General features: G+C 37.3%; 4 protein-coding genes and 1 pseudogene across 21 annotated transcripts; 3 read left to right on the top strand and 2 right to left on the bottom strand.

The window, feature by feature from the left end:
* Positions 1-16,527: 16,527 nt before the first annotated feature.
* On the bottom strand, positions 16,528-29,860 carry NMAT1 (Intron maturase, type II family protein). 16 transcript variants are annotated; one of them, XM_086643881.1, is made up of 6 exons: positions 27,147-29,860; positions 26,477-26,630; positions 25,443-25,730; positions 25,104-25,206; positions 24,703-24,798; positions 16,528-16,967 (listed from the first exon to the last, which is right to left on the bottom strand). In XM_086643881.1, the coding sequence occupies exon 1, from the start codon at positions 29,456-29,458 to the stop codon at positions 27,326-27,328; it is 2,133 nt and encodes a 710-aa protein (XP_086500007.1). In that variant the 5' UTR covers positions 29,459-29,860; the 3' UTR covers positions 16,528-16,967; positions 24,703-24,798; positions 25,104-25,206; positions 25,443-25,730; positions 26,477-26,630; positions 27,147-27,325. The 16 variants fall into 16 exon arrangements, with proteins under 16 accessions (XP_086500007.1, XP_086500015.1, XP_086500018.1 ...); XM_086643889.1 differs by having other exon boundaries at positions 25,563-25,730; XM_086643892.1 differs by having other exon boundaries at positions 24,963-25,206; positions 27,147-29,819.
* A 7,804-nt stretch (positions 29,861-37,664) lies between these two features.
* On the top strand, positions 37,665-40,688 carry LOC147538681 (uncharacterized; annotated as a pseudogene).
* A 3,765-nt stretch (positions 40,689-44,453) lies between these two features.
* LOC147538680 (uncharacterized) lies at positions 44,454-47,235 on the top strand. Its single transcript, XM_086643899.1, has 3 exons — positions 44,454-45,047; positions 46,055-46,373; positions 46,466-47,235. Exons 1-3 carry the CDS (start codon positions 44,964-44,966, stop codon positions 46,936-46,938), a joined length of 876 nt encoding a protein of 291 aa, XP_086500025.1. The 5' UTR covers positions 44,454-44,963; the 3' UTR covers positions 46,939-47,235.
* A 260-nt stretch (positions 47,236-47,495) lies between these two features.
* On the bottom strand, positions 47,496-54,170 carry LOC147538679 (protein kinase STUNTED-like). 3 transcript variants are annotated; one of them, XM_086643878.1, is made up of 12 exons: positions 53,852-54,170; positions 51,647-52,212; positions 51,034-51,359; positions 50,861-50,934; positions 50,641-50,762; positions 50,444-50,559; positions 49,623-50,354; positions 49,001-49,249; positions 48,742-48,902; positions 48,388-48,612; positions 48,159-48,308; positions 47,496-47,976 (listed from the first exon to the last, which is right to left on the bottom strand). In XM_086643878.1, the coding sequence occupies exons 3-12, from the start codon at positions 51,206-51,208 to the stop codon at positions 47,722-47,724; spliced, it is 2,259 nt and encodes a 752-aa protein (XP_086500004.1). In that variant the 5' UTR covers positions 51,209-51,359; positions 51,647-52,212; positions 53,852-54,170; the 3' UTR covers positions 47,496-47,721. The 3 variants fall into 3 exon arrangements, with proteins under 3 accessions (XP_086500004.1, XP_086500005.1, XP_086500006.1); XM_086643879.1 differs by lacking the exon at positions 53,852-54,170 and having other exon boundaries at positions 51,507-52,061; XM_086643880.1 differs by lacking the exons at positions 51,647-52,212; positions 53,852-54,170 and adding an exon at positions 51,461-51,556.
* Positions 54,171-57,143: 2,973 nt separating this feature from the next.
* LOC147538678 (uncharacterized) lies at positions 57,144-59,974 on the top strand. The gene is made up of 2 exons (XM_086644326.1): positions 57,144-57,265; positions 58,938-59,974. The coding sequence occupies exons 1-2, from the start codon at positions 57,256-57,258 to the stop codon at positions 59,753-59,755; spliced, it is 828 nt and encodes a 275-aa protein (XP_086500452.1). The 5' UTR covers positions 57,144-57,255; the 3' UTR covers positions 59,756-59,974.
* The last annotated feature ends 12,115 nt before the right edge of the window (positions 59,975-72,089 follow it).

Raw genomic sequence — 72,089 nt, 5'->3', positions numbered from 1 at the left:
AATTTTTCCCTTAGAGTCGAGTTTAGTCTTAGAGACCCATTTACACCCGATTTTCTTACACCCTTCAGGCAATTGAACTAGATCCCAAACTTTGTTCTGTTTCATCGATTTCAACTCTTCATTTATTGCATCAATCCACTTAGAAGAATCATCACTTTCAATTGCTTGTGAAAATGAAACTGGGTCTTCTTTACTCGTTCCAATGTCGTATTCAGATTCCTGAAGGTACACCAAATAATCAGGCGAGATAGCAGGCTTTCTTATTCTCTGAGACCTGCGTAGCTCTAATGGATTATGAGGTTGTGGGTCAGTCATTTGTTGTTCAGCATCATCAGTGTGATGACTCCCAATAGGAACAACAATCTTCTCAGAGTGTAAGGGAATAGGAACTGCTACCCTTACTTCTTCAATAACCACATTTCGTGGTTCAGGACTCCCACTAGTCTCAAAATCCTCTAGGAATTTAGCATTACCAGTTTCAACAATTCGAGTTGTATGGTTAGGACAATAAAATCTATACCCTTTGGATTTATCAGGGTATCCAATAAAGAATCCACTGACTGTTCTTGAATCCAACTTCTTTTCATTTGGGTTATAAATCCTAGCTTCCGCTGCGCAACCCCAAACATGCAAATGTCTCAAACTGGGTTTCCTTCCAGTCCACAACTCAAATGGAGTTTTCGGAACTGACTTACTAGGAACTCGGTTTAAGACATATACAGCCGTCTTAAGAGCATCTCCCCACAACATAACGGGTAGAGTGGAACTAGATATCATGCTCCTAACCATATCCATTAAGGTTCGATTACGCCTTTCAGCAACACCATTCTGCTGCGGCGTTCCAGGCATTGAATATTGTGCACAAATGCCAAGCTTTTCAAGGAGTTTGGCAAATGGACCGGGATGTTGACCCGATTCATCGTATCTGCCATAATATTCACCACCCCTATCCGATCTGATGATTTTCACTTTTCTTTCTAGTTGCCTTTCAACTTCAGTGATAAATACCTCAGCTACACTTACCGCTTGAGATTTATCATGCAACAAATATATGTATCCATAACGTGAAAAATCATCTATAAAGGTGATAAAATATTTTTCTCCACCAATAGAAGAAGTGGAGAAAGGTCCACAAATATCGGTATGAATGATCTCAAGAAGATTTCTGCTTCTTGTGGCTCCTTTCTTGGTGTGTGTTGTTGTTTTTCCTTTTATACAATCAACACATGTCCCAAATTCAGTGGAGTCTAGGTTCGTAAGAATCCCATCCTTCACTAATCTTTCCATTCTTTCTTTCGAGACATGTCCCAATCTTTTATGCCACAAGTTAGCAGAATTTTCTTTAATCCTGTTACGTTTAATTCCAAAATTAACATTATAATGCAGGGTTAAAAGAGTTTTTGCAAACTGATCATCAAGACTTATTTTATAAAGTTTACCACTTACAATACCAGAACCCACAACCGAAGAGTTTTTAACAAGATCAAAACGCGGGTTACCTAAATTCAAAAAGTACCCCAAAAGATCTAATTGAAACATAGATATCAAATTTCGAGACATCGAAGGAACAAAAAGAGTATCAGCCAAGTCCAAAATGTAACCAGTTTTTAAAACCAAACGATAAGTGCCTATAGCAAAAACTTCAGAAGGGGACTCGTTTCCCATTAAAATAAAACGCTCAGTCGGACTTGGGGTTCTGCTTGTAAGGAATCCCTGCATTATTTTGGAAATATGAATATTAGCGCCAGTATCAATCCACCAAGTATTAGAAGGAACTTCAATAAGGTTTGATTCGAAATTTGTTAGAGCTAAAAGCTCACCTTTCTTTTCAAACCAAGCCTTACGTTTTGGACAGTCAGCTAGAAAATGTCCTTTCTTTCTACAGAAATGACATTTCCATTTAACCTTCTTCTGAATATGGCCCTGAGATACTTGAGCAGGTCCATCATACTTTGGTGAATTAATTTTCTTTCCTTTCTTTGGCTTCCATTTATTTTTCTTTACTTCTTGAGAGACCATATGAACTGAAAAACTTTCTTGTTGCTTAAGCCTTGTCTCCTCTTGAACTAACATACTTGAGAGTTCATTAACATTCCATTGTTCTTTCAGTGAATTATAGTTCATTTGGAATGTACCATACTGAGGAGGCAAGGAGTTCAAAATAAAGCGAACAATGAAAGGTACATCCACGTTCATACCAAGTCCTTTCAACTTTGCTGCAATGCTTGTCATTTCTATAATATGCTCTTGCATTCCCTTAGTACCATTAAACTTCATGGTAGTTAGTTGAGCTATTAATGTGCCCGCTAAAGACTTATCAGCAGCACGAAATCTTTCCTCAATTGCCTTGATGAATTCCTTAGCATCATCAATTTGAGGAAGAGAAGACTTTATGTTGCTCGCAATTGTCATTCGCATAAACATTAGGCTTAATCTGTTCGATCTTTCCCAGGCCTCAAACAAGTTCTTTTCATCCACACTACTAGAGACAGTAAGAGCAGTGGGTTTATCATACAATAATGAGCGATCCAAGTCAAGAACACCTAAGGTGAATCTGACATGTTCACTCCATTCAGAAAAGTTTGAGCCTGTGAGCATGGGAACAGATGCAGCTTGCGAATGAAGTGATATAGGAGCTGAAACTGCAAACATCAACCATCACATTATATTATAAGCAACTAATAAAAAATATTAGGATCGATAGCAAATTATCCTATAAACAAAAATGGCACCATCATAATTTATCCTTTGGGACTAAATTATGACATACGTGCAAACAACACAAGTGATCATCATTAATCATTCATTTATTGTATCATCTAACCACAAAAAGGTTTGTCACCTTTGGGCAACACAAACCAAGTTGGTTAAGTCATACAATACATAGATTAATTATTGTAATTCATCTTTGGACAAATCATAAGACAATAATAATCGACTAATTAATTAATGATGTCACAACATTTCATGCATAAGACTATAATGAACTATAACATATGTGTTTCTCTACTCCATAGATTGCTTTGGCAATCTTTCATAATGGTTAAACACATAATTTATTGTTCACTAAGATCTCATTTATTTAAATAAATCACGAGTCACACTAAATACAAACACTAAGGTATTTAATTAATCACACATACTCATGTTTCTTTAATTATGTATTCATGTGCATAGGAGTAGTAGCAAGTGTGTAAGAACTATGACCATTAATTAGTTCTCACCATGCAACCAATAATTACCAAACATTGGTTTAACCTTATTCATATCTTCACAAATTTTTATCATATTACTTAATTTCAAAGTAATAAAATAATGAACTACTATGACATAACTTGCCTCCACCTTTCTCCATGAAGAAAATAATACATGAATACACATATTAACACTTAATTGCAAATCTCTACAAGCAATTAAGGGTCTACCGGAAAACCTTTCTCCGATCACCGGAAAACCACTCCGGTCACTTTCTCCTTTCAAGAACAAACATGAGATTCATCAACCATGGGCTCTGATACCACATGTTAGCACTTTCATGTTGGTTTCATCACACCAACCAATAGAAACACTAATCCCTTGATCTTTGAATCTCATGCTTGTTACAAGATACATGAGTAGAAATAAAGAAAATCAAGATAAAAATATATGTACCTTTCTCCATTGTAGTAGATGGTTTATTTAATCTTTATCTTCAACTTTCTTCTCTTCTTTCAATCTTTAACCTTCTTGCTTCTTGTGAGAGGCAGTTTAGTTGGGTTTAGTTGGCAGTTTCCAAAACTCATAGGCGGTTTCAAACATGGCAATAGGCGGTTTAAGCAATAGGCGGTTTGGATTCAATTTCTAAATTTTGGTTCAATTTAGGAGGGATGCCACCGGCTTATATTAATTATAAAAGGGGTCTTGAGTGTTTGTAAACAACACACCACAACAACATCAACAACTCTTCTTTAGAGAGCTAGAGAGAGAGAGCAAGAGTGAGAGAAATTTTTCATAGTTTTTGAGCGGTGTTAAATTTCTCGGTCGTCGAAGATTTAGTATAGAAGGTTAATTTTCTATACGGTACCATCTTGGGACGAACTTGCGGGTTGTGTGAGTCGTCTTCATCTATCCTTCAATAAAGATTTCTTGTTCGCCCGAGGACGTAGGCTTTAGGCCGAACCTCGTTAATTTCTGTTCGCATATTTGATTTTGACTTAGCTTTTCGATTAATCTTCATAATCGGATCAATTTCTAAGATAGGTTCGATAGCTTCCGCGACTTTTAGTTCTAACAATTGGTACCAGAGCCTTGTTGAGATTGAACGAAGAGAAGATGGGATCGAGAAGTGGTACGGTCAAATCAGGGAAATATGAGATAGAGAAGTTCAATGGGAAAAACGATTTTTCTTATTGGCGGTTGTAGATGAAGAATCTGTTAATCTCGCAGAAATTACATAAGACGTTGACGGGAAAGAAACCAGGAGATATGTCAGATGAGGATTGGGAGGAGTTAGATCTCGAAGCACGGGCAACCATTATGTTGTGTCTTGAGAGGGACGTGGCGTTCCTAGTAGATGGAGAAGCAACGGCGGCGAGTGTGTGGTTAAAGCTAGAAAGCAGTTTCATGACAAAAACTTTAACGAATCGGGTCTACTTAAAATCCAAATTATTCACATGTAGAATGGAAGAGGGTTCTTCTATTCAGGAATATGTGAATAGGTTTGACAGGATTATCTCAGATTTGAAGGATATTGATGTTAAGGTTGAGGATGAGGACCAAGCCCTCATATTGTTACTTTCATTGCCTAAATCCTATGAGAACCTTGTTCAAACTTTGATGCTTGTTGGTGATAGTCTAAGCATGGAAGAGACGAGAAATTCGCTATTAGCGGATGACCTTCGAAAGGTTGCTACTAGCAGTATGGCGTCGGGTGGAGTAGACAAGGAACAAGCACAAGGGTTGTTTGTAACGAGGGGGAGGAGTAATGAAAGGGGAAAGGGAAAGGGCGGGAAATCTAGATCCAAATCTAGAGGCTCTTTCAAGAAAACGTGTTTTAGTTGTGGTGAGCTTGGCCACTTTAAAGCGGCTTGTCCAAAGAGAAAGTTGAAGCAAAAGAACGAAGGCTACAAGGAGAAACAAGATATGCAAGAGGCTGGATATGTGTCAGAAGAGGCGGACGAATGTTTCTCGGTGACAGAGGTGTCTGAGAAGATCTTCGATAAGTGGATGCTTGATTTAGGGGCGTCCCACCATATGTGCCCAAATAGGGAGTGGTTTACTACCTATAGGAGTATAGATGGTGGTACAGTTATACTGGGTGATGATAGTATATGTAAAACTGTGGGACTCGGAACAATACGGATCAAGATGCACGATGGAGTGGTGAGAACATTGACGGACGTAAGACACATACCCGATTTGCGGAAAAATCTAATTTCCCTTGGTGTGTTGGAGCGGAACGGCTGTAAGATAATTATAGAGAATGGCTCCATAAAAGTCGTTAAGGGTTCATTGGTGGTAATGAGAGGTACTCGTTACGGTAATTTATACAAACTTTTGGGGACAACAATTACGGGAGATGTAGCAATAGCAATCAGTGGAAGGGATCCAACGGCTAGTACGAGGCTTTGGCATATGCGCCTTGGGCATATGTCAGAAAAGGGTTTATGTTTAATGTGCGGGAAAGGCTTGTTGAAGGACATGAAGAAGCCTTGCATGGACTTTTGTGAGCATTGTGTGTTCGGGAAGGCACACAGGGTGACATTCTCTACAAGCAAGCACAGGAGCAAAGAGGTGTTAGACTACGTACACACCGATGTCTGGGGACCGGCAAAGTTACCTTCCAAGGGTGGTTCCAGGTATTTTGTTACATTCGTTGATGATCATTCGAGATTTGTCTGGCTTTATTTTGTGAAGCATAAGAATGAGGTATTCAACACATTCCTGGTGTGGAAAGCAATGGTTGAGAACAAAACTGGTCGAAAGCTGAAGACGTTAAGGTCGGATAATGGGACCGAGTACACGGATGGGGCATTCAAGGAGTTTTGTAATCAGGAAGGCATTGTGAGGCACTGGACAGTAGTAAACACACCTCAGCAGAATGGAGTCGCAGAGAGATTGAACCGTACACTACTTGAGAAGGCTAGATGTATGCGCTCCAATTCGGGATTAGGCGTAGAATGGTGGGCAGAATCTGTTGCTACAGCTTGTTATATTGTGAACAGATCTCCACATTCTTCTTTAGATGGCGGCATACCTTACGAGGTGTGGTCAGGTGAACATGCAGATTACGGGAGACTTAAGGTTTTCGGTTGTACGGCCTATTACCATGTTAAAGGTAACAAACTTGACAATAGAGCAAAGAAGGCAATTTTCTTAGGATATGCTACAGGAGTCAAGGGTTATCGGCTATGGTGTACGGAAGACAAGAAGTTTGTAATCAGCAGAGATGTGGTGTTTGATGAGTCATCTATTGTAGCTATGGCGAAAGCTACGGTGCCTAGTTGTGGTGATGTTGGGTCTACTAAAGCTCAAGTAGTGGAAGTAGAAGCCGAAGACCAACGGCTTTCTAGGAATCATGATCAGGTGGAGCATCAGGATAATACTCAGGATGAGGAAATTGATGAACCCGATCATGAGGAGGTTCAAGGGGAAGGTACACAAGTTTTACAACAACAACAGCAGGATGTTTCGGTACACACTAGGCCGAAACGGTTATATAAGCCGGTACAGAGGTTAGGGTCAGACAAACCTCTTAGGCATTACGGGCAGGCAAATGTGGTTGAATATGCACTCTCGGTGGAAGACGACGAGCCGGTCACCTTCAAACAAGCTATCACCGCGGCGGAAAGAGAGAGTTGGTTGGTTGCTATGCAAGAAGAGATGAAGTCTCTTCACAAGAACCAGACATGGGAGGTTGTCCCATTGCCCGAAGGTAAGCCTGTTATTGGTTGTAAATGGGTGTACAAGAAGAAAGAGGATTCTTCCGAAATCAAGGGTACAAGGTATAAGGCAAGACTAGTGGCCAAGGGTTATGCACAGAAAGAAGGGGTCGACTACAATGAGATTTTCTCACCAGTCGTGAAACATACTTCTATTCGGGTGCTATTGAGTATTGTTGCTCATAGTGATCTTGAGCTGGAACAACTCGATGTTAAAACCGCCTTCTTGCACGGTGATTTGGAAGAAGAAATTTATATGGCTCAACCTGAGGGATACAAGGTTGAGGGCAAAGAAAATCAAGTATGTCGTTTGAGGAAATCTCTTTACGGATTGAAACAATCCCCTCGCCAATGGTACAAACGATTTGATTTTTTCATGCTAAAGCATGGTTTTCGCAGAAGTGACTATGATTGTTGTGTATACATCAAGAAGCTTCGCGAAGGTGACTTTATTTATCTCCTTTTGTATGTGGATGACATGCTTATTGCTTCTCGAAGCATGGTGGAGATAAATAAGTTGAAATCTCAACTCAGTCAAGAGTTTGAGATGAAAGACATGGGCGCTGCAAAGAAGATACAGGGAATGGAGATTAAGAGAGAGCGGTCAAGTAAGAAACTGTACTTGAATCAGAAAGGTTACATCGAACGAATAGTTTCTCGGTTCGGGATGCAGAATGCGAAGGCGGTGTCAACACCTTTGGCACCACACTTCAGGCTCTCGGGAAAACAATCTCCCACTACTACGGTGGAGAAGGATCATATGGATCGTGTACCGTATGCTAGTGCAGTTGGCAGTTTGATGTACGCTATGGTGTGTACTCGTCCAGATATTTCACAGGCGGTCAGTGTGGTTAGCAGGTTTATGGCAAACCCGGGGAAGACACATTGGGAAGCTGTGAAGTGGGTCTTGAGGTACTTGAAGGGTACCGTTGATACGGGTTTGTGCTTTGGTGGAGACACATGTCAGCTAAGCGGTTATGTTGACTCAGATTATGCTGGCGATCTAGATAGAAGACGATCTACTACTGGTTATGTATTTAGGGTACATGGTGCTCCAGTTAGTTGGCGATCGATGTTACAATCTACAGTTGCGTTATCTACTACGGAGGCCGAGTATATGGCTATGGCCGAGGGTGTAAAGGAAGCATTGTGGTTGTGGGGTCTTCTGGATGATCTAGGGATTAAGCAGGAGTGCGTGGATGTATGGTGTGATAGTCAAAGTGCGATCCACTTGGCGAAGAATCAGGTTCATCATGCTCGTACTAAGCATATCGATGTCAAGTATCACTTTGTACGAGATGTCATAGAGGAAGGTGATGTTTCTCTTATGAAGGTACACACAGATGAGAATCCCGCGGACATGTTGAGTAAAGTGGTGACGTGTAGCAAGTTTCAGCATTGTCTGGAATTGCTACAAATCGGCTCGTGTTAAGTTGTCCGAAAGGGCGTAATGGCGACAAGATAAACTTTATGTGAAGGGTTGGTAGAACTACGGTAGGCTTGATCCTGTAAAAGGGTACGTAGGCAACCATGGTCATATGGTGCAGTCGGATGAAGCTACAGGTAAATATATCTTACAAGGAGTATCCTGGTGTTCGTCCAAAATTTGAAGTATATCAAATTGTGTACGAGGTGGAGAATTGTGAGAGGCAGTTTAGTTGGGTTTAGTTGGCAGTTTCCAAAACTCATAGGCGGTTTCAAACATGGCAATAGGCGGTTTAAGCAATAGGCGGTTTGGATTCAATTTCTAAATTTTGGTTCAATTTAGGAGGGATGCCACCGGCTTATATTAATTATAAAAGGGGTCTTGAGTGTTTGTAAACAACACACCACAACAACATCAACAACTCTTCTTTAGAGAGCTAGAGAGAGAGAGCAAGAGTGAGAGAAATTTTTCATAGTTTTTGAGCGGTGTTAAATTTCTCGGTCGTCGAAGATTTAGTATAGAAGGTTAATTTTCTATACGGTACCATCTTGGGACGAACTTGCGGGTTGTGTGAGTCGTCTTCATCTATCCTTCAATAAAGATTTCTTGTTCGCCCGAGGACGTAGGCTTTAGGCCGAACCTCGTTAATTTCTGTTCGCATATTTGATTTTGACTTAGCTTTTCGATTAATCTTCATAATCGGATCAATTTCTAAGATAGGTTCGATAGCTTCCGCGACTTTTAGTTCTAACACTTCTATATGAGATGGAGTAAAGTAAGTAGAGATGAAGAAGACTCTTTTCTCTTTCTCTTCTCTAGCTCTCTAAGTGATGGACAAGAACTAGACTTTCTAGAGCAAGAGCCCCCTAGCCTTCTTTCTCTAAACTCCATCTCTATTTATACAAGTCTCTAATCCATCATAGAGTTTGTATAAGAAGCTACATGGGTGGCAAGTGTCCCTTAATGTGTCAAACAAGAAGCCACTTGGTGTAGACACAAGACAAGTGTCCTCTTATGTGTCAAACAACAAGCCATTTGGTGTAGACACAAGACAAGTGTCCTCTTATGTGTCAACCAACAAGCCATTAGGTGTAGACACAAGACAAGTGTCTTCTTATGTGTCAAACAACAAGCCATTAGGTGTAGACACAAGACAAGTGTCCTCTCAAGCTTATAGATTATCTTGGATTGAGTTTTTCTTAAGCCCACTCCTTTATGGGCCTTGATTGTATGGGACATTTAGGTATGGGCCTTGTACTTGCTCTATTTTGCATAGAGCACACTTAAAAATGTATAAGCCCATCTTACAGAAATATGAACTGGTTTGCTTCATACCAAATGTTTTTTTCATAAAAAAGGTTAAAATGGAAACTATTTTGTTATATTTTTATTTACCATTCACCTATTAACATAATGGAAATCGAAAATTTAATGAAGTCGAATGTTTTTTTTTTCTAAAATAGTTAAAACATTGCATAACTAGTTATTCATTTGATAATTTGAAATTGTATAACAAATAAGTGGTACATGTGTGGGCAGGAAAGTAAAGAAAATGGCACCAAAAATCAAACCAACATCAAAGCATGCAAAGGAGACCACACCAACACGAAAGAGCCCACTGAAAAGAAACAATATTAAGGGAGAAGAAGATCACAGAAAAAAATCTAAGAGTACAAACTTGGTGATAAAAGAGGTAAGGTGTTGTGGTAAAATGTATTTTATTAATAACAAAAATACATTTTTTACACAACATGATGCGTTATAATCCAGTAAAAATACCAAAAATCGGAAATAAAAGTTTATTTGCAGAAGCAATATGTGTGTTTTATCATACATTTCCTATTTTGGTAGATAAATAAGCGGTGTTTTATGAAACAAAATGAGTTTTGTTGTAAATTTATGTTTGCAAAGGAACAAAATGAGTTTGTTATATACAAAATACGTTGTGTATCATACATGTGTTAAGAAGTGTAATCTGTTTGTAGATCTGAGATAAATAGTTATCAAAAAATCTAAAGAGATACGTAATATGATGATGGAGAATATAAGAAAAATATCTAGAGATGAAGATGATTCTCATAATGAAGATGAATGGGACATTTTAAGCAAATTAAGTGAAGAAGGTGATCAAAACGGTGATGGTAAAACCTTTTAAACTTATATAGATAGAAAGTAGGAAGAAACTGAAGAAGATGGTGATGGTAGAACCTTGAAGTTTACCTAAAAAGTGAAGAAGATGATGGAAATGATGATGGTAAAACCTTGAAACTTATAGAAAGTGAAAGTATATAACTCGACCGACTTAATAGATAGGTGTCTTCAACTATTATAGATGAAGAAGATGAAGATGATGAATGGAGATGATGAAGCTGGTGCATCCATATAGGTTACGGTGTCCGTTTTCTTTGGATTTCCGTTTTACAGAGAGAAAGTAATGGAATCGGTAGTTAGAAGAAGAGACATGAGAGAGAAAGTGAGAGAATAAAAATTGGAAGATTTTCTTGGAGTTCGTTTTCAAAAAAAAGGTTGAATCAATATAGAAGGTTATAAAGGGTATCATGATAAAATAGTATATCATAGAGATTTATGTTTTGTATGGAGATTGTTACTTTTGGACTAGATATCTGTTTTGTATTTTTTTTTTTTTTTTTTTGCTTAAAGTCCTATATTAATAGTATAGGACTATAGGAGTGTGAGATTAGGTGTTGGTTTTTGAACCCCCAAACTCAAAAATTAAAATATAAAAGTGTGAATTTTCAACAAACAAAATATAACTTATCTTTTTAACTTAAAAATTGAAATTGCGTATTGAGCTTATTTATGGAGATAAACACATGGTTAGTTTTCATCAAGATGTTCTTCTCATCATAGATATAAATCATCTCTTCTAAAATTAGACCATAATGAAACTTCTTATAATTCAATGATAAGAACTTGGCAAATGTGAAAGACAATATGGTCTATTTACTTGTTGGAAAACAAGTTTAAGAGAGTTAGAACTTTTACAAGGGTTAATTTCATTTTGGCCCCTAATTTGGATTAGCTTCCCTTTTTGGCCTCTTATTTTCACATATTTAAAACTGGACAAATTTTGTAAAAACCAACACGTAAATTTAATATATGTTTCAACAGAAAAAGAAAAAAAATTAAGATTTGTTTAATATTTTCTCCAGATAACTTCATTTGGAAATTAATCCTAATTTTTAACTTTCTTCCCTTTCACCATAACTAATAAATTTTCTTTCATACTCTAGATCTCTCATTTCTTTCTCTTCTCTCCTTCATTTCTCTCTCTTCTCTCCCTCATTTTTGTTTCTCTCTTTTTTCTCTCCTCTCTCTCTAGAACAAATTCAAGTACATAACTACTTTAAAATAGAGGAAATGAGAGATGGATAGAAGTTTTTAATGTCTACCCAACGACTCTGCAAACCACAAACACTTTCCCTCTCTTTCGTTTTCTTAAAATCGAAACCTTGTTATTTCTCTGTTACAAAATTTATTATGTCTTCATTTTCTCCTCTGCTTTTAACAGAAAGATGAGGTGTGTTCAATGTTTTTAATTTTTTTAGATGAATTCCATTTTGCCCCTCTAGAATTTTTTGAAAATTAACCCATATTTGAAAGTGGGTCAAATTTGAATTTAAAAAATCAATTTATAAGAAGCGCAATTATGGAAACAAAAGAAATTAACCATTAAAGTTAACTGACGGTGTTAACAAAAAGGGATCGATTTTAAATTTACGAAAAACAGGTGGTCAAAAAGAAAGCTAATCACAAAGTAGGGGCTAAAATGAAAACAACTCGTCGCTGAATTGTATTTTTTTTTTTGAAAATTCGACTACGATTTACGTTAGTCGTTACAAGGCATTGATACATCATGAAGATGGAATAAGCACGATAACTGCCCAATGTAAACCAAGAATAAAAGAGGGCCTAAAGCCCAATAACAAAGAGGCCAAAAGCCCGACAAATTATTACAATTTTTGTAGCCTAAATTACATGGGATAAATCTCGATGGCAAACTGCTTCCACCGAGACTCGATCTCACCACCTCATGGACTTAAGAGGGGGGTCCAACCACTGCACCAAAGGCTGGTGGACCATCGTTGAATTGTATTTGATGCCTTGAGGCGATTTTATAGGGGTTAATTCTATTTTGGCCCCCTAAAGATGACCAACTCACCAAAATGGCCCCCTAAAGATGACCAACTTCCAAAATAGCCCCCTTTTTCACTTTTCCGTATATTTACCGTTGGAAATTAAATTTTTTCTTTTTCATTACCAATTTTACCCTTCTGACATCAGTTCCAATGTTTATGGTTTCAAGATCATTAATTATAAATCATGTCGTTCATTATTAAATTTTTATTTTCTCTCAACAATTTATCTCTTACTCTCTCTAATTAATTTTTTCATCTCCTCCATTATCTTTAACATTTTCTCTTCACCTTCATCACAATCAACATTTTTTTTATTTTCATGATCATCATAATCTCTAGAGAATAGAGATGAACCCATTTGCTTCTTTATACTTTCTCTAAATTAGTTGGTTTTTTTTGCTTCTCTGTATTTTCTCTCTACCTTCATCAACAACATCATCTTCATCTTCAACATTTCTTATTATCTTCACCATCATCATCATCTCTAAAGATGAACCCATTTGTTTATCTGTACTTTCTCTCTAGATTAGTTGTTTTTTTTTCTTCTTTTTAATTTATCTCTCTACCTTCATCACCATCATCATCTTCATCTTCAACATTTGTTTTTATATTCATCATCGCCATCTCTAGAGATGAACGCATTTTCTTCTCTATATTCTCTCTCTGTAAATTAGTTGTTTTTTTTTTTTGCTTTTTTTTTATTTTTCTCTCTACCTTCATCCCCATCATCATCTTCATCTTCAACATTTATTTTTATCTTCATCATCAGCATCTCCAGAGATGAACCCATTTGCTTCTCTATACTCTTTCTAGATTAGTTTTTTTTTTTTGCTTCATTGTAATTTCTCTCTTTACCTTCATCACCACCATCTTCAACATTTATTTTAGCCTTGATCAACATCATCTCTAGAGATGAACCCATTTGCTTATCTATATCTTCTCTCTAGATTTATTTTTTTGCTTCTCTGTACTTTCTCTCTATAGATTAGGGTTTTCAAGCAACAAATCTTTACTTTTTTTTCACCTAAATTTGATCCATCTTCAAGTATTGGTAATTCATGAGAAATAAAATAAATTTAGAAAAAGTGATTTGGAGAAAAAACCTAAAAGAAAATGTTGAAGATGGTGATGGTGAAGATAAGGTACATATTGAATATGAAGATATAGTAGGATATGTCGAAGACTTTGATAATTGAAGATTTGGGGAAACAAGAAATCAACTTGATAATTCAAGATTTGAAAATAATAAATTAAATAAATAAAATTAATTGTTCAGAGAAACAAAAAAGTAAGTAATGAATTGATAAGACTTATAATTGATGTTTTTGGGACAATAAATATTGGACATGTAATGTCAGAAGGGTAGAATTGGTAATAAAAAAATAAACATTAATATTTGACGGTTAAATGGACGGAAAAATGATTTAGGGGGCTATTTTAGAAGTTGGTCATCTTTAGGGGGCCAAAATAGAATTAACCCATTTTATAGTTGTTTTTTTTATGTCAGGGCAAGATTTTTCAATAGATAACTATTTATTCATAAATCGAAGTAAATGGATATGCTTGAAAGAAGAAAATAAAGACTTAATGCCTAAGATTTATGTGCCAAAAAAATAAGAAATAAATGATTTAGTGCCTAGGACTTAATGCCTAAGTAAGATATCAATAAGATCTCAACAAAAAAAAAAAAAATATCAATATAAAGGACTCAATGCCTAAGACTTCTAGATATACTACGCTACTTTTTCCCCTTTAAGAAAAATAAAGAAAAACATTAAAGATGTATTTGGATGACGGAATCATGAAACCGTGTATTCATGAGTCTTTCGGAATCATAATTCCATGGATACATGAGGGCAAGTAATTTTTTTTTATTTGTTTGGCACGTTAATCAGAATCCTAAGATTTATTATTATTTGAGTTTTTTAAACGCTTCTTTAAACTTTTTTAAAAATTTTTTGAAGAAATTTTCTTGAAACTCGTTTTGTCAAAGTCGTTTGTTTTTCCTCAAATATCGTTTTCTTCATAAATCTTTTCCAAAACAAATTTCGAAAATTGTTTTTTTGACCGAAACCTGCATTTTTCCTCGAAAAACCTTGATCCTGAAAGAAAAAAACATTTTGTTAACGAAAAAATTTGTTTTCCCGAATTTTTTTTTTCTAAAACCATTTTTTTTCGATAACTGAAATTGCCTAAAAACAATTTTTTCACGAAAATCGTTTCTTTTTTCTTTTTCACGAAAACTGATTTTTCCCCACACCTTTTTTTTCCTTAAGAAAATATTTTCGGGATAAACGGTCTTCATGAACGAAAAGATTTTCGGGAAATTCCGGTTATCGAAAAAATGGTTTTGAGAAAAAAAAAAGGTTTTTGGGATAACTGTTTTCAAAATAGCTTTCACGAAATTTCGGTTAAAGGAAAAAATACGGTTTTCGGGAATAAAGGTTTGCGAGAAAAAACGGTTTCGGGAAAAAAAAAATGATTTTTTGGTTATTTTTTTTGGGAAACTAATTTTTTTGTATTAAAAAATCAATTGTGGAAAAACGATTTGCGAGGAAAAAAATAGTTTTCTGAAAAAACAACTTTGGGGAAAAACGATTTTGGGGGAAATTTTTGTTTTTGGTATGAAACGTTTTCGGAAAAAAATGGGTTTGGGTAAAAAGCGGTTGCCGGAAAAATAGGGTTCGGGAAAAAAATAACGCTTTTCGAAAATCAGTTTTCCTAGAAAAATGAGTTTCGAGAAAATAGTTTTTGCAAAAAAAAAAAATTTTAAATAACTATTTTATAGAAAAATATGTTCATAAGAAAATATTTTTTTTTGTTGATTTTAAGTTTGGAATTTGATTTATTAATCCTAGCAAATCTTAGATGGTTGGATGAAATTTTGGTCCAATACCAATTTTGGATTTAGGAATCCTTAGGTTTCAAGAGTCCTATAAATTTTGGTAGGCAAATAGGCCAAAGAGTCTTGATTCCTACCAAATCTCAGTTTTGTTAGGAATCCTGCAACCAAACACACTATAATTGAATTTAAATAGTATACCATTATATAATCCTGGATTTTATTCCATAATATCGAAGAGGCTTTGCCTCTTCGAGCTTTTCTTTTGGGTTCTTACACTTTTGGGTTGAGATTACCTAACATTCCGAGCTAAGCTCTGATCCCCTAACAATTCATATCATGGTGGTTCCCAGAATCGAAACTTAAGAGTGGAATGGTAACAATGGTTCCGGAATCTTGGATGAAGCACCTTCCTAGTATGATGGTGTAGGCCGCGAGTCTTTCAACTATGATGAATTCTAGGCCACGAGCCGTTCGACTATGATGAAGTCCACCGTGATTACTCAATTTTCCATGTCCCTTCTCTGATGACCAAGGGTATTGCGACTGTTCTGTCCGAGGTTACTTTGCTTTCACCGAACCGAGACGCGAACACACGGTATCATTTCAAAGGTTTGCACCCTCAGCCAGTGTTCTTCATCTCACTGATTATTTGGTCAATAGAGGCAAAGTTTTGCAACGAGAAACCCTGTTTTATTTGGAGTTGTCTGCATTCCTGATCCATGAATCAACATGAAAGTATATATAGTTCTATCTAAACTTAGAGAACTGTTTTGATGTATTCGTTTCTTTGTAATTTTTTCTTTATTTATGAATTATGAATGAAATTCAGAAGATTTCTTTTTTTATTAATATTATTTTTCTCGAGTAATCCGGTGCTCGTTCGGCCAGCGACCGTTGAAGCCCAATCAGGATGGCGAGCACTAACGGGCTACAGGCACCTCAAAGGTGAAAAATGACCGGTCCGGTGAGCCCAAAGATCTTTAGTAGCCTTATGATATACGAGTCCGTCCAACCGAAGTTGATTGAGCGACTGCGCCAGCCCGAACAGACCTGCACATTTCCCACCCCTAGTTTTAGGTATATCAACTAACCAAACACCAAATTCAAATTTATTGGAGAAGTTGAGTTCCCCAGAAGCTTCCCTTGTAATGGACAGATTTCTATAGGCAGAAAAAGTTTTACACACAAATCTTTTATATAATAAACTTTAAAACCAATACCACAGTCAATTTCGAATCCATATCAACATGTGTATGTCAAGGTATATAAGCGAAAAACTTAATCTATCAATTGCGTAACTGTAACTATAAGATCAGTAGGAAACCAAAAAGACAATCATATTATTTTAGCTATTCCAACCTACAAATAGACAATATTCGAGCACTGAAGTACTACAGCCTATGTAAAATACTAATAATTAACAAATAAAGGAGGGAAGAGAAAAACGGAGTGAAAAGGTAAGAGACGCCTTGGAAAGAGGATCTCAAGGTGTCAAATATAGATGAAGCAGCTGTTTTCTGACCGAAGGTTAGCTTTAATCCACCAAGTAATTCACTATATTTTGCCTGAGATGCAAAAGCTGCTGCTTCTTTTCCATGCCAATACGATTCCTAAAACTGGAACAGAAGTTCGATGTAAGCGTTGAACCCATGATAAGGAATTTAATTGTTCTTTATTATAATGTACCAGCAAATTAATTATTTACAATGTTCTCCAACTGAATATAACAGAAGCTGGTTGTAATGATCCATCAAATGAATGTGATAATGGTATATAAATATACTTCTAGATCATGATTTGTAATATAGATCAGAGGTAATGAATTTCTGTGACCAATATAATCTCTAAAAGATTATGTGTTGCCCAGATGCAAATAAGTTCCATTATTACTTACTGATGTGGATTCTCAATTTTTAAACCATCACCTCAAGAAACCAACTACTTCTAGGTTTCTAATTCTTTTTTTTTTTTGAAAATTTGAATTAATATTAAAAAGAAAGATAACTATACAAAGGGGGAGGGTAGACCGTGGAAAATCTCACGAAATCCACGCCTCCCAATTACCGACAACATCTACATAGGGCGCGTACTTAAACTTATCAATACAGCTAACCCAGTTATATATCGTTCTTTTTACGTCGTCCACATCTAGATTCGAATTTGCGTTGGAGTCCTTAAAGATCTTACCGTTTCGGTTCTTCCAAAGATTCCAAATAATAGCAACTGGAACTAAGTCCCATGCTACCTTCTTGGATTTTGGCTTGCGAACCTCCTCCCATTGTTCGAACAGGTCGTTAATGGTATTTGGTCTACACCATCGAGTCTTCAGAGTCCCTGTGAAGTAAGACCACAAGTTATCCGCAATACGACATTGGAGGAAGAGGTTGTCTATGGACTCCTCTCCTGATTTGCAAAGAACACACCAATTAACTAAGTAGAAGCCCCTTATCTTCAATACATCCACTGAAGGAATTCTTCCAATGATAATGAAGATGGCCCATAGCAAGAAACCGACTCTGGGTGGAATATGCTTTCGGCTGAGAACTTTGGTTAGATTAGGATGTATTGCTTGATCCTCTGGTTCTAGTAACATATAGCAGTCCTTTACTGTCATCTTCTTGCTTTCCATCAATCTCCACACCCTCTTATCTGGCGAAGCACATAACTTAACCTTTTGAATCACCTCTAGGAGCTCGGAATATTGTTGAATCTCCCAATCGTTCAGGTTCCTTCTAGTAGTGATTTCCCACACGTTTATATCCTTATTATACATGTTAAGTGTTGCCTCTTGATCCACTGAAACTGCAAAAATGGGGGAAACTGTCATTCAATTTGCTATTCTCCAACCAAACATCTGACCAGAATCGAATGGACTCCCCATTGCCAACATCCCACTTGGTTAGATTATGGAATTTTAGCAGAAGTCTGTGAATCCCCTCCCATACACCACACCCAAATGAAGCATCCTAGCTTCCCATAACAGTGGGTCAGGACCATATTTTTTAGCTATGATTTGCTTCCAAAGGGGTCCATTTGCATTAAGGAACCTCCACAGCCACTTGGTAAACAAAGCTTCATTCATGAGCTTAAGATTCTTAACCCCCAACCCTCCTCTAACCTTGGAAAGGGTAACATGTTTCCATGCAGCCTAATGAATCCTCTTCTTCTCGGCTTCTCCATTCCAGAGAAAGTTGCACATTTTTCAATCGATCTCCTTAAAGACCCCCTTAGGAATAGAGAAAAGAGAGAGATCGTATATTGGGAGAGCTTGTAGTACTGACTTGATAAGCGTAATCTCCCCCCCCCCCGGGATAGTACGACCCTTTCCGGAACGGGGTCCCATAGAGCTTTTAGCCTTGTATTTCTGACCCAAAGGTAACCCCAGGTAGGAGGAAGAGAAAGAACCCACGGGACACCTAAAACACTTTAGGAGTTCATGGTTTCTATTGCCTTCCCCCACCTTAGTGGCTTCATAAATGAAGGATTTATTCATATTTACCTTGAGGCCCGACGCTAGCTCGTACCAAATGAGAATATCCCTCAACTTCGTAATGTTGGTCATATCTTCGTCAAGGAAAAATAGTGTATCATCAGCAAACTGCAAATGGTAGATACGCCTACCCCTCAGCTTTCTGCATGCACTGACTCAGCACTTGCCCCACCAAAAGGAAGAGGAGGGGAGAGATGGGATCACCTTGCCTGATACCTCTCGAACTCCGGAAAACTTCAGAAGGTCTTCCCTTGACTAGCACTGAAAAAGTAGCCGAGGAGATGCACGAGTAAATCCAAGTTCTCCACTTGTACCCGAACCCCGTACGCTCCATAATGTGATAGACAAAGTCCCAATTGACTCGGTCATAAGCTTTCTCTAGGTCCGCTTTGATGATGAGGCCCTAATTGCCTTCTTTTCTCCTAGAGTCGATTAGCTCATTAGCTATCATGACACCATCTAGGATTTGTCTACCACCCACAAAGGCCCCTTGAAAAGGTGAGATCAGCTTCTCCATGACTTCAGCCATTCTAGATGCAAGGATCTTAGAAATGATTTTATAGGTAATGGGCTGAAAATCCGTAAACGAGGAGCTGTTTTTCTTCTTAGGAATTAAAACAATGAAGGTCTGATTAAGCCTCCAATGTAATGTTGCTGTATTAGAGAAATCTTCAATCAAATCCATCATCGAATCTCTTATGATATCCGAGCACTTGCTGAAAAAGGAGATGGGGAAGCCGTCTGGACCAGGGGCTTTGTCCTTGTGTCACGAACCGTTAGGTCGACCCGGCATATTACCCTTAAAACACACGGGCCGATAGTACGGAATATCACATCGTAACGATACATGTGGCGCTATGCATTCCCTCCTAATACATAGTCAGCCTTCCCGAACATATTCGGAGCATCTCGACTATCAAGTCATCTTTGTCTCGACCAATAATGCGGCATGACACCATCGTGTCCCAGCATACGAGCATAGCTCGAGTCGTCCTGTATAACGGTTCCTTGAGTCATAGACTCTCGCACACTATAAAGGACACCAACATATGTGCAGAGCACACCAAGCCGCATATGCGGATCTTGCCATCTAGTCTCAAGCATCCGGCACCTATCATCTCGGATACCATCCGGACATTATGCATAGGAGCATCTGTCGTGCCATAAGCTACATTAGCTCCATATGTCCAACATAGCACATCAAGGTCTGACCCCTTGAATAGCTCAATCCTCCTTAACGCCTTGACGTGGTACGAGAACATGCAACCATGCATCCAAAGGAACCCGCAGTATCCTATGTCTAGGTACTGTCCCAAGCCATCTCCTATGACAAGGGAACCCGTGCAATATGCTTCTCTCACATATACTAGGCCGGCCTCATGGGTTGCGCCATGAGGATGCTCACTTTCGTGCACACTAGCTAAGATGGGCGAGCGTCCCATCCACGAGATTTTGGCATATGCAGGATGCATATGAGGAAGGGAAACCCCCCCCCCCCCCCCTTCCTATAGTAGCAAAGTTCCTCTTTTGCCTATTTCCACAAGAAAACATCAATCCTTTCAACTAAGCATACTCGCTCTTGGCTTAGACTTGAATGCACCTCCGTGCATGGCTCAAGGATGCTTCTGGCCCTCTTCGACCCCGGGCTCGGCCCTCCGTCCTATGCGCTTATGCGTGTCATCCTAGCACTCGTCACGCCATATGCATCTCCAAGAATATGGTCGTGATACTTGGCCAGTTCTAAGATGGCGCCCTTGACCTCTTCCTCTGAGAAAGCTATCTCTAAACCCTCTGCTTCAACATTGGATAGTTTAGGGAGCTCCATCTCCTCGATGCTAGGTCTCCAAAATCTAGGTTCGCAATAGAGATGGCTAAAATGTCGAATTGCTTCTCTGATTATATCCTCTTCCTCAGTGAAGTTTGCATCCCCTTGAATTATAATGCTAATACGATTTTGGCGAGTTCTGCATTTGAGGATTCTGTAAAAGTACGACGTATTCTTATCCCCAGCCTTGAGCCAAACAGATCTAGACTTCTGCCTAAGGCTCACCTCTTCCATGCTCATTAACTTCTCAAGCTTCGCTTTTAAAATCTTACGAGATTCAAACTCCTCTGAGGCTAGGGTCTGGGACTCCTCCAAAATATCAAGATTATAGATGTTAGACTGAATCTTCGACTATTCCTTGTTGAATTTGTTGCACTTATCCATAGACCAAGGTTTTAGCTCTTCTTTGATGTAGTGTAGCATCTTCTTCCAAAAGGTATGACTAGGAGAGGAACCTATGGAGACTTCACTTCACCACTCCATTATGTTAGGAATGAAGTCCTCTTTTCCCATCCATCTGTCCTCCGATCTAAATGGAAGAGGATTGGATGATTCGAAGTCGGTTCGCAAGAGCACCAGGGCATGGTCTGCTATAGGACGAGGGAGAATAATCTGTTCTACTTTCGAATATTTATCTTCCCAGGAACTATTGATAAGAAACCTATCTAGCACATTAAGCACTGGATTAGATTGATTATTAGTCCAAGAATACTCCATACCTTGCTTAGGCAGGTCCAGGAGGTTGTTGCGATCGATCCACTTCATACTAGAGGTTATCTTCCTTCCGTTTTTCTTTTCATGGAGGAACCGGGTCACATTAAAGTCACCACCCACACACCAAGGGAGTTGCCACTTAGAGGCTACTACATCCAAATCGGCCCAAAGATCCTTTCTCTTACTTTACAGATCGGGGCCATAAACCCTAGTAAAACCCCAATAAAAATTATCCGCTTTGTTCTTAAAAAGAATACACATACAGTAAGGAGACTTCAAGACATCCATGGCTTCCATTATCTTAACATCCCAGATACACAAAATACCCCTTGAAATTCCTTCAGCAGGGACAGACTCCCACCCACAAAGACTATTACCGCAGACCCCCATAATGCTAGACTCCATCAACGAAGAACATTTTGTTTCTTGAATACACAAAAGAGACACCTTGAAATCCTTAACAACCTTCCTGACTTCTAACTTCTTTGCTGGGTTACCCAACCCCCTGATATTCAAAGAAATGAGGTTTACTGACATGGTTTATGGAACTCCCCTAGATCTGGTGCCAACCTAGCCTTCTTAATGGACGATTTGGAATCATTCAACCCCCAGTTTAAATTTTTCAGCTCCCTGATGAACTTGCTCAAACGTCTCTTCTTTCTTCCCTCCTCCTCAACTGCGTCTTCCTGAATCACAATAGCCATACCAACCTTGCTCTTCGAAATCGACGACCCGCCTCTCCTGTTGAATGTCCTTCCTCTGAACTCCTTCTGGCCGAATGATTGCTAGTGGAGTAGTTACCAAGACCTCATCCTCTTGAGTTGCCTTGTCTTGGTCAATTACTTTTGATCCTATCCCTTCTACCTCCATAAGTTCAATCACCCTACCGTAGTCGTCAGCTCCTGGGAACCCCAATGTTTTACCAGTCTCGAAGAGTTGCACCATCCTTTCCTCTTCATTGTTATCTGGGCTAATGGAGTGATGTTCGACATTGTGGTGGGCCTTTTCATTACTGGACCTAGCCATACCCTTGTCTGGCTTGGGCTTCTCCTTGTTGGGCCTCGACACTGTACGCTTCCCAATGGGACTTTCTCTAAAGCCCACAACCTCTTGGATAGGACACTGCTCTTTTTGGCCCTCTTATAAGTGATGGTTTTGGCCCATTTGTTTGCTTCGTTCATCAACTTCGTCATAGCCTCCACCATATCTGGTCTAATCTCTATGCATGACATTTTCGCCATATTGTTCAACTTCCTAATAATCTCCTCTGAGTTAATTGTTTGTCACCATCAGCTTTATCCTTTCCTTTCCTCGGATCCCGGCTGCACGTATCCTCACCTACCCCCTTATCGGAAGTCGAGCCTGCAGCACCCGTACTCACATTAGGGTTTCCAGCCTGTTCCTTGGACTTCGGACTTTGGAAAGGACAGTTCGTCTTCTCCGGTGGAGTTTGATTTTCCGGTGAAGAAAGAACATGGTCGCTTTGTCTCCTCTCTGCTATAACCTCCGTCGTAATCCAAATATGATAACGCTCCCCTTCGGTCAGCAAATTTTTCCTCTCTATAATGGAACCATTCGGCTTGACGTCCACAGAAACACATGGCGTACCTTAGGTTCTGTAGTGTGGATGTCTCTTAGCTAATCTCTACTATTTCGCCCAAATTTTCCACCAAACTAGCGAATGTTTTTTCATTCCACAAGTGGAAGGGGATACCATACATCTTGACCTCCATGAGAACAGGAGTGATGATGACCGAGTTACAATGGGGACTCCATTTTCTAATGTAAACCTTCTCCAGTAACGTCTTCCTCCAGGAACTTCTTAAGGTTATCCGTTGGTTCTTTTGTTTTCACTAGGGATGCACAATTTTTGTACGGTAAAACCTCAACTGCCTCCGTACCCGTGATTCTTTTAACAGCTGCTTCCACGAGATGCCAGTGGTCAAATGAGGATTTCTCTCGAGGATGATAGCAGAGAACCAATCCATATTGTAAATATCATATGACACCATTAGAGGGTAAGAGGAAGATTGGGGGGGTATACTAGATTTTAGAAGGTTGAGGATGGATCTGCTTCTGAATGGGGATGTTCCTTTTATAGGCCTTTGTGTGAGAGGATTGATGTTTAACATGCACTGGGCCAATTCACAGTGGTTGGGGAATATTTCTATTACTTCCGGCGTGATTATGCTTTGCCCACGGTTGAGTGGAGATTCTTCTCTTCTTCCCTAGGGATCCTCTTGGGATATGGAAACTCTTTGTATGCCTCATCCCCTCCCTTGTCATACAAATCCTCCAAAAGTTGAAACTTGTTAGATGTGAGCCCCACAGGTTCCACCATCAAAGCTTCTTGATATCCCTTGACTTTATAGAACTCAGAGGTTATCTCAGTTACACCTTTATCCATCTTATCCCATCCATCACCTTCCTTTCCTTTGGGGATACATATGGACTTTTTGCTATTGTTGACATCACCCACTCTATGTGCCCAAATGTATTCACCTCTCTTATTTTCCATTACTTCCCATAGCCATATATTGGAACCGTCCTTGAAGATGGAGAGTTTTCAACATCCTTCTTTTTGGAAGTAGCAGAGAAAGCATTGAAAACAAAGGCTTTCAGACTCTTAATAGTTTCAGACGATAAGTTGATAAACCACTCCCTGTAGAAACCTTGCTCGCAGATGAGATATCTACCACCTCGAAGCTTAGAGAGGAGGATTCTCTTTCTTTCTATACTGATATAAATACCGCTTTTGGTTGCCATCGATTAGGCTCCGGCGAGACGGGGCCCCCTATCCATACAACTCAACGCATCAGACGGCGCTATACCAGAATCTAAGATTCAGTGCTATGGCAGTAGCGGTGAGCTGGTACGAAGCATCTCTAGGGAAGAGTTGTTGCCGGAAAGAAACCGATGAACCCCCTATCTCCGACGAAAATCCAGGAACACGGAATTCCCTCTTGATACAACTCAGTTTACCATTCGGCGCTATACCAGAATCTACGATTCTATGCAACGGTGTTAGTGAGGGAATGGTTTGCTGCGATCTCAAGGGTTGGTTGAGTTGCCGGACAACGATCGGAGATTAAACGTCAGTGCACAATTTTCTCTCATATTCTAATTTCATTCTTATATCAGTCTACCTATGTTCCTCTAGGTTTCTAATTCTAATGACTGATTGGGATTAGAAGTAAATATATTTGTCCAATAAAAATGGTAAATAATTTTTTAAATGTCTTTCCTCGTTAAAGATGATATACGACAAATGCCAGCAGCTAGTAACATATATATAAGCGAAAAGAAGAGAAGAAAAGGTTACCTCAGCTCTTTCTCTGGTATCTACGAGTTTTGGGATGTATTTTAGAGCTTCACTTCTCATCTGCGTCAACGCAAACCTCCACAATCGGTTTACAACCTACTTGACATTAAATACATAAACCCAAACATAAGTTTGTCTAATTGTCTAACTTTGTAACATACAAATGGAGTTAAACAATTTAATCCTTACTAAGCAAATCTGCTGTTAAAATAAAGCATATTCCTATAACCCAAACAAACATGTCATTGCATAGAAAGTACCTCTTTTGGATTGGTCAGTTCAGAGTTTTCCAGTTTATTCGTAGTCAATAGACTTTAGAATTTAACAAAGCTATAATTTTTGTCAGATACATAACTACTAACTAGCATCGCTTTACCTTACAAACAACAGTAACAACTCACCTCTAAGTGGTCTCTTCTCCTTGGAGAACTTTTCTAGTGCATCCCAGTCTCGGATCTTAGCAAGGGCAATGATTTTAAGCCAACTTCATCTCTTCTCAGAAACCTACAAATATATTTATATTTTAATATGAAGAATACCATTACCAGCAATTTATTATGAGCATCAGTAGATTAGAGTTCAGAAGAAAATTGACAACATTCTCTTTGTTAACAGGTTGTTGCTTAATTTGCCTCACAAGAACGTGAAGTAATGAAGCGCGCCATATAAAGTATGTACATCCGAGAATGATAAAACTTACGAAACAAGTATTTTCATATTTTGTGCAGCATGAAGCATACCTTAGCACTTTTCTGTCAAAGTGGTCCAAGGCATCAAACAACAAGGCTGCAGGTTTCGTGCTTCAAATTTTTTTGAAACTTTCAGTGGAATTTTAGGGACTAGTTGTAAGAATTCCATACTTATATCTGAAAGTATCTTCACACCATCGCACTCTGGAATGAGATTGGATCATCATACAGATAGCGAACTGGATCATCGTAAGGACCAACCACCAAAAGCATATCATCCGAATAAAGAACCACACTATGCACACCGCACAAAGCTTACTGCTCAGGAGGTAAAGCCGACTGCACAAATATGATATTTAAACAACTACTATTGGATGTATTTTAGAATAGGCAGAAGAGTTTCCAGTTGCAACAATTGGAACCGTAAATGAGAAAAGACCGAAGGGGTGCATCCATTTATTGTAATATTGGAGTAAGCAAGAAAATTGGGCTTCATTTCCGCTTTTGTAACTTTACTAAGTTTTGGGGTTGTTTCATTTTCTTCTTTCCAGCATGGTGTTCTAGCCTGTCGTTTACCGTAAATGAGAAAAGACCGAAGGGGTGCATCCATTTATTGTAATATTGGAGTAAGCAAGAAAATTGGGCTTCATTTCCGCTTTTGTAACTTTACTAAGTTTTGGGGTTGTTTCATTTTCTTCTTTCCAGCATGGTGTTCTAGCCTGTCGTTTACCTTATACTTTGACATTCTTTTAACTTTTTCTTTTTTTGAGAAAAGAAAATAGGCTTCTATCCAAAATCCCCGTATCGACAAGTCTTAAGATCAGTTCCTACCTTAATTTCACTATCACCTCTTCTGGCCTTCATTTTATCAAGTTTACCATTCACTATTACATGTTAATTACTCTAAAACATCCTTATGTTTCTCATTTATTCAATAATCTGAATATGCCCAGATATAATATATTCCTCAGGACTGTATTGTTTCATCAGAAAAACAATTAAGAAAAGGCAAGCTACTGAATAATTGAGTGTTTTTATACCACAGAAACAACCAGTTTAACAATTCAATCAAAATAAAGACTTGCCTCGTGAGAACACTCAAATAATGGTTGGTCGAAATCTGTAATGGAAACAACAAGAGCCTTTCATCATGTGTAAACAATGAAACAATCTTTCGATTCCCAGACATCACTATTTTCTGCAAAGGACCAATTCCAACGACGATCTGTTGTGCTCCATCTTCATCAACAACCAAAACATAATTGTTAACAGCAAGAAGCACTTCAACATTCCCAGACATAGTATACTGACTTAACATTTCCAGACATGCAACAAATTTCTTTTTAATGATACTCGCCGACCGGCGATGGGCCGATCGTCGACGACCGTCAAGAAGAAAGCGACAAAGGATCGGGATGGAAAGAGTTTTAGAAAGAGGGGTAGAAAAGAAAAAGAGAGGTCAACAGTTAAAGTTGACTGATCACTGATCTCAAAAATGAATAGGAGGAAGTAGAAGGCGGTCATCTTTAGGGGGCCATTTTGGTGAGTTGGTCGTCTTTAGAGGACCAACATGGAATCATCCCGTACAAGAATAATGTATGATACAAGCTGAAGGTATAATTATAAATGCTCACTGAGGGTTAGAAGGACAATTGTAAGTAAACTCAAGCAACTAAAAAAGGAGAACACGGATACTGATCGGACGGCAAAGGCATTTTTCTGTTCTAGCAGCAATTACAACAGTAACTGTCTCACCTGAGTGGGTGCAGGCACTGCGGGACCTTCTTTGGAGCCACTTGATTCTTTCACGGGTAAATTGTCTTACAGTAGGCGTGCAATGGTTTCTTCTCAAGTGTAACCGCATGTCAGGAGTATATTATTAACTTTCCTGGAGTGAAAATTGTAGTCCTCATACATGCTTATAGTGGTTTTAGCTACCCAGCGTTTGGTGTCATTGCTGTTACAGGTCTGGCCTCCGCCGTCACTGCTGTATAGGTTCGGTCTCTGTGCACTCCACAAGTCTTGTAGTCCCAGACAATGTTGGATATGTCATCTTGAGGTAAACTTAAGCCTTCTCGTTTCACAGATCTGTGCACTTCACAGAAGAATCTTGGATCTTGTAATCTTATATACTCATGCAAAACTCGCTCATGACCTGGAAGCCAGTTTCTGGGAAATGGAGAGTAATCACAAGATGGAATCAGTGACATATGAGAAAACTGAACCCCATTGATCGCATCAACTAGTCCCATCCTCAAAAGATCTGAATACTCCGGTGCTGCATTATTACTACTCTCTCTCAATGGACGGCTTAGATCACGGGAAGCAATCCCGTAAACCTTGGCACGAGATTTTAACCTATATCTAGCTGCGTAAAGCTTAGCTAAAGAGCTTCTTATTACATAAGCACAAAAACCCACCACTTTTTTGCGATTATCTGCAAATTTATACCAGTCTGCCATGGTTTCGAGGAACTTATTCATCTGCGAGTTAGAATGTGCTTGGCTTGAATAAAGCATCGGAGTGCAAGGTAATGGTTCAGGATTCCGGTCACCCTTAACAAACTTAAGCCTTCTAAATTGGCGAATACACTGTTGTAAGCTAGCAGTGACCGAAAGCAGAGTTCCAACGCCTTTTTCGCTCACAATCTTCCCTCCACTGGCTGTATAACGAAGTGTTGGGTGAATAACGCGACGGCAAATTATGTGGTCTAAGAACTGAATTCCTCTAGTTATGTGTTCTATTTCGACCTTAGAATTGTCCAACCTTAACCCATACTTCTTTTCACAAAAATCAATCAAGTCCTTCCTTACATTCACCGCGTCTTCTCTAGGGCCTCGGATCCCAATCAACATATGTGCACCATATCGGATATAATCCATCTTTCTTGACTTCTCTTTCCCACTTGATGGGACAAACTCGGGCCATGCAGGGTTATGACTACCATCATCGATCCCTTCACTCCAAATTGAGTCAAGCATAGATGGACAAAAGTACTTAACTAACTTATCTTCCATCAACGAATCCAATTCATCAAGGCAAACGTTGGCAAGTAATGGGCTCAAAATCCCACAATGGCCGTACGAGGGTACCTTTGCAGCTTCTTCGGGTGCAAAGCTAAAGAATGTCCTCAACCAATATGGATCAGGTTTCTTTTCATTTTCATTTAAAATGATTTTCCTAGTCCCTTTCTTCTTTTTCTTCTTCTTCATTTTATCATCTTTTTTAGACATTGATCGAATCCTAACAGGAGTTGTCACTGCTGATTTTACCAAACTCAATATTTTTTTATCCTTAACACCCTTCTCTAAACAATGCATCAACACATCCTTACTAACATTTTCAAATATATCACTCAAATCCACTTTCAAAAACCAAAGGTACCCAGCAAAATTACTCCGAATACTCCTAATAACAGTATGTGCATTTCTACCAGGTCGAAATGCATGAGACTTAGACGAAAACCGAGCCTCAAAAACAGGTTCTAAGATCAATAACAAAACCTCTTGAACAACACGATCCTGAAAACAAGATTTATCTGATTCTAAAATGGCTTGAATTTTACTTCTTGAAACTAATTTAGTAATGGGTTTATCATTAGGAGATCGAATGAAGAGATGGGTTTTCATGCCCCAAAAAAAGTGACCATTAATTACAGCATTTTGTAGAGAAAGAATACTATGAAGAACATTAGAATGAATTGCACTTCTTGGGGGAAAAGAACCAGTTTCTTCTGCACATGAACGTTGATAAGCCAATATCCATAAATCGAACTTCTTAAGGAATCCAGTGAGATTGGAGAAGGGTTTTTTACTGTGATCAGAGAAGGTTCTGAACCATAAATCAGAGCATACCTGAATTGGGTCTTCTTTCATTAACTTGTGGGGATCTTGCTGTGGCTGTCGTTCATAATCTTGTTGCTGTGATAAAGTTTGCTGGTTTTGTTGATTTTGATGTTTGATATAGTTCCCAGAGAAAGGGCTTTGAGAAGCTATAGTAGAAATTGTTCGTAAGAGAAGATTGGAGCTGGTAAGAAGTCGTTTCATGTATGTCATTCCCAACGACATTTTTTTTTTTTTGAAAACTAGGGTTTCGCGCGACCAGGAAGGAACTTTGTGGATTCTGCTAACTGAGTGATCGGTTTTTTGAGAAGAGAGAGAGAGAGAGAGAGAGCCCTGCGACGATTTTCTCTCTTTCCTTTCAACCGAAAACCCTAACTACCATTGAATCTATCCCAAATCCAAACCTAGCTACTGAATCACGAAAACAAAACTGCAAAAGCATCATATCTACTCAACCTAATCGCTAAATCCATCATGAATCCAACCCTAATCCATTCTACTCATTCGATTCACCCATCACATTACAGCAACGGGGATTTGCCCAGATGCCACCGTGGAGGGGACACTTTCTTTTTTTTTTTTGACAGTCAATTTAGCTAGACTGTTGTTGGCTTGAGCGTTTCCTTCGCGTGGTATATGAGAGAAGTTGACACCATAAAACTGTGAAATAAGGTTTTTAATTGCTTTGACATAAGCTCTCGACTGCCAGTGAATCATTTTATTTGGATTTTAATGACGTTTGATGATTGCTTGATTGTCACTTTCAACCTGTATGAATTTAACATTGCTGCTAGATGTTCATTTGATTCTCATTAAAATAGCTTGGATTTCACATTCTTCCTCGTTTCTTGATCATATGGTATCGGCATTTGTATTTATGAATTGAGTTTTGTGGTTGTGAATTATGCAACTAATTCCAGCAATTTCATTACTTTTGGTAAAAGATGCATCAGTATTCACTTTAACATAAAGATTAATCGAAGGAGCTCTCAACTGCCAGTGAATCATTTTACTTGGGTTTTAAAGATGTTTGATTGTCACTTTCAACATATATGAATTTAACATTGGTGCTAGATGCCCGTTGAAATCCCATTAAAATAGCTTGGATTTAACGTTCTTCCTCGTTTCTTGATCTAATGGTATCGGTCTTTGCATTTATGAATTGAACTTTGTGGTTGTGAATTATGCAAGTAATTCCAGGAATAACATTATTTTTTGGTAAAAGATGCATCAGTATTCACTTTAACATAACGATTAATCGGAGGAGCCCACTTTATCACTTTCAGTTGAGGATTTTTAGTAACTTTATGAATAGTAACTTGGGAAAACCAAAATCTGATTGATAACCTGCAAAGGAGAAATGTTATGTTGTTGAAAACAATGATCACAACGAACTTTCCAAATAAACCATATAATAGTTTCATAAAGTTTGTCCAAATTATAATTGTGATGATGCCCATTATTCCAAGAAGTTATCCATTCCTTTAAAGATAAAATGTTACTCGAATGAATATTAAAATAGAACCAAATATTTCTAGCAAAAGTGTAGTGAAGTAAAACATGATTCTGAGTTTCAATTTCATGACATTAAGAGCAATTTAAGATGTTGTCAACATATTTGTCTATAAGATGACGAACTGGTAAGCTCTTCATACAACACTTCCATAGAAAAAGTGAAATTCTCGGGATAGTATTAATGTTCCAAATAAAGTTTCAGTTTATCGCATTATGGTTATGTGGTTGACCATCAATTGGGTGTGTCTAGTTTGATAACGATTAGAACTTGGTTCTTTAGATCATTACCTTAAGGTGGCTCCTTAACAAAAAGAAAAACTTAAGGTGGCAATAATGATGATGTGGAAGGAGTGTAGAGATTATCTCAATTCCGTAAGAACTAAGCATCTCATAGTACAGGTATAGGTATCTTATGCATGGGTTTTAAAGCCATATGTAAACTTTGGTGGTCTTACAAATAACAATTAAATAACTACTTTGATATTGTTCTCTTATCTTTCACTCCATCACATCCATACAAGACCTAAAGATATTCTATAGTAGTCCGCCATAAAAGAAAATAAAGAATGAAGGCATTTATAATCTATCTATAAGTATAAGTTGTCCTTGATCCCCCATCCTCAAAGAAAATACTATTGTCGATAATATAAAAAACTATTGCCGATAATATAAGAAAATGAGGAATAAAGACATTTATAATATATACAAGTCAATGTTGGCGGTGACACTATAATCACAAAGAAAATATAGTGGTTGTCGATAAGATGATAAATAGATATTGAAGACCGCTATAATATCTATACAAGTCATAGATAAACCAACCTTCGAAAGACATTCTGCTATAAGCTTATAACCCTGAATAATTCTAACAACAAATAGTGCCTCAATCAATATAACATATAATATCGAATTTTTTCATCAACTCAATATAATTCAACCCTGGACATTAGCCTTTGTAGTATAACAATAACTTCTACACTATAATCCCCCTATCTCTAAATAGAACTGTTGTCAATGAAAACCAGTCCTATATGAAAATCTATTTATTCTTTAGGAACATCGAACTCAATATCATATAGTCGATAAATAACTTTGCAATACTGTGGTATGTAGTGCAGCTAAAAGAAAATATGTGACTGGTAACAACTGAATTCTGAAAACTATCCTTCTCACTGGTCATATTCTGACAACTGCTCTGGAAATCGAGACATAACAAATATTTGTCCACATATACAAACCTGGTGTCCAACACATCTATAATTTGTAAGTGACTAACTACCATTCTGTGAAGTAGTCTCTACCGATAAAGGTTATGTGCCTATACCTCTAAATCCCACCACCAACATCTATAGTCAATAAAAAGATATGTGTCTCTATCATATGACTCTTTCTCGACTAGACGTAACATTATCTGTAATCAAACGGAAACAACACACGCTCAATACAAACCGATCAAAGTCATCCTCAACTTCCTCTGAATGACCGGCCTGAGCAAAGCTCATCAATAAAGGAATGCAATACAATTTCCATGGAGACCCCAACATTATCATCAGATTAGTCTGATCTTCGCAGAAATCACTCCACAACCAACCAATGAGATGAACCTAAACCTAGTATGAATGTAATTCATACCTAAGAAAAATCCGGTCCAGTATCATCACTATCTTCTGCAGGCAATGTGCTCACAAAACAAAATCATAGTGCAAGTGACCAACCGCTAAAAGGAACCTTACTCGCATTATGGTATCTGAGTAGTTCTTTACGCAGGTCTGACTCAGACCCCAACTCCCAATCTCTCTCGAACCCTATTCTGGATAAACTAGAATGGTCGTTACCAAACGGTTGGCCACACACCGAGTGTAACCCTTAACATTAATTCATGGCTAATCAGTAAAAAAAATAAACAAGGGGACCAACCAATGCCCAATAGAAAACAATCATTACATATAACACAGCTCAAGCAATTCCACCATCATGTTATCACGCAGTTCAAGCGATTCCGCTACCACGTGTTTACAGTTCACACAAAACGATCACGCAGCTCAAGCGATTCCGCCACCAAGTGATTATTTTTCAGAAAAACCAATTAGTTTTGAACAGGCTAACATCAATAACACAGAGCACACCACATGCATTCACATCATATCATATCATATCATATTATAATTTGAACTAAGCAATGATAAAAAGAAAATAATAAATAAATATATATAAAGTGGCGAAACAGGGAACACCCGTGCTCCAAGTAACATACATAGGATCTTACCTCTTAATGCGCCTTCGATGGTGTCTCTTGACTAAGCTTCACCTCTCCTCGAGCTCTCTGTTACAGTACAGAAGTCTTACTGAAATATGAAAGGGTAAAACACTCATTTGGCGTTACATAACTATCAAGAGATCTTTTGCAACGCAAGAGTGCATAAAATGAATGAAACTAAACTAAGAATGTCCTATCGGCACTATACAGTTTACTGAAATATTCCACCAAATACCTAAAATGCATACAAACTAACCAACCCACTTCCCATAAACTATATTTTACATTTCAAATTCTTCATAAGATGACAAATCATGTAATAAACCCAATGATATGATTCTATAACTTAAACTGTTTTTCCCAGTGAAATATAAGAAAGTTCGGGTAACCCTCTATATTCCAATTCATTCCAAAACTAGTCCAAATATGACATTCGAGCAATAAAACAATTCGGCAGCAACTCGTCTATATATGGATACCTGGAAATAGTGTACAATATCCTAAACAAGTTCTTGAAACATAAATCATTCGGAAAAAAATTGAATGATAACCATCTACATAGCTCCAAATTACGAACCAAAAGAAATTAGACCTAACTATACAGTTTTTAATATAAATATTATATAATCACCAAGTTCAGACAAAACAGAAATTTCTAAACCTCTAGATGTGTAGAACGAGTCAAATAGGATTACTCGAAAGAAATTCCATTGAATTCAGACCATGGAGCGCTTCAAATCGATCGAAAGAAACTTATAATTTTATAAACTCAGAACCCATCAATTCATTCTTGTTTTCTGCTTGAGAATGAACTTAATGGAGGTAGCCTTCTATGAGGTGGCAACTATAGGTATAACGTGTAAAGGAAAGGAAGTTTCATGAATTTTATAAGTGAGGGTTATTCCTTCGGACCTTTTATTGGATCTTCAGAACTTTGAAGTTCAGTGTTACTGATTTAAACCTTTTTTTAAGATCTTCAAAAGTCAGCATCTTGGTTCAAAATTTTGTTTTTAAGAACTTTAAAAGTCAATGTTATTGGTTTGGGACATCTTTTAAGATCTTTAAGTCAGCGTTATTGGTTTAAGACATTTTTTACGAACTTTTAAGTGACATGTTATTCAATTTTTATGAGAGATTCAGAACTTTTAATCTAAAATTTGTCCTTTTCATGGAGGCAATTTTACTCGTGTTTTTGTCTAATTAAAAGATCCACCTATTTAGGTGAAACTTTGAAGTTCTAATTGTATCTTGGTGTGCATAAAAATTGTAGGGTTGAAACAACCAAAACCCCTATTTTTTCCTTATAAAAATGACTTAATTTAATTTTTTCTAACACATAGCCAATTCTCTACTTTTTCTCCTCCGTTTCCAGCCACTACTCTTTCATGTTCACATTTTTCCTTCCCTTTCTTTAAAAAGGTACTTCCCTTATCAATCTCTATTATCTTCCATCTTTTATTTTATTTAATAGGTTCGTTATGTGTAAGTTTTGCTTTTGTTGAGATATTCAAAAATTCTATGACAAAGTTGTAGTAAAAATTGCATTGTTTATTTTAAATTGAAATTGTTGTAGTAGATCGAAGGTTGTTGATTTGTCTTTTGTACCGGAACTTTCAAACTTAGTTTGTAGATCGACAGGGTTGTTGATTTGTTCTTGAAATTTTTAAAAGAGAAAATCTCTAAATCCTCACATTGTCCTAAAGTTTGTCTATGGTGAATGGTGATCCATCATCTTTAAATCCTTCAACCTAATTTAATAGACTAATAAATAACAGTATATAGCCTAAAAACATATGATACCTAGAGAGATATTGGAACAATATATAGCCTAAAAACGGATGATGCCTAAAAACAGAATGATGATTCGTCATCTTTAAATGCATCGTCCTTACTGTTATCCACCTGAACACAATGGCTAATAGTTAGCAATATATTAACTAAAGTAAAAAATTTAATCCAAGTAACAACTTAATTAAATTATGAATGAGAAAAAGAAAGTTCAATTTAATCCAGTGACAGGGTTGTTGATTTGTCAATATTAAATAGCCTTCCTTTTATCTAATTAATCTCCATGAACTGTCTCTCCATGTAGATTTTGACATGTGTAGTGAAAATTGAATTGGTTGTTTTTAAATTATGCATGATTGATTGTGTTGATGTCAAAAAATGGATTTCCGTTATATCAGCATGAAACAGGGACTTGCTGCATGACAACGTCCGTTGTGATCGAATATTCTAGTAAGTGGATTGTGATTCCTTTCGCCTGTTCCTCGCTCCAGCTCTGGTTTCTTGCTCTTGCTCCAACTCCTTGATTCCTGGGGAGGAACCTGTAAAGGGTTTGAAAACCGCTCTGACGCTCAAGACAGTCAGGATTTTCTTTGCAGTAAAAGATTGAATATTGATTGAACCTTTTGGGGGCGAGTTAGGATAACCCTGTGTAAAGTGCTTGTGTCCAGCTTGTCTTGTGGAAGATGATGAGGGGTCTTTTATAGGCTAAAGTAGACCGACTATGATTAGACGGTCTAGATGAGGCAGATGTGATCCACTGGTTAGGAAAGTGACCCACTATTCGTGGTTAGAGTTTCCCTTGTAATTATCTCGTATCTAGGATAAATAGAAGTTCCTAAGTTCAAGGATCCTTCGTAGATATACTGCCGAGGTGATAGATCTTCTGGGAGATGTTTCCTCCTTTGAGACTCTTGAAGTCCAAGCTTGCTTAAACACTTAAGATCTGTAGCCAACTGAAATATTTAAGGAGATTCCAAGATTGAGTAGGTCAATTGTTAGAGTGCTTCTGCCTCCCTAGTTTAAGGTGTGAGGCATCGGCCTAACTTACGCGGACCCCCCTCATTCCTTTGAAGACTCCAGAGCTGATCTGTCTGTGTCGGGGGTGAAACATGGCTGATATCTCTAGCCAACTTCCCAGTTAGGGGCGTTGGTGGCGAAGTGTTGAAGGTTTAGTTGTTCTGTTATCTTAAACCGGGTTGATCCGTTGGACTTCAGGAATGTTCTTGACTCCTTGACGTTAGGCAACATCTGGACAATTTATGCATCATCAGGTTGTAAGGACCTGTGATCTTAAGGTCTTATTTCTTCGTAAATATCCTCTCAATAAAATATGTGAGCTTATCTTTATCTTGGAGATTACGATTGAAGCTTGTTTCAGAGTTGAATAGAATATGTGTTTATCTTGGTATTTCATGAACTAAATAAAATATGTGTGTGTTTTTTTATTAGATGGGGATACTTTTATGATTCTATGATAGATGTGGAAGTAAATTTTGTGCACTTTCAATTTGTTTTGGTTAGATGATTTATAGAAAAAAAAAATATTATATGAAATGGACTACAACTGAAAATGAGTTGCTACTTCAACTTGTTGTTGAAGTCGTCAATAGCAGTAAAGATGATTCGATTTCAAAGAACTACTACGAGCAACTTGTTATTCCAACTCTCAATGGAAAATGTAACGGGAAACAAGGTTTGAAAAAACGGTCAAGGCGTACGCCTCGGGGCGAGGCGGTCCCGTGGTGCCTCGAGACGTACGTATTCCCTAAGTCAGAAAAAAACAAAAACTTTTTTGGTTGAAGGGCAAATTTGTAACTTGATAAAATCAAAAATAGGCTAAAAAGTACAACAACTTTCCATATTCTAATTAGGTTTTCCTTTTGACCGACTCTCTCTCTTACTTTATTCTTCTTGTTCTACTTTTTTCTTTGGTGATTGCTGCAAAAAAGTCAGACTCTCTCTCTACTTTCTGATCATAATTTATTTCTTCTTCTACTTTGTTTGCTGGTACGGGTGTCTTTGTACTTCTTTGATATGATTTTGTCTCTTTTTTTTCTACTCTAGTTGCTACTCTAAGTTATAATTGTTTCTCTCTTTTACAAATACCGATCCTCTCTCTACATGATCTTCTACTTTTTTTTGCTTCTTTATTAAAAAAGTTACTGACTCACTCACTGTACTTCTTTATCTTTTTACCCCTCTTCATAAAGAAGTTTGAATATTTTATAGTGTTATAATACCACTAACCTAATGTCATGTTGTACTATAGTACTATACTACTATGTAAGTAATATTGTATATTTTTATTAGCCTACTGCCTACATATCACATGATCCCTAAAGGCTAAAAGTATATATTATTTTATCATTTTTTGTTGGTGTATTCTTGTATTGAAATATGATAAAACTCACATGATTATTGTCTACTGTTTTTTGTCTTAACATGACACATCAACCTTTTTTTGTTGTTGAAAGTATACATCAACCTAGTTTACATGTAGTGTCATTATTTTATAGTTCATATAATATTTCAATTCATATGTATCGTAAGTGATTGATTAGTTAATTGTTTATTTTTTGTTTATTTAGGAAGGTGAGAATGAGTAGTAACAATAGAAAAGATCCAGCTTGGAAATACGGAGTTCAAACTCAAGGACCGACTATCACCGGAAAAGCTTACTCTTATTTTGAGTGCAAATTTTGTAGTAAGACGATAACGGGGAGAGTAACGAGGTTGAAGAACCATCTATCGTGTAATCACCGAGATGTTAAACCATGTGATAAAGTACCACCCGAAGTAAAAGAAGAGATCAAAGCTTACATGAATAAAGGGGTTAAATCAAAGCATCAAGCATAAGAGAACTTTGAATTCATGGCTAATCAAGGTTCTTATTTTGGTGGAGAAGAACAACAAAATTTAAATACCAACCGAAGTACTGTCAGTAGTGGTCCAAGTGGAGTATCGGATCGTGGGATAAGAGGCCCTATGGATAGATTTGTGGTTATAAATGATGACAATGAAGATGGAAGTGGGCCACGTGTAATTCCACCAGCAAATGGCAAGGAACACAGGAACAAAGTATGCATGGATATTGGTCGATTTTTTTTAAAAAATGGGATACCTTTCAATGTAGCAAATAGTCCATCTTTTGCTAATATGCTTCGATCAGTTGGTGAGTATGGACGTGGGTTGAAAATTCCATCGAGTTATGAGTTGACTACTTGGATACTTAAAGAGGAGGTAAATACTACAAACAAGATGGTTGAAGAGGTAAAGGAGACATGGCCAAGTACTGGTGTTAGCATAATGTCTGATGGCTGGACAGACATTAGAGGTACACAGTTGCTTAACTTCTTAGTTAATTGTCCAGAAGGGACAATTTTTTTAAGAAGCATTGACGCATCGGACTTAATTAAAGATGCTGACATGATATTTAAGCTTCTAGATGAGATTGTTGAAGAGGTACGAGAAGAACATGTTGTTCAAGTTGTAACAGATAATGCAGCCGCTTACAAAAAAGCAGGAGAAAAATTAATGGTAAAGAGAAAGGGTTTATATTGGACTCCGTGTGCTGCCCATTGTATCGACTTAATGCTTGAGAAGATATATAAGTTACCTCAACTTGCAAATATTTATCGGAAAGCAAAACAAGTGAGTAACTTCATATATAGTCATGGTTGGGTGCTTGCTTTAATGAGGAAAACCTTGAAGAGAGAGTTGATTCGGCCCGCTCCAACACGATTTGCTACGGCAAATCTCACTCTACAAAGTATGTTACAAAGTAAGTCGCGGTTGGAAGAGATGTTTAGTTCCAGTAAGTGGAACAATTGTTCATGGGCGAAAAAAGAGGAAGAAAAAGCTGTCAAAAAAATAATATTGAGAGACAACACTTTCTGGCCAAGTTTAATATATTCACTGAAGGCTACAAAACCTTTAGTTGGTGTGTTGAGATTGGTTGATTCAGAAAAAAATGCCAGCTATGGGTTTTATATATGGAACTATGGACAAGGCTAAAGAAGATATTGCAAAAAATTTTGACAATGAGTTACCGAAGTACAAGAAAATATGGGATATTATTGATGATAAATGGGATTACCAAATGCATCGCGATCTGCATGCCGCGGCATATTTTTTAAATCCCCAGTTTCGATATGAGTCAAATTTCTCGAGTCATGGTGAAGTCATGAGTGGACTTTACAATTGTATGGATAAACTCATTCTAAATGAACAAGAGAGGAATAAAGCTCATAATAGTCTTGACAAGTATGAAGGCAAACGAGAACTATTTGGTCGCCCGGAGGCAGAGGCAACAAGGAAGAAGCGAACACCTGGTAATATATGATATATTATGCTTATAATTAACATTACCTAATTTAGTAGTAAGTATACTAACACTAGACGGTTGTTCTTTTTCTAGCACGTTGGTGGGCATCTTATGGCAGTTGTACACCTGCACTACAGAAATTTGCCATTAGAGTGTTAAGTTTGACTAGTACTTCATCTGCGTGCGAATGAAATTGGTCAACCTTTAATCAGGTAATTTATGTTTATATTACACGCAAGATGTCCAATTACTAGGTGTTAACAACAAACTATTAATGTGTAAGTTTATGTAATTTTAGATTCATACAAAGAGAAAGAATAGATTGGGTACAGCGAAGCTAAATGTTTTAGTTTTCGTCATGTACAACAAGAAGCAAATGATAAAACAACTAACAAAGAGGATAAGACAAGAAAAGAATGTGGAGGATACATTAGTTGTTGATGAAATTGATAGTGACGATGAATGGGTTGTTGGATCGAACGTTGGAGTGGGAGTTGATGCAAGTATTACTAATTGGGAGGAAAATCTTCATGAGTTGGATCACCACTCTTCAAAGGGAGGTTGCGGAATCCGATGAAGAAATACCACAACTAGTAAGGAAAAGAAGGGAAAATACTACATGTAGGGGAGAATCTAGTAAAACAGGAAAGAAAAATACAGGTAATCGACAACTTTTTAATGGAATTGTAATTATTATTACAAAACAATTATTGTTCTAAGAAAGAAACTTATATGTTCACTTAATATTTTCTCTTCAAAATAGGGAAAGGAAAACAACCTATGCAGTTGTTAGATGACGAAGATGATTGGGAAGATTTGGTATCACATGAAGAAGATGAACAAGCCGTTAGATGTGATGACGATGGAAGTAGTGATGACGTAGAAGATAATCAGATCCTTGGTTGATGAGAAAGATTTATTAATGCATTGCGTTTATTGTTTTAGAATAACTCTTTAGAATTTTGTGTTTTGCTTTTCATTGTTATTTTTGAGTTGTTTGTTAACATTTCAGAGTTTATACTATGGTAGTAAGGTAGAAAACTTGTTATTATATGTTTTTACATAGTTTATTTCATTGTCTTTAACAATTTTTCTTTTTCGTATTTTACGCCTCGAGGCGTCGCCTCGAGGCACCGCCTCGCCTCGTAGGAGCAGACCGCCTCGAGGCGTAAAAACGTATTTTCAAACCTTGACGGGAATAAAACATTGTAACACGTACGGAGTAAAATTAAGAAATGGAAAAGAAGGTATAAACAAGTTAGACACTTAATGGCTTCCTACTCCGGATTTGGTTGGGATGCAAGTACCTAAGATTACCGCTCCATATGAAGTTTGGGATGATTATTTTAAGGTAATTAAATAACAAATTTACTTTCACGAATAGACCATATATTTCCTACTAAAATATTGATTCAAGTAGTTTATTGCAGAAACACCCAACTGCTAAGGATTACCAGAATGGAAAATATCCAGAATACGAGGATTGGTGCACGATCTTTGAAGGGTCTTATGTTGTTGGAGATAATGCTTCTGCGAAGCATCAACTGAAGGTTTACAAGGAATTTATGTAGACAATTCTGATATCGACTTGGATCCTTTTTCTAGCGAGACTAACTATGACGAACCTAACGGCCCTCTAACTACGAAGGACAATATTTGTAGATCACAACGACCTAATAGCTAGAAGCAAACTACCCGTCCAACGAAAACGAATGAGGACAAATTATGATGAGATTAGTGAAAGAATGGCTTCTAGTCTTGAAGAACTAGTTCAGAATACAAAGAGTCGATTTGTGTAAAGCACTTTTTATGATATTCCTGATCTGGACTACTCAATGAAAATGGAAGGAACAAAACTTTCAAAAACACCAGAGAAAAAAATGATGTTTTCCATGATGGGTATAGATGAGCGAAGAGATTTGATACTATCTGAGCTTGATAAATAAGACTTTAGTGTTTAGGGATTAAGATTTATATGGTTTGTTTAGTTTATGCTTCAAACATTTTATATGTTATTTTACTGCATTTACATCATAGTTTTATTATGACTTCGTATGTTATACTTTTATGCCGGTCTTATTAAGTGTTATGGTATAACTTTTTTTCTTACCTATTTTATGCATATGTGTATTTATTAGGATTTTTTAGATGAACAATGGGGATGGTGTCGAAGATGATGAACAAGTACTAGTTATTAATAATAAAAATCAAACTATTATCCGTGCAGTTGCTCACTTGTGGTTATAATATCCACGTACGTAAACCTAATGCTCAAAGAAAGTCAGTCACTAGTAAAGGATTCATTTACATCCAACAGAAATTGGATGGTTCGCCTAATGAATTTTGTGAGATTTATAGGATGTATCCCGGTTCATTTCTCAAGTTATGTCGTATTTTAAAAGAGAAGTGGCTATTATAGAATACGCGCTACGTAAATGTGGAAGAGATGTTTGGGATGTTTGTCCAAATGGTTGGCCAGAATAATAGTTATTCTGTAACTCGAGAAAGATTTGATAGATCAAAATTTTATACAAGCATAAACTTCAATAAAGTGTTGAAGACATTGACTTTATAAGCTCCAGAATTAATGACAAAAACTCCAACAACCACCTCATTGAAGATCCTAACAAATGATCGCTTCAATCGTTACTTTCTGGTAATAAAATAAAATTATTTATGATCAAATTCAATTTGATTTTATATATCTATATTCAACAATATTGATTATTTTATGTATGGAACACAGGATTGTGTAGGAGAAATTAATGGTACATATATTCCAGCTATGGTACCAATAAAAAATTAAATTGCTTATCGTAATAGAAAAGGAATTGTGTCACAAAATGTTTTAGCGTCTTGCACCTTTGATTTGCAATTTATATATGTTCGCAGCGGGTGGGAAGGTTCAGAAAATGATGCACGAGTGTTAAAAGATACTTTAGAGGGAAATGATGGATTTAAAGTTCCTCGCGGTAAGATAGTTATTATTCTTGTCAAATTCTTTTTTATATATTTAGTTTGTATATGAAGATATAAATTGCATCTTAATGCTTTATGTTGTAGGTAAATTTTACTTGTCAGATGTCGGATATCCTAATCGTCCTCAATTTTTAACACCATATCTAGGTGTTGGATGTGATTTAAGAGAGTTTGAAAGTCTTCGACGACCAGAAACAACAGAAGAGATATCAAATCATCGTCATTCCTCTTTAAGAATCGCGGTAGAAAGAATATTTGGTATATTTAAAGAAAGAATGTTCCATAAATTAATGACCTAAGAATTTTAATGTCCAGAACTCAAAAAGTTTCAAAACTTAAAAGTTTCTGAACCTTTAAAGTTAAAACATTTATGTGTCAGACTTTTAAAAGTTATGAGATCTTTGGATATCCGGGACAAAGAAGATCTAGTAAAAAAGTCTTAACGAATAACATGCCCTACAGGATATTGCTATAAGGACCCTATTCCATTTTGCTAATGACCCTCGAGCTGTTGGAACGAAGAAAGTGGGGATGACTTTGTTTATCAACAAGTCTACATGACCCGCCTCTTTGGACTACCACTTGAACTGCATGTGAGAGAAGCAAGGATTTCGCTCTCCACGTGACTGAACATACGAGAGAAGAGAGGAACCCTTGTTTCACTCACATGCGGTTCAAGTGGGAGTCACATGAGGCCGGTTAAGTATACTTTTTTTTTTTTTTTGTTTGTTTCTAAGGCTAACAATGGTGGGTTTGGTGACATTTGTCAAGACATAAAGTGGCCATGTTACTTAATTTATTTTACGTCCTCAACTTATGCGTACCTCATAAACAAGTCCCATCATATTTATAAGTTACTAATTCAACCTCCATCAATTACCTTATGAACCCCAATTTAATCTTTTTCCATATCTTTCTCATCTCACAACTAACCATGAAAAACTATATGGCCCCTATTAATTCCATAAAGAAGAAAATTGTTGAACACGAAACAACAACAAAATCATGTCCGATTTTTACGTGTGACTAGTCAAAATCTATAATTTCTCATGATCTGTTCGATGAGTGATCTCGCTCACCCCAAATATTTATTTGAAACCAAATCCTAAAAATCACAAGCTCTGCTCAACGTTCCAACTCGTCCAATTCTCTGACTCGAAGATCTGGGTACTACAAAGTCCGACGTATTTATTTCATTGGGTCGATCGAGTTGAACTCGTTTTCAGGTTTCAGGTGTCTGTTAGCTCTAACAGACTGGTGTGTCTATGACGGGATTCAAATTCTCGGATTTTGTTTTCCAGTTCTATTTTTTGTCCTATTTGGGCCCGATTTTTTGGCTTAAAGCCAAATTTTTATACGAACGTTTAAAAGTCGGCGTCAACACACCTTTCTTCCTTTATGTATTCCCCTTCTTCTTAGCTAAATATCGGTCCAATCTTCACAAATTGCTTCTGCGAGAAAGATACCCGAATCCTAATATAGGGATTTTCCTGCCGCGCTTCTTTTATGATCTTGAACTTGTTTTCGATCTATTTTTGCTCAATTTGCACTTTAACCCAATCCAATCTATTTGTGTTATTTTAGGTGAACAGAAGGACACTAGGAAGCAACAGTAGGAGCGACAATCATTAGATATGGACTCTTCGCACCACTCCTCCCTGTTCAGTTCGACCTCCATCTCTCTCAAGCACTTCTAAAAGTTTGACATTCACGTTTAGCGCATGTTTCTTCTCACATTTTATATTCTCTCGAAAAACAATGTTTAAATCAGTTTCGTCTAAGTCTGATCCAATAACATGTACTCCTTGTCAAATGAGTAGAAATCACAAATTCAATTTTGTTTTAAAATTTGCAGTAATATATCAAATGGAACCACATAAAATCTATTTTGATCTAAATATCGTATGTCATGATAAACTAAATTAAATCGATTCAATTAAAATTAATCGACCCTTAATATTTAACGAAATTAATTGTCATAGAAGATCAAGAGAACGCCCCAAATTTTATACAAACTAAAACCTAAATTTTGTTCAAAACACCAAATCAAATACTAAAATCCCATAAAATATCTCAATGAACCTTAAAACAGTTCGGGCATGATGTCGGATAGCACTTCAGAACCCGAACCCGACCGTTATTTCACCGGGTCAATCGAGTTTAACACTAACCACAACAACAGTAGGAATTTCTCTAACAAAAATCTGGCTGGCTGGGTGGAATTAACTAAAGAAAGAAAGACGGAAACATGGGAGTTGGCTATTGCTAGTTGAACGTAAAGTAATGGTTTTTGTGCAGCGTCGAAAGGATCCTAATGTATCATTCGGATTGTTGCAACCTCTAAAAGATGGTTCTACATTGATTTTCTAAAAGAATCTCGTCGTTAGGTTTCAGGTGTCTGTGGACTCTAACGGACTGGAGTGTCTATAACGGATTTTAGATTCTCACATTTTTTTTCCAGTTCTATTTTTGGTCCTATTGGGCCCGATTTTTGGGCTTAAAGCCAAATCTTATACTCCACAAAAATTTAAGAGTCGGCGTAAAAAAGGAGCCACCTTTCTTCCCCTATATATATTCCCTTCTTGGTAGCTAAATATCGATCCAATCTTCACAAATTGCTTCTGTGAAAGAGATACCCCGAACCCTAATATAGGGATTTTACTTCCGCGCTCCTTCTACGATCTTGGTCTTGTTTTCGATCTATTTTTGCTTAATTTTCACTTTAACCCAATCCAATCGTCTAAGCAGTATTAAACCCTAGATTCTTCGAGAAATCTCACATCTTGATTGGGAAATCAACCATATTTTTCTTTTAGGAGCAAGATTTCTTGTGTAGTTTCAGTAAGACTTGATTCAGATATATAACGATGTCTCGTTGTTTTCCATATCCGCCACCAGGGTATCAGTTGAAGAATGGCGTTCATGACCTAGCTTTGATCGAATCGATTAAGGTTTGTTGAGCAAATATGCACTCTTTGTTGATTATTGCATTAATGCTCGACTTCTCTTTTCGATTCGAAAGCATGACTTAGAATGGATAGTTCGGTTCTAATCAGTATGAAATTTTAATCTGGACTAATAATTCTTATGGGTTCATCAGAAAACATGATTAGACCTTAGATTTGACCATATGAGGAAGGTGGGTTTAGGGTTTTGATGCTCATTCTTAGGTTTGATGCATGGGTAGTTCTTAATTAGGGATTTAAACAAGAACCCTAAATTTAGGATGATAAATTGTGAAGGAATAGGGAATTTAGTAACTTCTTGATTCTCTGAATTTGATATGGCAATCATTTACCAAAGGCTTATGACTCATGCCATCTTAGATAGATGAATGTGGTACTTCATATTAACCTGTCTATTCCTTGTGAACAGAATGCATATAATAATTGCTAGGGTTGTGTTTTCTGTCCTCATGTTGTTTTGAGTCTTTACTTGGGTGGAAATGTGGGACAATTATTACCTTATTTGTTTGAATTGGTTTTCCAAGAAAATAACAAATTTCTGGGACTAAATTTTACATTTTAGGTTGTTTTAGAATGACAAACATTTTCGAGAATGGACTTGGTTAGGTAGTTTGTACTTAATCGTCTGGATAGCTTAATCGTCTGGATAGCTGCATGTTTTTTAGAGTTTTGTCAGTAGGATTTGTGTTCATAGTGTAGGTAATTGCATGTAGGGAACTAGATAGCTTTGTCGGTAGGAATTGTCCTGGCAAGGCGTTTCTTCGCCAGTGTACATTATTATCCTGTGAAATTGTAACATACTTCCCTCGTGGTTCTAACATAAGGTCAAGTTGTTAGAGTATATGCAGAGTTATATCATTTTATGATCGTTTGGACATTAAATTGCCTGAGAATTTTGTACAAAGACTAAAGACTGAAATCTTAAACTTGAACGCCATTCTTCAACTGTACATTCTTGGCTTGATGGCTATTCTGGTGTTTCTTAACTCCAGAGGGAAAAGAAGGTATCCGAGAAAGAAAAGAAGGAACAAAAGAAGAGAGAGAAAAAACATAAGAAGGAAAGGTCTGGGGAAAATGGTGAATCAAAAAAGAAAGAGAGAAAACATGACAAGAAGCACAAGTTAGATCAGGTGACCGAAGACAGATTAAAGAAAACAGAAGATGAAAGTACACAGCTTGAGAAGAGCGGCCTTACGGATGAGCATGAACAACCTACCAACACTCAAAATCTCTACGATTCTTCTGACAGTACCCAGAACAGCAACAAGAGAAAGAGTATCAGTTCGCCTTTGGATAGTTGTCGTACTCTTGGTGAGTGTGTTTCTACTCGCTGACAGGTTCCCTTTCCAATTAGATAGATCATAACTTACGTACTTATATTCTATTCGTATTTGTTTAATCAGGGAATTCCATTCTAATCCGGTTACCTCTTCTAAAACACAAAGATCCAGTATCACCAACCAGCAAGGGACAAGTCTATTCTATTTCAGGGAACATTGGGAATGTTTCCAACAAGAAAGATGATATATCTGCTAGAATTTGCCAGCAACAATCTTGTTCTACTTCGGGTAGAAATCAGAATCAAGCTCAAGATACAGCTCTTGATATTCGTAGAACGTCTGTGTCTAAAAGTGGATCTCGAGGTTCAGACTTATGGTTGAGAGATCTAATTGAGAACTGGGTTCCACCATCGTCAATGGAGATAGACAACATGAATTTTGATGATCAGGAATGGCTCTTTGAGGTTAAACAACATGGAAGTCATAAAGCAAAAAGATTTAAGCCTAGCTTCAGCTATGGAAGCACAGATTGGCCTCGAGCCTGTTACTTGCCTACTGCTGATATATACGCGTTACCTTATACAGTGCCATTCTGAAGTTATCTGAAGTTATCGTATGTTTGGTTTGTTGATCGGGAGTCCGCATCTTGAGATGGTCATGCACAAGACAAGTTTGAGTTCCTGCTATTTAAGTTCATTTTCTTGAAACCTGCTAATAGGCAGATATGAAAGATCATGAGGAAGGGTTGAGGGATGGCTGCTCTCTATAGTCAAAATTTCATAAGAAACGAATCCATGTTTTAGTTGTGATGTAGAAAATTCTTGTAGAACACAGTTATTTTTTGATCCATCATACTCGTACAGTTGTGGAGTTAAATCATGTATGTTATATTACTCTCTCGGAGCTCTCTCTTCAATTCCATTTCGGCCCCTAATTTATCACCAACTGAAAACTTTCCTCGTTTACCCTCCCATCTCTCCTTTTCCTCTCTCCTCTTAACCTAAGTCCTCAATTGAGGGTCCTTTAGAGCCCTTGATCAAGGGACTTGCTGAAATCCTCGTGTAGGGTTTCCTTTCTCCGAAGTCTGAACCCTCATCGAGGGTTTCTGGGAGGAACTAGGTTTCCTCTGAAGTCTGAACCCTCTACGAGGTAATTGGAAAACGAACTCCTCCAATTCCAATATATATCAACATTATTACATCTCTAAGGGTCCATCCAAAACAACAAACCCCAAATTTTTGTGCACCTGTGAGATTCTTATTACTACATTTCCACAACTTAGCTCATAAATGGAGCATATTAAATGAATCAATAGATGAGTGGGACAAGGTGATGTTAAATTGTCTCAATGAATCAACTGAAAAGGTAATAGAAGAAAACTAGTCGAAGCTTGAAGATCGACTCCATCGTCCCTTCAAGTAGTCGTCCAAAGAGTGACGGTTATTCGGTTCTATACTGCTTATGGATGTAGTATCATTATCCACATCTAACAGAGCAAGACTCAAATGTGATTCAACACTGGATTCGGGATAAGTTTCATACTCTTCTAGGTCTTCTTCATTCTCCTTGGCTTCATTCGTATGAGAATTCATCATTTCCTCTATATCTAACTCTCCATTTAGAAGCTTCACTATCTGGTTCATAAAGAATACAACATATTAGAATTTTTTCAACAATTTAAGCAAATAGATAAAAAAGAAGGGCTAAATTCTAAGACACCCATTCTCATAGAAACAAATCCAACATTAATGGATCTGAATCTTTTTGTGTAGAGAAAGTTAAACGAAAAACAAGAGCAACATCGAAAGAGGATAACCTCATTCATTTCCGGCCTTAGTCGAGTAGTCCGTGCGATGCAGAGACTCACAGCTACAACCATTCTCTGCATTTCAACCTCGTCGAACTTTCCAGTCAGGTCTGGGTCGAGTATGCCAGAGATATCTCCACTTTGTAGTATTGGTTTCGCCTAAATACGAAAAGCAGTCAGTTTCATACCAAAAAATTTACTTACCCACATTACCAAATACAAAGAAGACCTTACTTACCCACATTACCAAACTCTCTTGTCCTTTGGGTGATTCTGAGCTGATGGGCTTTCTTCCAGATAGAAGTTCAAGAAGAAGAACCCCAAACGAATAAACATCTATCTTATCGGTAACTTTCCCATACATGAAATATTCTGGAGCAAGATACCCGAACGTTCCAACTATGTCAAAGTGTGCCTGACCCGAACTTGTTGGCGCCCACATAGCAAGACCAAAATCAGAGAGCTATCACACAAAAAAACAGGAAAGAGTAAGGATCAAAAACCCATTCCAAACAAAATCAAACTATCGAAGTCAAGATCGAAAAGTCATTCTAGAAGGTTTAAATTATCTTACTAGAACCAATTGAATTACCTGTGGCTCAAAATCTTCAGACAGAAGAACATTTGAAGACTTGATATCTCTATGGATAACCGCATGAGTACATTCATTGTGTAAGTAACTTATCGCTTCGGCAACTCCAAGAGCCACTTTGTATCTGACCTCCCATGATAAACCGTCTTTATATTTCTTATCTACTTGGCAAAATAAAAAGTCGTACGGAATAAGTAAAAATTTGGACAGAAGTTCTGGCCGGGCCAAAATGAATCTAAGCTTGAAGGTTCATATTTACCATGAAGATTTTCCTCTAAGCTTCCTTTAGAGTAGAAATCATAGACTAAGATAAGATCATTGTTTTCAATGCATACACCGATTAGAGGGGTAATATTTTTATGCTCCAATGAAGAGATAATATCAATTTCCAAGATGAAATCCTTCCAAGCTTCTTTGGACACTTTTAGAACTTTTACGGCCACATGTTTGCCTTCCGGAAGAAAACCCTTGTAGACACGACTACATCCTCCCTTTCCGATTAAGTTGTCTGCCAATAGATTACATATTCCGAATAAGGGATCATTACACACTTAGGTGGCGTTATTTTTTCCAATTTGATTCAAAATATGAATTGACTCGGGACAAATAGAGTCTGTCTTACGTCCAACTCATATGAATGGTTGAATCGAGCTGATTTTAAGTCCATTTGGGCCAACAAGAAATAAGTCTGAGTTAAGAACCATTGTCTGAAATGAACTAAAATGACTAGGTGCTCCTGACCAGCACAAGACACTCAGACAACTGAGATTCAGATAAAGTCAGACTCAGACGAGTCAGATTCAGACAATAAGAAACCAAACACCATTTTAAACTTAAGAAACTAATCGAAGAGAAGAAGATAAGGAAAAAAAGATTAGAACCTGAAGAGAACTGAGATGTTGCATTCTTGAGCTCATTATGATTGAACCACTTGCAGTTATTGGAAGATTTTCTAACTAGAAGCTCCACCTCCCTTGGAATCTCTCCCAATACTGAAACATTGTTCTTATTGCTTGGACTATCAAAATCAACACTATCTCTCTTCGATTGAGTTTCAGTTTTATCAGAATCTACACTAGTCTGAGATTCAGGAGTTGAGACATGAGTCCTATTGGGTAAACTCATTACCCATTGAACCACTGACATTTGTCTAGCTTCTGATTCTTTCGAATTATTTCGAGACAATGAAGTTTTACATCTTAGAAGAGGCCAACCTGGGACCAACTCTGATCTCTCTTTTGGCGATCCAGACTTTAAATGTGAAGGGACTAAACTTGAAAAGATTTCGTCCTTGAATAGTCGATCCAGACAGACTCTATCATATTTTGTGTCGTCTGGGAAAGAGATTGAGCTTGAAGAAACTTCTTCTTTGTCTTCATGAGAAAGTCCAAAAGTGTCGCTTTTTATGTCTTCTCCATTTCCTAGTTCACCTTCAATGCTCTGAATGGTTCGGGGAGTTTCAGAATCACCATCTCTCGATTCATCGTCAATACTCTGAATAGTTCGGGGAGTTTCATCGTCAGTTGTTTCTGAGTGCTCATAACTAGAATGACTTTCTTTGAATCTGCTAAACCGGTGTCGACAGAAGCTCGGCCTTGGGTCTCTTTGCTTTCCTATAAACCGAAAAATATCGAGTCATAATTGATTACAACAAAGAGATATCTGTAGTTTTCAGAAAGAAAAACGATAATCAAAACCAAACCTGGTGAATGATTAGTGAGACCCCTTTCGAATACGATCTTTCCACTGTGGATCGCCAATATAGTAGTCGTTGAGGGCAAATTCTTCGAGCAATACTTAGCCACATAAACCCAAGAACTGAAAGAGATTTCTGTTCAGATTAAGCTACAAAGTTCTGTAATCTGAAACTACTACATCAGAGTTTTTAGCACAACTTACGAAATAGCGCTCTTCTTTCGACTTACTCCTAGAACAACAGCCGTTGCATCAGAGACCTTTGCTTCTCTTACTAAAACCCTTCGAACCGAACTTCCATGAGAGATCTGTCCAGTGAGATCTATCTAGAACCGAAAACAGATAAATCATGTCTTATACGTACCCAATTACCCATATTTTAAAATATCATAACTAAGAATAGGTTGAAAAAAGAACTACAAACCTGTTTTAAACTACATAAGCCCTTATAAACATCTAAATAATCATCCAAAGAGAAATTCTCCATCAAACTCGGATCTGCCAATAATTAATTTATTAACAGTTCATATTAGTTTTAATTTAGTTATATATCTCCAAAATGAAAGAATTAGATAAAAATGTTAAGAAATTTCTTACCGGCGTTACGACAAACATGTAATGCTATTACTTGATCTCCTGGTTCTGCAACTTTTGCTAGAGCCCAATTAAGCAAATCTCTACCACTTCGATCCACCCGGATCCCTACCAAAATAGTCTTCTTCTTCTTCCTTTGCTCATCTTCCTTCTCACAAACTTTCTCTTCCACAACCATCTTCCCCTACCCTCTCTCTCTCTCTCTCTCTCTCTCTCTCTCTCTCTCTCTAACTTTCTATATCTATCTAACTAAAACTCAAGTGGCATTAAAGCCTCTAAATTAACTCCTGTTGAGACCTTCCCAATTAGGATAAACATCATATCAGACTCTGCAACAAAAACCCACCATGAAAATCACTTACCCATGATCAAATAACAAATCAAAATGAAATATTTATGATTTTAAAGAAAACCCATTAACAGAATTTACAGTTTCAAGCATTAAATATACAAATTTTGAACCAAACCCAACGAACCATTTGTCATTCTCTGTCTGGATTTATTGGAATGAACCCACCAAACGTTTTACCCAAGCAATTCAAATATTCCTTTTTAACTCAAATTAATTCATGCCCTAACCAGAAAAGAAAAAGAACCATAGAAACCCAAAATTTACCTATACTTTGTCTTTTTTCTCCATTGATATCTACCATCTCTTTTGAATAAGAAATGCCGCCAAAGATCATTAAAAAAACCTAAAAATTAAAACCTACCTACTGCAACTAAAATCAAAGAGTCAAAGTAATTTAAAATTAAAAAAGGGGTTTTGTTACAAATCAGCATAATCAAATAACTTAAATCAATTGCATTTGTTCTAAAATATAGATTTTCTTTTTCTCAAAATCGAAATAGAGAGAGAAGATAAAAACGTGCGTGAAATCAGGAGGTCTAGATATCTTCGGCCAGAGAAATTATTTCGTCAATTATGGTTTAATCCTTTAATTTCATAGTATCAGAAAAGAGAGAGAGAGAGGGAGAGGGAGAGAGAGAGAGAGAGATCTTTATCTACCGGTAAATTACAGAAGATTACTGCGGAAAACCCATGATAACCGGTCATCTACTTCACCGACACGTAGGGGACGAATATATGACCGGATATTGCGGGTGGAAAATATTTTCAATTTTCAACCAACGGTTAAAAGGAAAAACGAGAATTTGAAAGTTTTAACGGTTTCTTGAGTACTAGTAATTATTTATCGGATTTTTGAGTGAGAGGCCCAAAAAATGGAGGGTAAATAAGCATTACCCTCAGCCCAAAAAAAAATTAGAACCCAGTCCAAATTGTCAGGACAGCTCACAGTTTTCTGGTTTTTATTTTATTTATCCCTCTTTTACCCCTCCACGGGAAAGTTCTGTGTTTTCTGACAATCTGACGGACGACAGCGAAGCAATTAATTCCCCGTACATGACGTCATGTCAGAGAAACATTCAGATTTTCCGAAAATTCAAAAATGGCGCCATTTTTTTACGAAATTTCAGCCAATTTTTTTGGATCCCTCCCATTATATTTTGTTTCAACTCCTTCTTTCTTCTTATTTATACATCCAAAAATCTTCTTCATCATTCTTATTTTGTTTTTCACATTTTATCTTCTTCATCTCTTTCAATCTCTAAAAACATAAATTTTCTTTTCTTTCTCTCTCTAAAAGTTTTATTTTCTTATTTTTGGATGTTCATCATTCTTTTTTGTTTCACATTTTATTTTCTTCATCTCTTTCAATCTCTAAAAACATCAATTTTCTGTTCTTACTCTCTCTAAAAGTTTTATGTTCTCATTTTTGGGTGTTCATCATTCTTATTTTGTTTCACATTTTATCTTCTTCATCTCTTTCAATCTCTAAAAACATTAAAGTTTTCTGTCTTTCTCTCTCTAAAAGTTTTATGTTCTTATTTTTCTTCTTCATCACTCTTATTTGTTTCATATTTTATCTTCTTCATCTCTAAAAACATCAAAGTACATAACCAAATGTCTAGTGCACAGAACCATTTCCGGTACAGGAGAAAATTCCCAGTTCAAAAGTGTCCAGTACTAAACCAAATGGCCAGTACATAGAACAATTCCCAGTGCACAAGAAAATTCCCCAGTACAAAAATGTCTAGTACATAACCAAATGGCGAGTACACAGAACAATTCCCGGTACACAAGAAAATTCCCACTACAAAAATTTCTAGTACATAACCAAATGGCTTGTACACAGAACAATTCCCGGTACACAAGAAAATTCCCAGTACAAAAATGTGTAGTACATATCTAAAAAATGACCAGTACCCTAAATAGTTCCCGGTACACAAGAAAATTTCTTTATACAAATCAATGAAATACTACCAAAAATGAAGAAATTTGTTGAGATTGGAAAGAGATCAGAAATAAATCTGGAAAAAAAGAACGAAATTTGTTGAGATTGGAGAGAGAAATATGTGTGGGAGAAAATAAAAAAGAAATAAATCTGGAAAAAGAACGAAAATGGCAAGTTGGTAAATTTTGTAATGGCAATTCTGTAAATTCGTGGAAAGTACAAGGTTTAATGTCAGGTGCGTCAGACTATTTTTCAAAAAAATTCGCATTTCCCGGGAATTTTTCGGTGGCAATTTTGTGAATTTATGGAAAGTACACAGTCTGATGGGAGGCGTGTCAGATTATTTGTCAGAAATTTTCGAGTTTCCCGGGAATTTTTTGATGGTCGTTTCGTAAATTTCAAAAAGAAGAAGGGTGTTTCAGAAATTCCACCCCTAGCCTGACTTTTTTGGACCTGCCCCTCATTCTTTATCTGCAGTGGGCCTGATACATATTGTTGGGCTGATTTTGGGCCTTTCGCCCAACCCCTCTTATTTATCAATGCCAAAATTGGGATAAGTGAGAAAAAGAATCCATAAGGTTGTTTTGGGAAATGGAGAAAAGTTTCAGTTACAAAATTTCATAAGGTGGGAAAACGGGATGAAAGTCGTTTGGGTTTACGGTTTCAAATCCAAAAGAAAGTTGTTTTCTCTCGAGTTGGAAAGAGATAGAGAGGAGAAAAAAAAGGGAAGAAGATAAAGAGAGAGGAGAGAGAAGAGAGAGAATGGTGATGACGTTTGGAGTTGGTGGTGGAGGTGTCAGCGGAATTGGTGGTGGAGGTCTCGCCAGATCTGATGGTGGAAGTGTGGTGGTGGGAGGGGAAGATGGAGGTAGAAGAAACTGAAAAAACTTAGGATGAAGGTGTTTGGAGGAAACAAAAAATTAAAAAAAAAAAATCTGCCAAAAAGTTTGTACTCCGAAAAAAAAATTTTGTTTCCACAGAACATTGACCAACACCAAATATGTGAAAATTAACCTCTAACCAAATGGGAATACGATGAGGCAGATCCAAGTTGATGATTTAAAACTTGATCATCAGTTGACCGAGGTCAATGAGTCAAGAAAAGGTTAAAGTCCAACGAGCAATCCGTATCAAGTAATCTATCAAGAATCCTCAGTACATCAAAAATACCGAAGATTGATAATCCCAAAGAGGAATCCTAATATCTTCAGACTACAAAATTGTAGTTCCAATCCCCACACGGTAGATCTCAACCGTCTCTTCATCGCCGCCTTTTTACAGTCGACGAAAGCAACCTATAAAAAGTAATCAACTTGCCTTGCAGAAGGAATGAGCGAACGAGAGAACAAACTCTCTCAATCAAACGAGTAAGGCTACAAGGTTTACTCAATTATCAATATTTTAAGTGAAGGGAAATATGATTGTCTTGAGTGTTGGAGAGGTTTCCGAGTTCCATGCAAATTTTGCCCCCAGATTGAGAGAAGCAAATTTGGGATTTAACTTTGCAGTCTCATCATTTTGACTGATACCAAGAACAGAAATTTTAACATCAGCACAAGTGATATAAAAAATGTAATTATCTTATTTTATAAATACGTCATGGTTATAAAGAAGTGTATCCTATTATCTATATAATATGGAGGAAGGAGGCTATCTTTTTTAGAATATATCTTCCTCTTCAAGGGGTAGATTACACTTCCAAAACTTATATCCAAATAGCCCCCAACTTTGTGACCGGTTTCCTGCCTAACCCCCTACTTTGTCAAAAATACCTAGATGGCCTCCTTTTTGAGTTACCGTTATGACACCGTTAACCAGTCATCAATTCTCTCTCTTCCATCTCTCTCTACCACCTCATATTCTCGTCACCTCATCGTCTTCACCGACGAAGGTCGCCGGCCGACCAATTTTCCGACCAGCTACCTTCAAACATAAAAAAAAAAATTTAGAGAGACAGGAGAGAGAAAATAAAAATAGGGGGCTAGGTCTGTTCGTTGAACAGACTCTGTTCCACGAACAGACCTAGCTCCAGCGAAGGGGCTTCCCTTCGCCGGAGCATTTAGAGAGAGAGAGGAGATAATTTTTTTTAGAGAGAGAGAGAAAATATACTGTTTTTTTATGTTTGAAGGTCGTTGGCCGGAAAATTGATCGGCCGCCGACCTTCGCCGGGGAAGACGATGAGGTGGCGAGAATATGAGGTGCCAGAGAGAGAATTGATGACTGGTTAACGGTGTTATAGATGTAACTCAAAATGGGGACCATCTGGGTATCCTTGACAAAATAGGGGGCTAGGCAGGAAACCAGTCACAAAGTTGAGGGCTATTTAGAAAATAAACATTATATTGTTAACTTTTATCTTTAAATCTTCTTCGGTTCAGACTACATCTCACAAATTTATCTTAAAAAGTTGAGATTATACTTTTCAAATTTATCGTCAAACTCTCTTGGATAAATAAAATTATACCTCTCAAATTTATATTTCACGTGTATGGTAAAATCACTTGGGAGTTGGGTCTGACGAACACAGATTATACATTGGTCAGTACTATACAAATGCAGGTGCATCGTGACTTTATTGTCTATCTAATCTAATGATATAAAAGTCACATCAACCATCCAGTTTTAGTTAAACACCCACGTGGGTGTATAAATTAACTTTCTTACTGACACAACAAATCTTCTTTGTATATAGTGAGGTACTGACACAACAAATCTTCTGCATGTATTGTGAGGATATGAAAGTTAGGTCATAGAGCTATTACCTACAGGCTACAAACAATAGTAATGGAGAGGGAAAAACATCTTCCCCACCACCCACTACTCAATTCTCTTTACCTTCGGCTGGTTGGTCAAACTTCTCTTTCTCCATAACTTTGGCCTCTTTCACCGACAAATAGTCTTTCATTGTGTGGCTCCTCATGTAGGGTCTTTTTTGTTTTGAAAACCCTAAAAACAGAAAGTTTTAATAAATCTCAAACTGCTTATCACTTAGTTGAAGTTAAGACAGTAGATTAGTGTGGTAAGATATCAGTAACATTATAGACTTAGTACTCCTTATTCAATTTGGTATATATAGAGCAAGATATCTCATCTATAATCTTGACCTAAAACACGAGTTTTATATCATATTTTCATTTTAATTTGAGGATGCTATCTTATGGAAAAAGCATCTAACTTGTATAGTTATTTCAAAAGTTCAAGGTGTTGGAATCGGTACTTAGCTCAAAAGTAGCTGGACTATTTTTCTTTAATTTGATGTACCTATATTCATCAGAATCTCGTTGGATTCGCCTCGTCGAGCTCTTGAATTTAGAATCAAATTTTGTCCAAATCTGATTTCGTATGAGTGAGTTATTACAAAATTAGTTTGGTACAGGTACCATTAACTCTAAACTGAGATTTTGAGTTAGTACCACATTTATGATGGAGGAAACTTTTTATTTCCTTATATAGAATCTTCTATATATTTATGGTATGTTTGTTGAAATGGAAAGGTGTTTCGCGTGGTTTGCACCACGCAAACCACGCACGCGCGGCGTGGGCGAATGGTCGTTTAGGGCGCATTGGGCGCTTTTGAGGCGCCCGTGTTGGAAGAAATTCCAATATATGTGGGCTCACATATGTATAGACATGTGTATGGCTATCTCAGTAAATTGTCAAGTCGTAAAGTGGTCTAATATGGATTGACTTGAATAGTAGGTATCAAAGTGTCATGGAATAAACGTGTAGAGACCATTAAGTGATTTCTAATTTGATGAGGGGCCAAATTAGAAATAAAAGTCTATAAATAGGGGTTATGGTCCCCATTTGGGCTTCTTCCCTAATCTCAACATTTTTGGTTAAGTGTGAAATCCCTTCATCACAAGAGAGATTCTAAGGAGAAGAAGAACCAAGTGGAAGATCAACCCTACCCAACCATCTTTTAGCTATGGATCAAGGTACGCTTCCGTGATTAAGTTTAATCTCTTTGAATCTTGTGGAGAGCATGTCTAGTTTATATTATACATGGCATATTATATGGTGGTTTTGTATTTGACTATATGCATGTATAAGGTTAAATATTCTAACAATTGGTATCTAGAGCCACTCCAATTTTAAGGTTCATTGAGAAATTTAGGAGTCTTTGGTGTTTGATTTATCTTATGAACCATATGAAGGTTTTACTGTGTCCAAAATTAAGGTTATCATGATCTTCCATGAAAATTAAGTCCGGATAATTTGTAGATAGGTTATCTAGACATATAAATATTTATATCATGTGATTTGGTTTCATTTCAATGTTTAAGAATCAAAGCTTTGATATAAATTAAGTCATATTGATCTTAGGTAAAATTAGTTTTTGAATTGAGTATAAACTTAAGTTATCAAAGTTTTGTGGAAACCTATTGATTCAAACAAATTATTTATGAAAATTTGGTGTTAAGTTTTTTTTTTTTTTTTTTTTTTCAATGAATTAAGTTCCTGCTTTTTTTAATAAAAAAAAAAAAAAAAAAAACCAACAGGGTGGTTTAATTCCCCACTTTAAAGTGGGGAATTAAACGGCACCCCCACTTTAAAGTGGGGTAACGCCCCCACTTTAAAGTGGGAGGAGTTACTGCCCCACTTTAATGTGGGGCGTTTTAAAGTGGGGTAAGTGGTGCCCACGTTCCAATATGGAACGTGGGCAGTCCAACGGACTGAGTCAGACAGATCTGACTCGGACCGAGTCAGACAGATCTGACGCAGATCTGACTCGGGCCGAGTCAGACAGATCTGACTCAGATCTGACTCGGACCGAGTCAGACAGATCTGACTCGGACGGAGTCAGACAGATCTGACTCAGATCTGACTCGGACCGAGTCAGACATATCTGACTGAGATCTGACTCGGGCCGAGTCAGACAGACCTGACTCGGGCCGAGTCAGACAGACCTGACTCAGATCTGACTCGGGCCGAGTCAGACAGACCTGACTCAGATCTGACTCGGACCGAGTCAGACAGACCTGAATGGTCTGACTCGGTTGAGTCAGACATGTTTGATTGGTCTCAGTCAGACAGATCATTTAGTGTGTTAGACCGGTCTGACTTATTGAGTCAGACAGATCTGACTGGGTCAATTACAGACCAAATTAAAGGTTCTTTTTGAACATTTATTTTGTAAAATTTAAACAACTAATAACTGATACATCCCTCAAATAATATCCGACATTCGATAGAACTAATTGAAGTAAAATGTCGCCAAAGTGACCTCTTTTATGTAGATTAGTTCCATGACAATGTTGGAGTAGGTTGTGTGTATGTAAATTCATGCGGATATTAAGTCAACCCAAAGGTAGTTTAATATTTGGCCGAACTACATATACACCTGCGGTGATAAATGTGAGATGATTGTAAGGTGTCCATGTGAATAATGAGTCGGTCCAAAGATAGACTTATTGTTTGACAGGATTTATCGTCTATGTTTGATTACTGCAACAGAGATACCACTTACAAATTAGTATTACTGTCCAAAGACTTGATGCTAATGTTGTGCTCGGTATTCTGCTATGTATCTAGTTATTGTTTAAATTTTAAATCTCACTTTAGTTATGATGTGAACATGTAAATTTATTATGTCAATTCTCTGTGTAGTTGCTGCAAATATACCAATGAATGCTAACAACATTCCCATTCTCAATGGGAACAACTTTAAGGACTGGAAAGAGAGCGTTCTGATCGTTCTGGGCTGCATGGATCTGGATCTTGCACTTAGGGTGGAGCAACCTGCCCCTCTTACGGATGATAGTTCTCCTGATGAAAGGAGACACTATGAGAGGTGGGATCGCTCCAATCGCATGAGTCTCATGATCATTAAGCGCGGCATTCCAGAAGCTTTTCGAGGCGCAATCTCTGCTGAGGTAACTAAGGCCATTGATTTCCTTGCCGAAATCGAAAAAAGGTATGAAAAGAACGATAAGGCAGAAACAGGAACGCTTTTGGCGAACCTGACTTCTATGAGGTATAAAGGCAAGGGAAACATAAGGGAGTACATCATGAAGATGTCTCATATAGCTTCCAAACTTAAGGCACTGAAGCTCGAGCTGTCTGAGGACTTACTCGTGCATTTGGTAATGAATTCTCTTCCTGCACAATTTGGTCAATTTAAGGTCAGTTACAACTGTCAGAAGGAGAAGTGGACTCTTAATGAGCTCATTTCAAATTGTGTGCAAGAAGAGGAAAGAGTGAAGCATGAGAACTCTGAAAGTGCTCATTTGGCCAGTACCTCAAAAGAGAAGGGCAAGAAAAGGAATAAGGATAATGAAGCTGCTAAGGGTCCAGAGCAAAAGAAGCCTAAGGAACAAAACGGTTGTTTCTTTTGCGGAAAACCTGGGCATATGAAGAAAGAATGTACCGAGTATGCCACTTGGCGTGCCAAGAAGGGGTTGTCTGAGCTACCGAAAGCCAATTGATGGTGAAAGATACATCTATGTGGGAGACAGGCAGGCGGTAGAGGTCAAGGCAACGGGTCATTTCAGGATATTATTAGGAACTGATTTTTATTTGGATTTGAAAGACACTTTTATTGTACCGTCATTCAGACGAAATTTGGTTTCAGTTTCTGTTTTGGACAAATTTGGTTATCATTGTTCATTTGGAAACAATCAGTTTAGTCTTTCTTTAAATTCAAATAAGTGTGGTACTGGTTCCCTAAGTGCTTATGATAAGCTATACATCCTTAAAGACAGCAGCTTAAATCCTTAATAGAGTACCATCTAAAGCAGTTGCTAAAGCCAAGTCTAAAGTATCTACATATTTGGGGATGTCCATCTGAGGCAAGGCTTTATAGGCCGAACGAAAAGAATTTGGACTCCAAAACAATAAGCAACTACTTTATTGGATACTCGGAGCGATCTAGGGGCTACAAATTTTATGATCCCACAAGAAAGTCTATTTTTGAGACGGGAACTGCAGTGTTTTTTGAGGATGTTGAGTTTGGGGGGAGAAATAAGGTTAGAGACATTGTCTTTGAGGAGGAATCAGTTATGATTCCTACTACTACTTCTGACAATGTACCAATCTTCCTGCGTACGATTGTCGAAGAAGGAGATTTGGAACCCTTAGAAGACAATGTTGAACAACTCCCCACTCCAGTTCAGGAAGTTGTTCCTGAAGGACAAACTCAACAACCTCAAGAGGAAGTGTCATTAAGGAGATCCAACAGAGAGAGGAGAAGTGCTATTTCGGATGATTACGTAGTATATCTCCTAGAACATGAGGACACTGGTGGATTGACAGAAGATGATCCAATCAGCTTTCGTCAAGCCATGCAGGATTCTAACTCTGAAAAATGGATCAACGCCATGAATGAAGGATACAAATCAATGCAAGACAATCAAGTTTGGGATCTTGTCCCATTACCTGAAGGTAAGAAACCCATTGGTTGCAAATGGATTTTTAAAACTAAAAGGGATTCGAAAGGTAATGTGGTTCGTCTTGTGGCTAAAGGCTTCACTCAAAAGGAAGGCGTAGATTATAAAGAGACTTTCTCTCCAGTTTCTTTGAAAGACTCTTTTAGGATAATTATGGCACTTGCAACACATTTTGATCTTGAGCTACATCAAATGGATGTCAAAACGGCGTTTCTCAATGGAGACATTGATGAAACAATATATATGGTTTGCAAATTAAAGAAATCCATCTATGGGCTCAAGCTGGCTTCCCGTCAGTGGTACTACAAATTTCATCAAGTCGTAGTCTCATTTGGTTTTGAGACAAATATTGTTGAGGATTGTGTGTATCACAAGTTCAGTGGGAGTAACTTGGTATTCTTGGTTTTATATGTCGAAACCAGGAGACCCCCCAGTCGCTGAAGGAGACAAATTTAGTCTAAACTAATGCCCTCAAACCAATCTGGAAATTAAAGAAATGCAACAGATTCCTTATGCTTCAGCAGTTGGGAGTCTGATGTATGCTCAAGTTTGTACACGTTCAGATATAACATTCATTGTCGTTATGTTAGGCAAATATGTAAGTAATCCTGGAATGGATCACTGGAAAGCAGCCAAAAGGGTTTTCAGATACTAACAGAGAAATAAAGATTATATGCTCACATACAAGAAGTCGGATCCTCTGGGAGATCATAAAGCATTTGATTCCGACCATAGTGGATGCAAATAATTACAAAATCAGTATAAGGCTACATTCGTCTATTTACTGAAAGAGCTATGTTAGGAAGAGTGTTAATTAAACACTCATAGCTTCTTTTGGATCATGTAATAGAACTTGTAGCAGTTTTAAGACATCCAATTTTGGATTAGGATTGCAGTATTTTGTCACTAAAAATGTCATTCTAAGGGTATTAAAATACCATTAAAGTCATATTGTGACAATTATTTTGCATCTGATTCATATTAACAACAATGAGAACTAAAATTTAAAGTTCTCGGTTGTGAATAAAAGAACATAGAGTGGGTTTCTTATAGAGCATTAAGACAAACTCCATTATTGCGGATCCGCTAACTGAGGGATTAACACCGAAGGTTGTTTAATGAGAACATTGTTCTCATTGGTGTTATATCACTATATGGTAATAAGGTTTAGTGGGAGTTTGTACACATATGGTTTGGTGTTATTTAGACATTGCTCTATGTTTTGGATATTTTCTGCAGAAATAAGGTATTCAGTTATTTTACACTCTATGATATTATGTTAAGGTCGATCTCAATAAAGTTTCGGTAGGACCAGTTGGAAATAGACATGGTAAGATCACATTGCATGTAATTTCCATGCTACGCGTCCATGATTGATCTATGTCATTTGGTTATGTTGGTATGTGTGACTACTGATGGATTTAGTGACGATTGAATGTTACGAAAGTCCCTTTAATCCCATACTAGCACAACTGATGGACCAGATTGTTTGGGATACCTAATATTTGATAGCACATTTTGAGCTCATAAGGATGTACACATTTCTAGATAGCATATGTGGCCCAAGTGGGAGATTGTTGGAAGAAATTCCAATATATGTGGGCTCACATATGTATAGACATGTGTATGGCTATCTCAGTAAATTGTCAAGTCGTAAAGTGGTCTAATATGGATTGACTTGAATAGTAGGTATCAAAGTGTCATGGAATAAACGTGTAGAGACCATTAAGTGATTTCTAATTTGATGAGGGGCCAAATTAGAAATAAAAGTCTATAAATAGGGGTTATGGTCCCCATTTGGGCTTCTTCCCTAATCTCAACATTTTTGGTTAAGTGTGAAATCCCTTCATCACAAGAGAGATTCTAAGGAGAAGAAGAACCAAGTGGAAGATCAACCCTACCCAACCATCTTTTAGCTATGGATCAAGGTACGCTTCCGTGATTAAGTTTAATCTCTTTGAATCTTGTGGAGAGCATGTCTAGTTTATATTATACATGGCATATTATGTGGTGGTTTTGTATTTGACTATATGCATGTATAAGGTTAAATATTCTAACAGCCCGCACTTTGCACGTGCGCTTCGTCGCGAGGAGCGATTGGAGCCTTTGATTTATGGTCATAGATTTAATCCAACGGCCAGGATGATTGACGCCCTTAAGATAGATCCGTTGATGATCTAACGATTGGCGTTCAAGGCGCGAGATCTTGATGGATCCGTTGAGATCTGACGATCAAGATGGCACCCGAAAATCAATAGTCAAATGTGACTGTTGAGAAGCATCCATTCGTATATAGCCACCTGTCTGAATTGTCACCAATACTCCTATAAATAACAAACAGAATCCAGCAAACAATATACGAAAAATTTTAACATTCAAAGTTCATTGAGCATTTAGAGTTTTAAGAAGTCACTTTCTTCTGGTTCTTACTGCTTATTCGAAGTTCGCACGCTTTTAGAAAAAACGAAGTACTCTTAGTCGTCATCCTGAAAGGTATAGCCGTTGTATCTAGGGAGACAAACATCTGACTGGTTTTAGTACTAATACCAGGGTGTTCACTGTCTTAAGGAAAGAGACAACTCGACTCGGCTTTTTTCTCTCTCTAACCTTTTAATTATCTTTGTATTAATTATACTAGTTTTTATTTTTTAATCTGTTTCAAATACAATATTATTTTTAGACATAAAAGTTATCTCTGAATTTATTTCAGAAAGGCACAGTAAGGTGCATCCTTGTTTTTTTTTTTAAACAGGAAGACAAAATCTTGGTTTTTCATAATACTAGAGAAACAACACCAGGATCGTATTTCAGTGATTATAGTTTCTCAATCTTATTCAAATATAAATTATTCTTTAATCGAAAACACCTTAGATCAAAAAAAAAATTTAATCGGTGAACCGTCCACGACAATAAACAAATGATAGATACGTTTCCCTCCCGGTTAGAAATGCAAATGACAAGCTTAATCTACCCCCCTCTTTGTGTTTCTCCTATGAAGGTTGGTACTGGCAGTGGTAGGACCTCCTAAGCTTACCATAAATATGATAGATATGTTTACCAGTTACAAAGAGAATGTCACTTGTTATTTATTAGGTGCTTTTACTTACTAAATCTATATAAAATGAGTGATGCAACATTTTTCACTACCACAAGTAAATCAACTTTTTTTTTAATATACTTAGAATCATATAGGTGATGCGTTGATATAACCAAAGTGCATTTGTATTAAGATACAACCAAGACATCGTTTGCCCTCGATTATGTGTAACTATTTATATGACATATCACATATGTTGTGAATATTTAACATGAATTCAGTAACGATAAAAAGATTATACTTTAAAAAGTAGCTTAGTCGGACCAGGGTACTTCAATTATAGTTTTATTGACTAGTGACTACTCTCACTCCTTCCAATTCTTTCAAGCAACCAATGAATTCTGATAACCGACTGTTGAAATTTTAAGATTGTTGATTAGTAAGCGAAGGTTAAATTGAATTACCATAGTGTAAAAAAATGCTTTCAAGTTGAGCCTTGATCTCTCAACATAATTGTTACCATATGTCTCTCTCTCTCTCCCTCCCTAATTCCATCTTTCTGTCTTTCATCTAAATGGGACAATTTTGAGTTAATACACTTTGAAGATAACAAACTAGACCTTCTTAATTAAGGAACAATATCTAATTAGTGGACCAATAAAAGAATAATCATAATGGCAAAGATAGTGACATTTAAATTACAATGCGCAAATAGACAAGACCCACCAAGAAGCTGACTGATATCCCACCTCCATTGGTCCTAGTGAATGGGCACGTCTCTCGTTACCTAGAAAAGGTGTTTGTCTGGGTTAGTTGCCCTAGTTGACTCAAGCACAATGATCTATATGTAGTTTATACTTTATGTCCTTATCATTGATTCAAATGTATTTTCCTAATCCATATTTTTGTCATTGTAGTAGAGCTTTCAAACCATCTATTCATTTTTTGTATGGTCCATGGACCTATGTTGCAGATAATATTTTTCTTGAAAGTACGTAACAAATTTTGGACGGAAGACTTTCGTTGCTGTTTATTCATATATACATTTAGAAGAACAACTAACATTAACTAGATTGTCAAAGTCGAAGAAAGATAAGTCTTGAATCATCAGCATGCCTTCGTAACTTAAAACTACCATTAGAAATATGAGAGGCTCATCATTCAATCAATTTACCATTTTGCTCTCGGATTATTCTAGAAGAGGTATTTATAATATGTGGGGTTTTCAACCGAATAGATCAAAACAATATTGAAACTAACAAAAAAAAAACAACAACAAATATTTCATAATTATCATTTTAGGTAAAAAAAAACACATAAAGACTAAAATATGTTTTTTGTAACTAATTCCTTATTTTCTTAAACTTTATTAAGTACATCTAATTTTATAGAAAGTTTTTCGTTAAATGTCATGTTTCGATAAAACTTATATGTTCAGCAATAAATTTTCATTAGCTTTCTAACAAGATGCACTTTTAATACCAATTTTGCAATTTAAGAAAAAAACTTAGACAAAAATGATGTTTGTGTTCCGTTTTCAGCAAATTGGGTTTGCAAAATGTAGATTGCCAAGTTTGCAGAAATATAATCTTGGGTTGCAGATCTTGCAAACAAGATTTGCAAATCGAAAAAACAATCTTTAAATCTGATTTTTTTTTTCTGCATCATCAGATAAATTAGGGTTTCAGATTTGGTTGCACGTCAACGTCAATTTCATCATTAACATCAGATTCATCAGCATCATCATCAAAATTAGGGTTTCGATTTTTTAGGGTTTGTCATGATCAACATCAGATTCATGATGCTCTATCTAGTTTCTCTCTCTTCTATCTCTTTCTTCAACCTTCAAAAATGGTCGGAAGGGGAAAATCAATTGGGTCAGGTGTCGTGACGAAAGGGTCGTCTAGTAGTAGCAAAGTCGGTATTCAATTACGGTGGTAGAATCACTCGGTTTCTTAAAGCTGACAAGTATGCAAAACGAGATGTGATATTATAAAATCGCTATTCTTTTGTAAAGTGAGTTACAAAGTCATTACAGGCATAGATACATGAAAGATGTGATAAACACGATAACCGCCGAAATTAATTTTTTTTTTGAAACAAACAGGCCTGAAAAGAACTACTGACTTAAAGCCCAACGAATTTAATGGTCTAAAAAATCCCACCTAACTACATTATTTGTACCTTTTTAATAATCCAAGTTCAATAAACCATGAAACCTCCTCTGGGAATTGAACTAGGGAACTTTAGGATTTTGGAGTTGGGTGATTTTATAGGCAATGCCCAAAGTTGTTATAGGCAATCTGGCTAAATACAATCTCTAGTTTGATTAAAAGCAATGTATGTTTAAGAGTCAATGCCTCAACAAATGTTTGACCTAACAACGCCTATTGCCATTAAGTCGTGGCCGACTGGCGATTTAGACTGAATTTTTTTTCCTTCTTCTCCTCCTTCATTTTTTATCTTTTCTTTCCTTCATCATCTTCTTCTGAATTTGTAAAATAACGAATAAGTATGTAGATTTTAGATAAATAGTTAAAACCTCATTTTCCTTACTTTTTTCATAGCTTTCACTTCTCTTTAACTCCCTCTCTACCCACCCTGGTTTGAAACTAAATCCAGCAACCCATTGAACCCAAAAAAAAGTAGAAGAAGAGGTAAAAGAAAGGGTAATGAAGCAATCAAATTCTTTCTCAAGAAGAAAAATGGGAACATTGGGGAAAGGGATTCACACAGTTGGATTTTGGATTTGTGAAATTGGTAAAGCCATAGATCATCTTGGTTTTCGCCCCTAAATCATCCAACCCCTAAAAATCTGAGCCTAGAGTATTGGTCAAATTCATTTATCTCTATAACCTTAGAAACATATCACCTTTTAGATTCTATAATTCTCCAACCAGACTGCCGGTGAAGGGGGTTCTCCCCTTTGCTAGCAATAGAGAGAGATGAGAGGGAAGAAGAAGGAAGTAGAAGAAGAAAAAGAAGCAGATAATAACATGAAGGAAAGAGAAGGAATAAAGAAGATGAAGAAGAATTTAACCCTCAAAGGTAGCATTGCCTCTAACCAAATTAGGTGTAATAAATTGACTAAGACAAACTTACAAAATACATTGCCTTTAACAATAAAAGACATTGCTATAAAATTTCCCTTTGGAGTTTATGTCAACACTATCCGCCACTTAGATTACCAAGTGTTGACCTCATTGCCTATTACCATATTATTTTAAACTTTATTTTTCATTACTCATAATATTTTTGCAACTTCTAGTTAATAGGAAAAGTTACTTATCTTTTTAACTATTATGAATTTTTTTTTTGACCAACACAACTATTTTCGGTAATACATATGAGAAGTTTTTTTTAATACATAAGAGAAGTTGAGAACTAACAAATTCACCTTGTTATTACAGTGGATCCTAAATTCTTGCTATCTTCATTCTTGACTCAGTCGAGCAATTTTTAATACAAATAAAAAGATGAATAAGAAGGATGGTTCTTTCTTATTTGATTCCTATTATTATAACTGTTTTCTCCTTTTTCTACATTACTTATCTGTGTTGATTGAGTAGAATATGCATAGGTCATTTTCACCCTTACTCTCTAAAATATGGGGTTTTAGGTACGGGAGTGAAATTAGTTCAGAAAAACAACAAATATTTCATAATAATTATTCGGGTCAAAATCTTCTATGATAAAACAATTCAGTCGGTTATGGGAGAAATAAATTTGTTCGTCTGTTTGTTGTTGAAAATTGATAAATATTAAATCTAAGGGTGAAAATGTTTTTTTGAAGTACAGTTGCTAAATCTGTAATTAATTTTGGGAACAACTAAAGGTAATTTAAGTCATTTAATATCATGAAGAAAAAAGGGAAAGTAGTTGTAAAAACTACTCATTTTCAACAAGGGGCAGTTAAAGACGCCTCTTGAAATTGCTATAGGCCCATTTATCTGTAGGCACTCCGCACTTTCTTCTCTTGTTTTTATTTGCACCACGAACAATCTTTAATTTTTTTGTTCCTTCTCTTCTTCTTCTTCCATTTTTATTTTGATTTTTTTTTTCAAAATGTTCATCAAAACCCTTTGATTTCTTTGTGTTCTTCTGATTGTATCATCTATAGTTTGAGAATTGAAGAGATAGACTAAAAATAGGCTTCAAATGGTCTCGATTTCTTATTAGACACCGGATTTCAAAAATCCTATTTTTTTTTTATGATTTTATCTTTTGATCCAGTGTTTGAAAAGTTTTTGAAGTAGATAAATCCTTGAAATGCTTATCATTGATTGACTAGTGAGTCCGCTTTTTGGGGCAAGAATAGCAATTTCGAGGAGTGCTTTTGGACGGTCCCTTCCAACGTTACAACACTTCCCACTGATAAAAAATCAAACATACCCAATCCACCCTCAGACGTTTTTTCTCTAGTCTCTACTTTCTTATAAAAAAATCTAACTTTTTTCATCTTCCACATACAAAGTGTTAGAGGTAAGTTCTTTGATTTAGGTTGAAGGTTAAATATTTTTTTTTCTTCTACGAAAGCATTAGTCAAGAGGGAACAACCGCCTATAGACGCAGTGAAAACCTAGTATTTATAAAGACAACACTACTGTAGACGGTAAAAAGTCTACGGGTCGGAAAGTCCAACAGTCAACGGGTTGATGGTCAAAAGTCTTGTCGGGTCGGGTCGGATGCTGCGGGACCGGTTACATGTCGAAAAGGATCTGGACACAAAAATGACGAAAGATCGTGAAGCCTCTGGAACACCGGGATGGTGTCGACCAAAGGGGACTCCGACGGGCAAGTCAGATACTCGGTCAAATATAAAGAAAGTCAAAATAAGCGATAGAGAAGTAACCGTCGTCGGAGTACTCAGTGTAGGGATTTGTGTGTATCCTATACACTATCTAGTGTTCTAAGCGGAATCTCAAACATCATATGTTAACACTAGATTGCCCAGGATCATATGCATAAACTAATCAATGAACTAGAAGAGGGATAAATACCTTAACGCGTTTTTCCCTCGAACCATTCCAATCGCGTGTGAAGATCGAGAGCTCCAAGTGTAGCTCCTCTACTTGAGACACCGAGTGAATAGACTTGATCTCCCTTCCTTTCAGACTGCTAGGACTTACTAGAAGGTTGAGAAGAACTCTTCTTCTTGACTAGATTGATAGAAAGGGAGCTTTTTCTCTCTATTCCTCTCTCTCCACTAGCTGTATATTGAGAGAGAGAGAGCTGTATATTTTTCTTCCAGAGAAAAATCCACACCTTTTCTGTTCTCAACTGACCCTATATATAGAGAAACCCTAATTAGAATCTCATTCAGGTTAGGTCTTTCTATTTTCGGGTCACAGAAAAGATAATTACCAAAATACCCTTTTGGGGTATTTTGGCTAATCCCTTAAGTTTGGCCGGCCAGAACAGCCCACCATGGGCTTTCTATGGCCGGCCCACTTACCTTGGTCGGCCATCACATGGCCGGCCTAATAAGCCTTCCTCCGGGCACCCCTTTTAAGGCCCGGTTCTCTCTATCTTGTTCCGAATCTCCATTCGAACCTTTTTGGCCTTTCCAGTTGGATCCAATCCATCTTTAGCCTGTTCCCGTCTAGTCAAGTCTCTCCGATCAAGTTACCACTCTTATGTGTAACCCTTTGTAGGATCCGGTCTATGTTAGCCGCGAATCAACTACTTGATCCGACGATCGTAGTTGGCTTCTAGCAAAGCATTACGACCCCTAATTGGACCGGACTGGATGATCTTCACCGTATGGTCATCGTTATCCTAACTGACAAATTGATCGCATTGCCACCTTGGTCGAAGGACACTCCTTCGGAAGGACATATCCTTCAGACCGAACGGATATATCATTCACTCAGGTGATCGGCTCATAGAGTTTTCGAAACAGATCTCTACGGGAAATATATACTTACTGTATATTCAAAAGGAATAAGGATGAGTAGGGAGATGATAATAGTATCGTGGCGATAACTTCCTGGTCGTAAGTGACTCTTGCAGTAAGTTAATGGTCGTAATAAAACAGACCAAACAGTAAGGTTTTAGTTGTTGATGATGCTGGTACGTCTAGCTCTTTACTGCTAGACGTTAGATTAGACCTTGAAGATAGGATGATGCAATACGGAGGTGGTCGTAAATGGATGGTGTTGATACGGCTAGCTCGTTATTGCTAGATGTGTGATTGATCAGACCCGAAGCTATATGACGCGGTAAAGGGGTGGTCGTATATGGATAGGGTTGATACCTCTAGCTCGTTACTGCTGGATTTGTGATTGTGAAACTCTTATCTCCCAATTTCTAAGATGATAAGTCAGAGATTTTGGGAGAATGTAAAGATCTTTGAGATGCTTATCAGAGAGTAAGTTAGAGAGAATAAGAAGAACTGCTACAGTGTTATTATCGAATGTTAGATGATCTGATTGGTATGTTGCTCCCCCTATTTATAGTGTTAGAGAGGGGATCGACTTGATGACGACTAGCTGGTAACGGAGGCATTTATTCCGTAACGATTGCTCGTGGGAGGAGATCAAGGGATAAAGATTTGATGGATCTGGTGGATTGACCAGGAAATGCGTGCTAGGACATCTTTAGGGACGGCCAGGATGTTACCGCGTGTGCGATAAGTTACTGGCCGGTAACGTCTACCTTTCAGTAGTAGATGCGAGACATGTGTCGCCAGTATGGTTACGGATCGCGCAATAACCCTCTAGCCGTAGGATAGCTTAGTACTCGTGGGTGGATATCGTGTGACACGGGTCAGATATGCTTAATATCAAACGGGTATGGACTCGAGGGTCAGAGTAGCGAATTGGGTCATTATCGGGCCTTGTTATCAAGCCTCGCGGATTTTATCCTTACGAAGCGATTGTCCCTTATTTTACAGGCACCTTGTCGGACGAATATTTGCCCATACAACTACCTTTTTGCATAACTAATTTCCTAAACTTCTTTCTTTAAAGTTTGAATACGTATAACTTTTCATTAGATGTTGTAGACGGTGAGAAGTCTACGGGTCGGAAGTCAGAAGGTCGGAAGCGGAAACATCTTCTGGAATTCCAAACGTCGAGTTCTTGATTGATGGGCACCAGCAACGAGTGAACGAAACCTGCAAAAGAAGGTGAACAGACACAAACAAACCCGTGAAGGCTTGGGGGACACCGGGATGGTGCCTGCCAAGGGCCCTCCGACGGTCAAGTCAGTAAAGTATTACAATGAATAATAAATGAAAAGCCGAGGGTGTAACCGTTGATGCGTAATCGAAGAGTGGCTAGGCTCGTAGAATGGCCGGAGCTCGAGACTACGGGAGTGAAATGATCACAAGTGTGAGAGTAGATGTTACCAGCAGCGTCGAGCAAGAAAGAAGTTATGACCTCCTTGATATTTTCTGTAAGCGTCGAGAAGGCTTTAGTATCTTTGACGATCACTGGAAGCGTCGAGCAAGGAGAGGCTTCAACACCCTTGAGGCGTTTAGTAGTGTGTACGTCCAGAACCAGATGAACTCGTATGTCAGGTTCTCAAGAACAATCGAAGAACAAAGAGCGAGTGGAGAAGAAGAAGTAGTGGTTGCTTTGCTCTGCCTTCGATGTGCTCTCCTCCCCCTCTTGAAGTGGAAAAGCTCCTCTTTATATAGGCGTGAGGAATGATTCGTTGGGAGGAGTAAAGGCTGACCGTGACGGAGTAAGTGCATGGAAAGATACCTGGGATATGGTGACGTGTACACTAGCTGTACATGCACAACGGTTGTGCATGTTCTGTGGCAACTACTCTGATTGTGCATGCGCATGGTCTCACATTCATGTGAGACGTTACCATGTTATGCATGTCATTGATGGGGGATAATTGTCTCTGGAGTTACGTTGACCAAGCTTGAGATCTATGCCATTATGGGCATATGTGACATGTCGAGGATCTCATCGTCAAATGATCTTTAACACGTGGTGCATTGAGATCTAGACGTGTCAAGCGCCAGACGTGTGGAGACTCAGGCGTGTGGAGCTCTGTGCCCGTGGAGACTCTTTGTACGTGGTTGGGCTCGACACGAGTTTTAGGGTCTAGGCGACGAGGGCCCATTAAGAGACTTCTGGGCTGGGCCCGAGAGTGTTGCGCTGGGCTTGACGTCTTAATGGGCGCTTTTAGTGCCGAGGGCCCTGGTGTGGATTTTGGTCAACACAGATGTCAGATTTCGATAAAAATTATATTTAAAAATAATTTTTTTCATTATTTTTTTAACAAGATCCACTTTCAATGTTTTTTTCTCAAAAAAAAATCTAGAAAAAGCAATGTTCTATTTTTGGCAAATTGGGTTTGTAAATCTAACAAAGTCTG

Source organism: Eschscholzia californica, unplaced genomic scaffold (assembly GCF_041429995.1).
Source record: "Eschscholzia californica isolate CP2 unplaced genomic scaffold, dmEscCali1.0.p SCAF_5, whole genome shotgun sequence".
Taxonomy (NCBI): domain Eukaryota; kingdom Viridiplantae; phylum Streptophyta; class Magnoliopsida; order Ranunculales; family Papaveraceae; genus Eschscholzia; species Eschscholzia californica.
The sequence above is the reverse complement of the archived record's forward strand: the minus strand, read 5'-3'. Positions and strand labels throughout refer to the sequence as shown.

Excerpts from the sequence above, each read along its gene's own strand:
- NMAT1 (XM_086643881.1), bottom strand. The coding sequence starts at position 29,458 with ATGTCGTTGGGAATGACATACATGAAACGACTTCTTACCAGCTCCAAT.
- LOC147538680 (XM_086643899.1), top strand. The coding sequence starts at position 44,964 with ATGTCTCGTTGTTTTCCATATCCGCCACCAGGGTATCAGTTGAAGAAT. Across the intron at positions 45,048-46,054 it reads CTTTGATCGAATCGATTAAG|AGGGAAAAGAAGGTATCCGA; the intron begins GTTTGTTGAGCA and ends TCTTAACTCCAG. Across the intron at positions 46,374-46,465 it reads GGATAGTTGTCGTACTCTTG|GGAATTCCATTCTAATCCGG; the intron begins GTGAGTGTGTTT and ends TTGTTTAATCAG.
- LOC147538679 (XM_086643878.1), bottom strand. The coding sequence starts at position 51,208 with ATGGTTGTGGAAGAGAAAGTTTGTGAGAAGGAAGATGAGCAAAGGAAG. Across the intron at positions 50,935-51,033 it reads ACATGTTTGTCGTAACGCCG|ATCCGAGTTTGATGGAGAAT; the intron begins GTAAGAAATTTC and ends AATTATTGGCAG. Across the intron at positions 48,903-49,000 it reads CTTAGAGGAAAATCTTCATG|ATAAGAAATATAAAGACGGT; the intron begins GTAAATATGAAC and ends TTTGCCAAGTAG.